Source organism: Equus asinus, chromosome 7 (assembly GCF_041296235.1).
Source record: "Equus asinus isolate D_3611 breed Donkey chromosome 7, EquAss-T2T_v2, whole genome shotgun sequence".
Lineage (NCBI taxonomy): Eukaryota > Metazoa > Chordata > Mammalia > Perissodactyla > Equidae > Equus > Equus asinus.
The window spans coordinates 12,750,269-12,822,357 of record NC_091796.1 but is presented as its reverse complement, the minus strand read 5'-3'; positions in this window follow the sequence as shown (position 1 = coordinate 12,822,357).

The following is a 72,089-nucleotide window of genomic DNA, read 5'->3' as shown; positions in this document are numbered from 1 at the left end:
CTTCTTTTTCCAGTACTTTTAGGTGCACTTTTAGATTGTCTATTTGGGATTTTTCTTCTTTGTTGAGGTAGGCCTGAATTGCTATAAACTTCCCTCATAGAACCACTTTTGCTGTATCCCACAGATTTTGGCATGTTGTGTTTTCGTTTTCATTTGTCTCCAGGAATTTTTTTATTTCTTCTTTGATTTCTTCATTGACCCAATCATTGTTCAGTAGCATTTTGTTCAATCTCCACATTTTTTGTGGCTTTTCTGGTTTTCTTTCTGTAGTTGATTTCCAGTTTCATACCTTTGTGGTCAGAAAAGATGCATGTTATTATTTCAATCTTCTTAAATTTATTGAGACTTGTTTTGTGGCCTAATATGTGATCAATCCTGGAGAATGTTCCATAGGCATTTGAAAAGAATGTGTATTCTGTGGTTTTTGGATGGAATGTTCTATATATATCTACTAAGTCCATCTGGTCTAATGTGTCCTTTAAGGCAAGTGTTTCCTTATTGATCTTCTATTTGGATGATCTATCCATTGGTGTAAGTGGAGTGTTAAAGTCCCCTACTATTATTGTGTTACTGTCTATTTCTCCTCTTATGTCTGTTAATAATTGCTTTATATATTTGGGTGTGCCTATGTTGGGTGCGTAGATATTTACAAGTGTTATATTTTCTTATTGGATTGTTCCCTTTATCATTATGTAGTGCCCGACTTTGTCTCTTATTACAGTTTTTGATTTAAAGTCTATTTTGTCTGATATAAGTATTGCTACCCCCGGTTTCTTTTCTTTGCCATTTGCATGGAATATCTTTTTCCATCCTTTCACTTTCAGTTTGTGAGTGTCTGTAGGTCTGAAGTGTGTCTCTTGTATGCAGCATATACAGGGATCTTGTTTTTTTATCCAGTTGGCCACCCTATGGCATTTGATTGGAGCATTTAATCCATTGACATTTAAAGTAGCTATTGATAAATACGTATTTATTGCCATTTTGCCACTTTTTCTTTTTTTGGGGTGTTTTAGTAGTTCTTCTCAGTTCCTTTCTTTTTCTCTTGGTCTCTTCACTTGTGGTTTGATGGCTATCTTTAGTAATATGTTTGATTTCTTTTGTCTTACTTTTTTTCCTGCTTGTTATAGGTTTCTGGTTTGTGGTTACCATGAGGATCCTATTTAATATACTATGCATATAACAGTCTGTATTGAGTTGATAGACTCTTTAGCTTGACCTCTTTCTAAAAGCTCTACTTTTTCACTCCCCTCCTCCCACATTATATGTTTTTCACATCATATATAGTCTTTTGTTTAGTGTGTGTCTATCCATTACCCTCTTATCATTGAAATAGGTAATTTTAGTACATTTGTCTTTTACCCTTCATATTACCTTCACAGGTAGTTGATCTGCTGCCTTTACTATACTTTTACCTTACAAGTGATTTTATTGCCTGTTTTTTCTTGTTGTTGTTTTGGCTTTTTTTGATAATTTTTTTTCTTTTATCTCTATTTGTGGTCATTACTTTCCCACTTAAATAAGTCCCTTCAGCATTTCTTGTAGAACTGGTTTCTTAGTGATAAACTCCTTTAATTTTTGCTTGTCTGGGAAGTTCTTTATCTCTCCTTCTGTTCTGAATGACAACCTTGACAGATAGAGTATTCTTGGTTGTAGTTTTTTTCCTTTTAGAACTTCAAATATGTTGTGCCATTCTCTTCTTGCCTGGAGGGTCTCAGCTGAGAAGTCTGCTGACAGCCCGATGGGCCTCCCTTTATATCTCACTTGTGGCCTTTCTCTTGCTGCTTTTAGGATTCTCTCTTTGTCTTTAATTTTAGACATTTTGATTATAATATGTTTTGGTGTGGGCCTCTTTGGGCTTCTCTTGATTGGAGCTCTCTGTGCTTCCTGAACTTGGATGTCTGTTTCTTTCCTCAGGTGAGGACAATTTTCCTCTATTATTTCAACAAATAAATTTTCTGCCCCTTTGTCTCTCTCTTCTCCTTCTGGGACCCCTATAATCCGAATGTTAGCATGCTTGATATTGTCCCAGAGTTCCCTTACACTGTTCTCATTCTGTCTAACTCTTTTTTCTCTTTTCTGTTCTGCTTGGGTGATTTCCTCTAGTCTTTCGTCTAGCTCGCTGATCCGTTCTTCTGCTTCCTCTACTCTGCTATTGAGTCCCTCTAGTCAATTTCTCATTTCAAATATTGTATTCTTCATTTCTGATTGGTTCTTTTTTATGTCTTCCAATTCTTTGCTGATGTGCTCACTGTGTTCATCCATTCTTCTCTGCATATCTGTGAGCATCCTCATTATATTTTGTTTGAATTCCTTGTCAAGGAGGTCACTAGTTTCTGTTTCATTTAGTTCTTTTTCTGGTGTTTTGTAGTGTTCCCTTGCTTGGAAATTATTCCTTTGCCTCCTCGTTATGCCTCTTTCTCTGTGCTATTTTCTTTGTGCCAGGTGAGTCGGCTATGTCTTCTGATCTTGGAGAAGTGGCCTTATGTATGAGATGCCTTATGAGGCCCAACAGTGTGCTTCCCTCTCATCACCAGACCATAAGAACAAGGAGTGACCTCTTTGTGGGCTACTTGTGTTCTTCTGCTGTGGCAGGGTTGTTCCCACTGCAGGTACCCAGGGAGTCTGATCTTTCCTTCCCTGGCCAGCTGTTTGTAAATCCGGTTTGGAGGGGCCTCAGCACTGTTGGCTACAAAGTCTATTAGCACACTCTTATTGCAAGTGTCCTTTTAATTGGGTTGGTACCCAGTGTAGCTGGTTGCTAGGCTCAGGGGCGTACAGTTGTGATAGACCTGAGGCCAACAAGGCTGATGTCAGTTCTCTTAGGAGTACAGCTGAGTGGGGCTAGCCCTTGGCATGGAGACACTCAGTTGTTTCAGGCTTTGGAAGGTGGGGCTGATCCTTTTTATGGCTATTTGTGAAGCACAAGTCTTCTGCAGCTGATAAGCCTCACTCCCGTCTGGACCACATACACTGTCAACACAGTCCTGGTCCGTGCACACTTCTCAACCCCCTGAAGCATACCCCACCACCACACTGCAGAGGTCCCCACCTCTGCCCCAATGCCCCCCAGAGTTCACTTGGTCTTCACACAAGCCCTACCGCACAGAGGCAGACACCCTTGCCTGCCTGTAGAGGATCAAGGCACTCAGTCAATGCAGGCTGAAAAGTAGCCTGAAGGTTTGCTGTTAGGTGGGGCCAGTCCCTAGAGTGGGTTGCCTGCCCTGGGTGAACTGGATTAAATCTGTGCTCTAGTGGGTGTGGCAGACCCCTGTACTAACAGGCCAAGGGACGCACCTCAATGGCCCCCACCGGTGTCCATATCAGCACACCTGGACCAGCTCAGAACAACGGCCCCCACCAATGTCTCCGTCTCCAGAGAGGATCCTCCTCTCACCAAGATGCCCCCAGAGCCCACCAGGTGAGTCTTGTTTCACCAAAGGACAGTTAGCCTTCTCTCTGGTGATTTTAGGTTGCTGCAATGAGTGAGTTCATGCATGGGCCCTTTAAGACCCGGATCTGTTCTGCTTTTGGCCGGTAGCTTTTCTGGGGTGTCCTTGCTGCAGTTAATAGCCAGCAAAGCCAGATAGTAAGACCCCCATCTCAGTTGGGCTGAGTCCGAAGGATGGTTATAGCAGTATTGCCCCCGCTCCGGACCTCACTCCTCCAGGGAGGGCTGCATACCTTAGGTTGGCTCCCGCCTGGCCAGCTGAGAAGCTCCGCTGCTCCCAAAGGTGCTTTCCTCTTCCGCCGGAGTTACTGCCTCTTCTGCTTTCGTCAGGACTGTCCCTTGTCGTGGGTGTTCTTTTTATCCATTTTTCAGTTTTCAATCCAGGGTGATTCTTCCCAAAATTGTTGTAACCTGGTTGTGTTCATGGAAGGAGGCGAATTCAACGTCTTCTCACAGTGCCATCTTGAGGAGAACCTGTGACTACAAATTCTTAATGTGCCTCTTAGAAACGTATATAAATCTTCTCCCAACATCTTGACAATTTTCCCACCCAAGAATGTCTTTCTCAAGGACTTGGAGCCATCCCTTTGAAATGAAATCATCAAGGAAGATGGGGCCCTTTTCTCCCAGTTTCTGTGGGAAAGTAGTCACCAGTTAGCAAACAAAGAGGGGCTAATCACGGAGATGAACACTTACAGACTCACAGATAATCCAATGTGCTCCACACATCCTATTGATGAATCTCTGCCGCTAACCGTCCTCCTGTACTTTGACGATAGCTCACCTCAGAGCTTAAAAACCTTCCTGCCTTTTGTTTCGGAGGCATTGACTTCAATCTCCGTCCCCTATTGCAATAATTTTGAATAAATTCACCCTCGTCTTTTTGACTTTGTTCAGTGCAATTTTTCTTAGACACAATTAAAAAGGAAATTTGGGAATTCTGCTTCTGAACAGTTTCTGCTAATCAAGTTTATCTTCATGACCACGCTAAAGCTAAATTGAATTAGGTTTTTGCAGAAGCAAGCCTGGTCCTGTTCTCTATGGAATAAATGGACAGAAATAGACACAATTTTAGTAATTAATAATTCTTTAAAATTAATCATCTAAGTTAATTCAAAGTAAAAGGCAATGTGCTATTTAGCAATTACGTAAACTTTCAAGTGTGTTGAACATTTAGTAAGTGTACAATACTTAGCCCTACTTTCTTGGTAAAGAGATAACTTCAGTTTCAATCTAAATCCTGTTGGAAGATAAGATCCGTGGCAGCAGCCACTTGACATCTTTCTCAGCTTACTATGAACGGAAGTTGCTTGGTAAAAAGGAGGAGTAAAACTACATCAGAGGAAGCATTCAAAACACTGAACATAAGTGATGCTGAACTAAAACTAAAACGGGTCATCAAACTTTGCTGCCTGTGATCTTCCCTCATTCGATCATGAGAGATGTCTCAGAATTTAATATTTTCATTTCTGAATTTGTCATTCTATCTCTTGGAAAAATTTAAGATAAGTTTATAAAATCCTTATGACTAAATTTAAAAATAAATATTTTTGTGTGAGATTTTTTAAGCAAAATAATCAAATTATTAATAATGTTTCAAATCAGTATTACAGAGGAAAACTTGCTGGCAAAAGAGATCGATTTAAAATATATGAAAAAAAGACATGAGAGCTAGAATTGAACAGTGTAAACGAAAGTGCATTTGAAAGAAAAGTGGAAACAGAATAGTTTGAAATTGAGATTTTTGGCAAATGTAGATTTTGCAAGTAGGTGTTGATTTGTTTGTTTTTTTTCTAAATATAATTGAAAAATTGATAAAGTTAGCGAACAGTAGACACTATTTTCAAAAAGTTCTATTTGTTTTTGAGGTACAGCAGAGTTTCTCAATCGCGATCCTCTTGGTACTTGGTTCCAGGTAGTTCTTTTGGTGTGGGGAGTATAGTCCTGTGCATCATGGGATGTTTAGCACTATCCCTTTCCTCTACCCATTACATGCCAACAGCATCTCCCCACTTTTAGCAACCAAGAATGTCTCAATCCATTTCCAAAAGTCTTCTGGGAGGGAAAATTACCCCTGTTGAGAACCACCAAACTAGAGTATAGGCATGAAATAAATATTATGTAAATGACCTTTTAAAAATGTATTTGTGTTTTGAAATAGTAGAAGATACCTAATATTTACTCCATACCACTGTATGGCAGATACTACACTGAGCAATTGTTTTTTATGTCATTCAATAATACCTCTATGTGCTAGATGTTATCACCTTAAATATGCAAAGAAGGTATTCAGGAATGCACCCAAGATCACATACCTAGTATACCCAGGAGCTAAAATTCAAACAATTGGTTATGACTCATTCCACAGTCCTCTCACTTCACCAACCTGTCTCTATTTGTTGATTGAATAGGATTAATCATGACCTCATTTCCAAAGAACATGAAACTTCTACTGTAGAAAAAAGTGTAATTTTATATTATGGCTTGGGGTGCTAAAAGTTATAAAATATTCATATTCTCTTTAAGTGGAATTAGCCTTTGAATTTCTATTTTTACAAATATATGTTTTATTTTTATCTTAGAATATTTTATTTTATGTGTCTTAATAATATACACACATAATTTACTCCATTAGATTGCAAGCTGTGTGAAGTTAGAGTGTTTTCCTTTCCATTATCCCATGTTTCGTTTGTTTAATGCTGAGCTGTTCATATGATAGTCACAAGCCATACACTGTGACTGAGTACTTCTATCATGGCCAGTCTGAATTAAGAGTTGCTCTGAGTACAAAATAAAAATCCTAATTTCAAAGTCTTAGTATGAAAATATGTAAGATATTTTATTATTATTTATTATATTGATTATAGGCTGAAATGATAATATTTTGGATATATAGTGTTAAATAAAACTTATTATTAAAATTATTTTTAATTATCTCATTTTACTGTTTCCTGTGTATACTAAAACATTTTAATTTATGTATGTAGCCTGCACTATATTTCCGCTGGACAGTGCTGGTCTGGTATTAAGTAACTGTTAAATAACTATTAGGTTGAATGTCAACCATACTGAAAGTATTTATTAAGACTTTTCATTTTATTTATAGATTGTTTTTATCATAACCTTTTAAAAGTTTAATAACCACGTGTCTGCATGTGAATATAAATTAGTATGTGTCTGTATTTTAAATGAATATACCCACAATGAATTCTAGCAATAGAGTAATTTATGGTCATATTATGACCCTGGAATAACTTCTTTTTGTAATGACCTTCTGCTACTTTTAATAGTTTATTTACCAAGTAAATAACAATGCTCTTATTTTGTGCTTATATGGTAGATAAACACAATTTCATAACAGTATATTGCTAGAATCACCTTTAAATATATATGAAGTTTGTCTAAAAATGAGGTGATTTCAGAATCAGCAGAATTGCAGCTCTGCCTCTCCCCACCATCCCTTCATTGTGCAGGTTGGTACTATTTCTGTAATGTGTTGCTCCTCTAGGACTTTAATTCCCATTAAAATTCAACATCCTCACGTAACATTTCATCAGCAATTAAAAAGTGCACAGATTTCAGATCAGAGAGCAAAGGGTGCTTGTTGACAAATGGAGACTAGTAAGGTGGTGAAGGGAGTTTTAATGGACGAGTTTAAAAACAGCTGGAAAACTGGTGACACTACAATCAAAGACAGCTTACCGAAAAAATGCTAGTGAATGTTGACCTCTTTGTAATCTCAGACACGAACCTTATCCACCATATTGAACATCACAGATATAGAACATTTCTATCATCTCCAAAAATTTTACTGGACTGTGTTGTCCAGACCCTTCTATATGATAGCAAGCTTGTTAACCATGATTAATCAGAATAATGGCCTCCCAAAGATGGCCACATCCTAATCACTAGAACCTGTAAATATGTTACACTACATGGCAAGGAAGAATTAAGGTTGCAGATGGAAGTAAACTTAAAATAGGGAGATTATACTGGATTATCTGAGTTGTCCAAATGGAATCACAAGGGTCTTTATAAGAGGAAGAGAGGGAGGAAGAATAGAAGGGCAGTCACAGCGTGATCTAAAGACCACAAAGCAATGTGGAAAATGTGATGATAAGAAATAAATAAAATACCCTCATAAGATTCCATTATCTTTTGAATTTATTAATTTTTTAAATAAAATTTAAAATTTAGTTTAATCAATCAATACTGGCTAATCAATTTTTTCAAATACACTTATAAACACAAAATTCCATTCAAATATAATCCATTTTACTACTTTTTTTCTTTTTTTTTTTTGCATTTAAAATGAAGGAAAATAAGGACTTGACCTGACTGGTTGGCTTTGAAGATGGAGGAAGGAAGATATGAGCCAAGGAATGCAGATGACCTCTGGAAACTGGAAAAGGCAAGAAAATAAATTTGCCCCTAGAGTCTTTGGAAAAGAATGGGGCCCTACTGACACCTTGGTTTTCACCCAGTGAGACCTTTGGTTTTTCTGACCAACAGAATTGTAAAATGGTATATTTATTTTAAGCCATTAGTTTGTGGTAATTTGTTATGCCAGCCATAGAAAACTAATGCAGATAGTTATCCAAAGTAATTCCACTCCTTGTTCACCCAAATACATAGAATCTATTTCATCTATTTCAAATTGGGGATGAAAGGTCAGAAGTGGGGATGGTGCAGTTTTTTCTGGGTAATGGTTTCTGTTCACGCTTAGGATAAAACGTGGAAATTATCTCATCCTTTTATCTCTAATGCATTTTACACATTCAAATTCTGAAGCATGGTAAAACTTTGATTAATGCAACATAATTAATGGGATATCCAGTTGACTGAAAATTTATGTTTTTTCCTTTATTCAACTTAAAGGGGAAAATGATAAATGTAAGGAACCTTGTATGAAGAATTCATGCCAAAAAGCAAATAACAAATGTTCTGGGGACAGAATCTACACAACTCAATTTGTTTAGATTTTTAGAAAAGAGATCATTAGTAAAACATTTAAATTATTTTTAGAGTTCTGTGTAACACTCAGTATTGGGTGGAGGAATGTAAATGATCATTAATGCAAGGAGTTTCAAAGGAGAAAACATTTCACATAGAAGAATTCATAATAAACAGTCCATTTTTAAAAACTGTAAATGCTGGCTTCTCAAATCCCTTCAAAAGCAAAAGGAGGTTTACAGTCAAGACAGTTCTTAAAAAGAAATAAATAAAATTTTGTTTTTTTAAATTGTGATTTCATCTACTAGTCTGCCAGATATTACAAACCAAATGTCTATTAACTCCATTTCTTTTATTTGACAGCTAAAAGCATCATTTTCTTAAGCTCTTTGGAGATGCATGAGTTTCTATGATCCCATGTGTTATTTAAACTTCCCATGCTTTGAAGTTTCCTTTGAAATATCCAGAGGTATCATCATAACTTTTCTACATTCAGGCTTATGTTTTAAATGAGGTAAACTCTAGTACTTCTGAATTGGCTATTTTTTTATGATAAAGATATGTATTTATCAAAATTCTTTGCTTTATTTATCTTTTGTATTTATTTTACTTTTCTTCACCTTAAACGCAAAAAAAAGTAGCAAAAATGGATTTTATTTGAACTGAATTTTGGGATTTAAAGATAAAACATTTTTGAAAAAACACACACCAATATGTTGCATTGTAATTGTTCCAACTAACCTTTTAGAAAAAAGCAATATTTTTTAAAAACCTAATTGGCCAGTATTGATTGAATTAAAATTTAGTATAAAAAATTGATTAACCCAAAAAATAATGAAATCTTATAACGGTATTTTATTTATTATCATTACATGTCCACATCACTTTGTGATATATGGACCTGACTGATGAGCATTTCAAACTATCTCCTGTAATTATCTGGAAATTCTTCCATGACTTTTTTTCAATTTATTATTCTTGGTAGTAACTTTTCAATTCACAATACCTGTGTATTACTCAGAGCCCATTTAGGTCATAGGAAACTTTACTAGACTTTTAAAGTGGAGGGAAATTAATACAGGTGATTAATTACAGAAGAATTGGCTGTCGACAGAACAGAAAAGGATCACTGTGGTAGCCGAGAGATAATGAGTGCAGGAACCTGCTACAACCTCTGCACTAGGGAAGAAAAGGGAAGACATGGGATATCATGAACCTAAGAACTGAATGGAGACCCGGACAGAACATTTGAGGAGGAAATGCACCAGCTGCACCTATATCTCTGAGATTGACTCAGGGGATGCAGAAGGAGGTTGAAACCGATTGGCTACGTCTGATACCAAGATAAGTTGGAGTGCCTCTGACAAATACATATTTCCAAATTCCCTTGTGAAAACTCTTATCTTAAAGCCCATTCCCAAACTTAATAAGTCTAGAATCATTTTCATTAAGAAAAATCTTCACTTTAGGAAATGCTTTTGTATAATTATTTAAGCTTCCAAAGTGAAGGAGAGTATATTTATATATGAATGATTGAATTCTTGTTTTACGATATTTATAATTTTCTTGAATCTGTACATAAAAGGCGAAAGTTTAATTTCAAGTATATATTAGTAATATTGCATAACTATTTCAATTATTAAAAGAATTTGATGAATTTCTTATTCTATTTTCAGAGAAAATTCTTGATTTACACAGCAGATATTTTTGTTTGGGATTCACCTGCCACTTGCACTACACTGTCCTTCTGTAGTAGTGTTTCTTTTTGCCGTCATCACAGCCTGGTCCAGGTGGTTCTTGTGAAGTGACTTCATCCTCCGCTCTTGGGAGTAGCACCAAATCCAGGGAAAGCGTATTCATGCCTCACATTTCTTTGGGAAAGTAATTGGTTCCAGGATTGGCATACGATCTAATCAAAGCCAATAATATGCAATTAGATTTTGAATTTCTGTTCACAGAAAAAAACATTTCCCTTTTTAGCACTACTCAGGAGACTTGAGATGGTTTAGAGACTGCAGCCTTTATGCATCATACTTCATATTGCAGGATGCTGGAGGCTGAAGCCAACAAGCGAGGACAGAGCTCAAATATGAAGTCTGGGCTTGGTTGATGCTGGTTCTATGGCTTGAATTTTCACTCAACAAATACCCTTTTCACTTAGCTAACTTGGGCTGAGTTTTCAGTTATTTGTGACTGAAAAAGCCCTGACTAATTCAACAGAATATAAGCTCCATGAAAGATGGTGGTTTCATATATTTATTCACTGATATATCCCATATGCCAAGAACAGTTTCTGATACATAATAGATACTTAATAGCTATTTTTGGAATGAAGGATTTTTTAGGAAATGGATTTTATGCAAGAGAAGTTTCAGTTTGTAGACTTTAAAATCACAATTAGTTAAAGAACGTAATCTAGGTTTATTAATTTTCAGTCATTTCGAAATGGTCTTTTTAAAGGAAAAGAAAATGTCTTTGCATGGTTTAATGCATTTTTATCTTTCTCTTTCTAGCCTTTACTGAGCCAGAGTTTCACTGTGAAGAGCAAGATTGAAATAACAATTTGAATGAAAATATTTTACTTTGACAACTGGTTAAAATTGTTTATACCATGACATTGTACAGTACATTGTGGACTAATTAATTGCATTTTCACTTTGTTACGGTAAAGAATTTTTAATTTCTTTTAAATATCTGTGGAGTACCATTAGATTTCACGTCTTTTAATTATTACTAGACGTACTTAGGATACTTAGCACCATAGTCTTTCATCCATTGACAGTTCAACAATGGCTTTTCCACCTTATTCCATTATACCATTGTTATCAGTGACACAGAAATGGCTTCATCAAGTATTCAGGAAGCATAATATACATTTTCATCCTATTCTCTTCCTCTTTACTTTCAAGCATTAGGATCTCTTGAAACAAAAGGAAAATTATCAGTCTCTCTTATTTTTTAATTGCATTTTAATTAGTATAAATCCTGCATGTCTTCAATTACTTTCTGTATTTCTTGTGATTCCGTTTACTGCTTAACCATAATAATTCCTTCTATCAGTATTTTAGTTACAGTATAATGTAGTGAAAACATGGAGAACTTCAAAAATTACAAATTCTTATGCTTCAAAATATAAAGAACTTTCATATTCATGATCTTATTTTGTTTTTATATTTACATCACCTCTGTGAACTACATAAGGTAGATTTTTACATCAAGGATTTGATTTCAATGATCTTTAAGGTCAATTGTTTTAAGGCATAATTTCCCTTCTCTCACTCTCTCTCTCTCTTACATTTTATTTTGACATAATTTTAGACTTACCAAAGAGTTGCAAAAATAGTACAAGGAGTGTCCACATACCTTTCAGTCAGTTTGTTCTTATGTTGACATCTAACAAAACCATGGACAAATTATCAAAAGTAAGAAGTTAACCTTGGAATAATACTATTTTAACTAAACTATAAAATGTATTCAGATTTCAGCAGTTTTTCTACTCAGGTCCTTTTTTTTCCTCCTGTTGTAGGATCCCACCATGCATTCAGTTGTCATGTCTTCTTAACCTCCTCCAATCTCTGAGAATTCCTTAGTCTTTCTTTATCTTTCATGACCTTGACGCTTTTGAAAAGCATTAGCCTTTCATTTTGTAGAATACCCATACATTTAGGTTTGTTGATGTGCTTTCATGACTATATTGGGGTGAAGAACGGCAGAATATACCACCTCAAACTATGCCACTTTGGCAAAAGGATTATTTTGAGATAAAGGTACTTAAAAAAAAAGAACAGCAGATGGGGGCCAGCCCAGTGGTGTAGTGGTTAAGTTTGCATGTTCTGCTTGGTGGCCCAGGGTTCTCTAGTTCAGATCTCAGGTGAGGACCTAGCACTGCTCATCAAGCCACACTTTGGTGGCATCCCACATAAAATAGAGGAAGTCTGGCACAGATGTTAGCTTAGTGACAATCTTCCTCAAGCAAAAAGAGGAAAATTGGCAACAGATGTTAGCTTGGGGCCAATCTTCTTCACACACAAAAAAAACAAAACAAAACAGAAAACAAGTAGCAGATGCAAGAAGGGCATTCTAATCTTCCCTTTCCCTGCTGAAAACAGGAGATAAAATCTCTCATGTAAAAGATGTTCTCCTTGCACCAGAAGGAAAGTAACATTTTTGTCATCAAGAACAAGAACTTGAGAGACCAAGAGAATTCTATGAACAGAGCTTGTTAACATAATTCTTTTTTTTTTTTTTTTTTTTGCTTTTTCTCCCAACATCCCCCCAGTACGTAGTTGTATATTTTAGTTGTGGGTCCTTCTGGTTTGGCTAAAATAATTCTTAATTCTTAATTCTTATCTTCTTTTATCTTCCCCATGTATTTAGCTGCTTTTCCACGATTGTCTCTCTTTGTCCAAACTAAAATGAAAACCTATAGGTTTTGCCATTTCCTTAGGTCTTCATTCCTCATGAGGTCTCCATGTCTCATAACAAAATAAATTTGTGTGTTTTCTCCTGTTTATGTGTCTTACGTCAGTTTGATCCCCAGGCTCAGTCGAAAACCCTAAGAGGCTAGAGTTAAAATCTTGTCTCCCTCCAGGGCTTATCCATTCCTGGAAGGGATACCACAGGGTGATGTGCCATTCCCAGTACATCCTATCAAGGGGGGACGTGATGTCAGTGTGTTGTACTGTAAATTGTAGAGTGACTGCTTGATTAAGGGGGATCTGCAGATTTTCCATTGTAAGGTTACTATTTTCCCTTTGTGAATAATAATAGCTATGGGGAGATACTTTGAACTTATGTAAATATTGTTTTTGCCTAAAATATGTCCCATCTACAATGTAAGATCTTTTGTAACATACATAACTTCTTCGGATTAGAGGAAGATGTGAGCTATATGCCTTGTGTGTCCTTTCCCCTCTATGCTCCCTCTCAGTTGGTAAGTTCTAAGAAGAGGACAGAAAGTCTATCTGTGAGCTTGGTGAGGTCCTCTCTCACTCTGGCCTTTTAGCACTTGGACAAGTGTAAATATCTACTAGCATCATCTGTCAGGATCCTAGCTAAATCAGATGTAGAGTTACATAGGACCAACCTATTTCTAATCTAGAGCACGTCTGAGTAGTCAGTCTGGTGGACTTGTAGGATTCTTAATACTCTGTTCGTGCAAGGAGAGCAACACCCATATAACCTTTCTAAACACCTAACATTCATCATTCCTCATTTCAGCCATGAAAAGCATGTCTTACTTCTTTATGCTAATTGAAGCCTTCTGGATAAGATTTAGATAGAATTCTTTGAAGTCACTTGTGCTACCTCTGGAGGGTGTTTCAAATGCTAAATAACCACACTAGGAGTGCGGGTTACCCATTAAGGTATTTGGAATTTTAGCAAACCTCTTCTGGAGTATGGAATAAATACGTATAAACATCCTATTGCACTGATCCAAGAGTTTGGAAGTCCGTGATAGGCAATAGACCATCTCGAATTGGAACCATTTTCCTCTGGTCCTAACCACATCTGCAGTTTCTATCTTTTTTCAGTTCTATTTAAAGTCTAAGTTATGTCACTTTAAAATAGTCACTAACATCAGCACCATGTTGTGTATCCAATTTGGTTTGAATGAAATTATAAAATGGCTGAATTTCTGAAGCAAATGACAGTTTTTGTCCCTATCAGTTAATGCCTGTGTACTCATATATGCAAGTAAAAGCACTACTTTCATTGGAAATTGTTCATTCTTCATTTTTTATTAGTCTGTTATTCCTGACAACTCCTACGCTTCCACGCTGATCCTCATCCTACTTCTTATCCATAAAAAAAACTGTCAATTCTTCCCCAGTGACACCATTTAAATCTGTTTCTTTCTCTCCATCCCTGTGGCTGTTCTGTTTTCAAGCTCTGCCCACCTATCCCATCCTAACTGGCCTGCAGCCATCTCTTACGTCCTCCTGGTCCACTTCTGCTGATGTTGCCCACTACAATTGTCCACGGTGTCTCCGCTCCTCTTAAATACCTCCTACTCCACAGAGAAGAAGAGCATTCTCTGAAAACGGGCTGTCCGGCCTCTTCTCTAGCACTTTGCATTATCAAATGTGCACTTTCTTTTCCCTCCCTCACTCTCTTTCCGCTGACTAGCTCCCTTACTTGCACAAGAGTTCATTTACTCCATACTTAATGGATATCCATCCATAACTTTTTGCATGCTACCATCTCTGTTCTTTTATAAATAATTCCTTTTTACCACATATTTCTCCATCAGGCCATTCTTTTCTGCCCTTTGCCGTCACTTTCCCTGACACCATCTCTCCTGAATTATTTGCTTTTTCTCAAATATTTCTTATGCATGTATTCCTTTGCATATGACATTCACCTTTCCAGAAAATTACCTCACCTCTGCCCCCCAGATTCACTTCTCCCAACCGAGAAGCCTCAGCACAAGCATACTTATCTCTGCTAGGCTTTCCCTGACTCCACTCCTCGGCCAAGAGGGAGGTACCACTATAGCACCTGTGAAAACTCATTAGAGCACTTAGCTCCTATAATTGAAATTGTCGGTCTCTATTGTTCATCTTCCTCCCTAATCCCTTTCTCTTTTCCTCTTTGCAACACCCCTATCACATAGTGTGCAAGACCCTCAGTAGGAACTCAATAAATGTTTGAAAATAAATAAATGACTGAATACACTCAGGAGAATGAATGAATATACTCCTCAAATCCCCACGTTTGGGGAAGGTCATATGCCATCCCTGGTACTGTCACTCTACCATCACTTGTGAAATCTTGGCCATGACTTCAGCTTAGATAGCATTAGTTAAAGGGTGAAAAATAATCCAAGTTAATTAATAAACAATTGCAATGAAGCTACTAGAGATCCAAAGCTATAATTAGATACAGATTGATTTTTAAAACAAGGCAAAGCTCTTTGCAAGAAGCTAAAATTTCTTTTCTTTTATGTCTCTAAACGCCACAATTAATACACATTAAATGGAAAACAATTGTTTAGTAATTGCCTAACAATTGTTTAGGCACTTTTCATTTATCAGGCAAAGTGTTAAATAAAGTGTGGTACATTCAGACCATATTATATTTTTAAGCAAAAATGTTCCTTGAATGGTACTGATTATCTCAAATAGCTCATTCTAAATGCCAGTGTATTTCATATTGTTGGATAAGACATATGCTACCCACATATCTATGTGGTTACTCCAGAGGGAGTCCTTCAATTCCAGGCTATAAGAATATTAGAATTTGTTGCAAATTATTTAGCACACATTCTGGAGTGAGGGTTAAAATGTGTAAGTATGTAACCGATTTAGGCATAAATATATGCTATAAATATAGCCATCCTGATGCCTTTAAGATAGGATCCTCCAGTTCTCCGTCACTGACCTTCTGATGCCAACTTCTAATGATAACTTTCAGCGTAACTGGAAGAAGGATCTCATCTGACCGCCAAGTTCCTTGTCCTGGCATTCCAGTTCTGACTCTTTCCTAAGAGGATGTGTCTCCATCTTACTGTACTCCCAATATGCCCAAATTAACTAATAGCCTCGATGTCCCCTAGTCCATTAAAGCGTAGGATAACATTTATTAATTGTTAATTATTTTCAGGTATCCATTGGTCTTTGCACCTGAAAATGCTCCAATTTCTCATCAGGAACACTCTTTCCAAGGCTTTGCAAAATGCTGGCTTTTGAGTGGACTTCCTAATCCGGAGTCTTTATTTATCACCCTGCAGAATCTTCTAACTTGAGAGTTCTTTACCTGCCCACTGGCGCTCTCTGACATTTTCTTGGTGAGAAAATTTCACAGTGCTGGCTGCAGTATATCCCCACTCACTACATTTTTCGATGTCTCTAATCTCTCTCTGCTGCATTCCCGGACACAAATCATTCTCTAGAGTAGATGTATTAAAGAAGTCCTTTGTAAACTGGAATATTGCAAACTACACATGTAGAATATCTGGCTCTGGCAATGTTCATTTATGCACACGATTTACATACGGCTTACAACAATTTTCAACGGGTCCACATTATTCTATTCAAAAGCTTTTATATTACATACTTAGCATTTTTTTCTCTGGTAGAATTTGGTCATAATTAAGTCTCTACTGTTTAGAGCAGTTCAGTTCAATCAAAGTTCCTGCTGTCTGTACCATGATGCGAGCTGAGTGACACCGCACTGGGCATCAGAAGCACCTGGGGATCATGCTGGTCATGCACCTCAGGCACATAAATGAGTGGTATGTACTGGGTGGGTGTTTAATGCACACACATACACACACACACACACATATCTTGCATGTAATAGATGAGAAAACTGAGATAAGAAAAATTAATTTGACTAGCTACTAATTGACAGAATCAAGATTAGAACCTGTGTGTGCCAGACCCCAGAGCACTTTGGGTTGTTTTTTTTTTTTTTTTTTTTTTCAGCTAGATCTTAGTGCCTCAAGTACCAGCATAGGAAAGGCTTAAGATAAGTACACAATTAAATTGGTAAGAGGAAAATCTAGCCTTCAAGGAAAGTGCGAGTAGTCAGAGAACACCAGATATGTTTTTGTGAAATGGCTGGAATTGACTGGGCCTTCAGCCATAGTTAAGAGTTTTATGAGCTAGAAATGTGGGGTGATGGGCATACATAATTTCAACCAGAGAGAAAAGCATAATCTAAGGCACAAAATGAGGAATATGAAGTACCTTAGATGTGTTAAGCTTCAAATATATACATAACCCATTTGGGGTGTTGCACAAGGCCTAACGTACTGCTTGGAAATTAGTCTGTGCTCAACAATGCTTAGTGGGCTACAATTGAGGAGTCAATCCCATGTCTGTCGGATTTTAGAAATGTATTTTTCTAAATGATTTATTGAGCTTCTATTAGTTTCAAACATGAGGCCAGGTGTATTATGTACATTATTATTAGTTTTCAAAACAGTTTTCAAGATAAACAATTTATACAGGAGAAAACAGAGACATAGTAATTATATGATATTGTATTAATTTTTGTTATATGGTTACATTATATTGTTGTTTCAGCTTTCTGATTTAGGCAGATGATTCTAAATTATTATACTAGTCCAGGGATACTTAACCTGAGCACCACTCATACCAGGGGTAAGGCTTTAGTCATTGTGCACAGCATATGTGGACTTAAGTTCTTCATCTTCATAAAGTGGAACTAATAGTACCTCACAGGATTTGGGGAGAAGTCATCATATACATATATGAGAGGCTCAACTTCTGCCACGTGCCCAACCATTGCTAGTTCCTTTCCCTCTTGGTGTACACAATGTAATGGTATAAACAAAATGTGTAGGCATTCAGAGAACAAAAATTCAGCATAGGCTGCAATATTGGATAAGGTTTTATGGGATTACGATTAAGTTTGATGACTTTTTTTTAGACTTCGAAAGACCTACAAGATTCTCATAGACAAAGATAAAGAACAAATGTGTTTGTGTGAGTGCATGTATAAGAGTGTGTGTGTGTGTGTGCCCCTGCTGCATGCTGTTGATATATCAGCACAATATGGCGGAAAAACGAGAGCATTACTTACCCAAGAGAGGGTCCTGGTGGGCCCTGTGCACTATATACTGTACTACATGACAAAGTTGAAAAGTGTGATTGAAGGTTGCTTCTGGGTTTATATAATGACTCCCTGCCACTGCTCACTTCAAGGGCAGTCCTCTCACAGGAGTTGCCCACTCTGAAGGCTTAAATGGCTTTGTTTCTGTCTCATCGGGGGAGGTTTCCCCCTCCAATTGCCCCCCTGAGGCAGGGGGATTTGTTTCACCCATTCCAGTGGCGACTCCTTTTTCTGGTTCTTTTGGCTGTGCACTTCCACACTCCATTAAATACGATGGATGTCAAGGAACGCAACACTGAACCCACAATTCATGAGCATCCATGACACGTATTGTTCTATTTACTCCCACATCACAGCATCATTTCGCTACCTCAATAACAAAATAGCTAAATGTGACAGGTTGCTTCCAAAAAGAGAGTTATATTTGAGGATTTTCAGCCAGATGTGCTAACTCTGTGTTAGATAAATTTTACTTCTTTAGTCTTTCTCTGAACATTAGAAATGTCACCACCTTTGAAAAGGTCATATTGACCTTAAATTAGTCAAGAATGAAAAAAATATCATTACTCTAGGGTGTCTTTTTAAAACTGCATTTGCCTCCTAAAATTTTAAAGCAGTTGTAAACAGTAATCTAATTTGATATGATGAGTGTTTTTCTTTATTTTGATGCTCACATAATGAAAAAGAAAATCGATTACAAGTGCTTGAAATTTCCAGTATATTTGACCTGTATGTATCTTTAACTTCTTAAAATGGTCACATATTAGTATTATTATAGACTACTTAATTCTCAAAGCCAATATTATCACAGAAATGCAATTGTAAATCTTTTCTCACACACATTTAAGTTAGCAGAACTATTGCTTACATATAACTAAAAAATATGCCTCTTCTTAATTCATTTGCTAATAGATTTTTCTGAGTTCCTGGCTTTAGCCCAAGCCTGTTGTTCCATTTATCTATACAACATTCACTGTAGAGTTTTTTGTGCTTGTTTCTCTAATGCTTTTGCTTCTGTTCATGAAAAACATACTGTGGCCCAGGAAATAAAAGCTGTTATTTTTTATGAATCATTGCTTTATATACATCATATTTACTTTCTTTTCCTTCATAAATTAAGGTTATTTCATGCAAAATTCAAGGGTTGGAACTCTCTCTGAATGCATTTTTCTTCATATACCTTCATTTTCACATTAGGAAACTAGCAATTTTATCCAAAAATTGTAATTGCTTTTCTTCCCTATGTTTTAAAGTAGAACATTTTTTAAGAGAAGTCACATCTGATTAAAGTATAAACTAAGCTTGCTTACCATGAACTGTGCCTCTGAAGGCACTCATTATTTTATGTAAACATTCATATTCTCATCCGATTGTCTCTGGCTTAAATAAAGAACTCCATTATCTTTTCTTATCATATTAGAACCTTTGAAATATGGATTTGACACAATTTCACTGATAGGGCTCTTCCTAATTCTGACCGATGGGAAGTATTAAAAACAATTTAGCTTATTGTTAAATGCATACATTCTTGGCTACCTCAGGAAAAAGAGCTGGTCATACAATAGAGAGAGGAAAAAGAAGTTGCTTTCATTTCCCCAAGTCCTGTTTTCCGTTAGGGCTTCAATACACGGTGTCTCAGTTCTCTGTACCAGTTCTGTGTAATTTAAGATGGCTGCTTGTCTGCTTCATTTGACTTTGGACAGTAGAGTCTCAAACTAAATAAAGGGAGTGTCTTCTTAGTCCAGTTATCTATAAATAATTCTACCTATAAGTGTTCCATGAACTTGCCCACATGATTAAATCCAATGAACATTGTAAAAAATTTATAATATCTAATTATATATGCTAAAACATCAATGGTACATAGTGGGTCATGATAAATCTTGTGTTCCTTATTTCTGAGGAACACCCTTAACCACTGTGGCTAAGCAAATGATTCCAGAGAGAGTCACATTAAAGTCTTGTTCAAATCATCTGAGATACAGCAGCACGTGAATGGCTTCTTTGAGGACATATATTACTATGTGCTGGTCTAGTTCATGCTCTTGCTCAAAAGTAGAGTCTTCACTTTCACTTTTTAACCCATGCGTGGAAGTGGCATACCAGTACTGGTGTTCCTTAAGCTGAACGTGTTGGACCTATGTTCTGTTTGACAGCATCAGCTTTTTATGATTTAGTTGAGTGCAGTGCTTTCTTTCTCTCATGGCTGCACTTTATTTGTGTGGGAAGGATCTAAATGAGAACTGAAAATGGATCCCTCATTTGAGTAGGGCCATGACACTTCCTGGGAAACACCAGTAAACATCTCTTAAGAAAGTATGAGCAAGGAGAAGCTCAAGGCTGTCTTTTCATTACAAAAGATGAACTAATGTATGCCCTGTATATAATAAATTAATATTTATCTCTTGTTAGTTACATAGTAAAAAATAGAACAATGGAAAATAAGAAAGTTCAAAATGAAAATTTTAAAAGTATAATAATTCCAACACAAATAGGTAGTTTATTTACATTTTTATGTCACCTGGCAGACTTTTTTTTTTTAAATATATAAATATTTTTTTCTGCTTTTTCTCCCCAAATCCCCCCAGTACATAGTTGTATATTTTAGTTGTGCGTCCTTCTAGTTGTGACATGTGGGACACCACCTCAGCATGGCCCGATGAGCGGTGCCATGTCTGCACCCAGGATCCAAAGCAGCGAAACCCTGGGCTGCCAAAGCCGAGCACGCAAACTTAACCACTGGGCCATGGGGCCAGCCCCACCTGGCAGACTTTTATAGTAGAATTTTAACAAGTGCATAGTATTCCATGGAAATTGCATTCTATTACAATAGCCAAGTTGTTCCTAATATTTCTAAAACTGTAATGAGTCATTTTCTAGCTATATCTCTGTGAACAAATTTGAATATTTCTCTAGAAACTTTTTCAAAATATCAAATTAATTGCTCCTAATTTGTACAGTTTTTAAAAATCTTGGATACATGAGCCAAAAAGATTGACGTCGTCTTGATAGTGATTTTTTAAATGTTTTATTTAAAAAGTATTATAGATTCACAAGAAGTTGAAAAAATAGTACTGAGTAGTGTCCTTCACCCAGCTCCCAGCAATGCTCACATTACATGTAATTACAGCACAATATCAAAATTAGGGGATTGATATTGGTATAGTATGTAAATATAGTTCAATACCATTTTATCACGTGTAAATTTTGTAACTGCTGCTGCAATCCAGATACAAAACTATTGCATCACCACCAAGATTCCCCTTGTGCTAAGCCTTTATGGTTATATCCAGTTCATTCTTTCCCCTCCATTCTTAACCCCTGGAGACCTCTAATCTGTTTTCATCTATAACTTTTTCATGTCAAAAATGTTATATAAGCGGAATTCTATATTATGTGACCTTTCGCAATTGGGTTTTTACTCTGAAAATTTCCCTTGAGATTGATCCAAGTCATTGCATGTCTCAATAATTTGTTCCTTTGTAGAGTAGAACTCCTTTTTGATCTATCTATAGTGTTTTTGTGTGTATCTCAGTCCTAAACCAAGGTGTTGACAGGGCCACGCTCCCTCCAAAGGCTCTAAGGGATTCTTTCCTTGCTGCCTCCAGCTTCTGGTGGCTGTCAAGATTCCTTGACTTGTGACTGCATAATGCCAATCTCTGCCTCCATGGTCACATGGCCTTCTCTGTGTGTCTCTCCTCTATGAGACTATTATAAGGACACTTGCCATTAGATTTAGGGTCCATTAGGGTAATCCAGGATGATCTCATCTCAAAATTCTTAACTTAATTACATTTGTAAAGATCTTTTTTCCACATAACATCTCACTGACAGGATCTGGAGGACATATCTTTATGGGAACCATCATTCAACATACAACAGGAATTTAAGCATTTATACTCCTAGAGGGGAGTAAGCAGACTTTCCTAAATGGTTTAATAGTTTCCATCCTTGCTAACTTACAACAAATTTTCCCGTGTAAATTCAGAGTACTCCTTCTAAAATTCAAGCCATGTCATGCTACTTCTCTGCTCAAAACCATCAATGGCTTTCCATTTCACCCAGAGTAAAAGTCAAAGCCTTTTTCATGAGCTGTATGATCTGAAACATTTACCCCTTCACTTTCTTGCACTACAAGTCTGCTTCCTTTTCTTAGCACTTTCTGTTCACTGACATGTAATTATTTGTCTATTTTCTGTCTTCTCAAACTGCAATATTAGTTCCTTAAGGTCATGGCATCTCTTTCTTTCCTGTTGTAGTTCAGCACATAGAATAGAACCTGGCACAGAGTCAGTGCTTAATCAATATCTGTTGAATGAATGAAAGAATATTTCCAAATTCCCATTCTAGAAAGACTCTATGAAATTATATACCTTCTATTTGTGACGTATTTTGCTTTCTCTTAAACTTTTTTCAGAGCTTTGGTTCTCCTTTTCATTTTAATCCTTACTAATTTGATGGATGAAAATGTTATCAATAATTCTAATAAGCATTTACTTGACTAGCAGTGAGGATGACCATTTTCATGTTTGATTAATGGAGATTTGTCTATTGTTCTTCGCTGAATTATTGCTTCGCAGTCATTGGTTATTTCCCTTATTGAATATCAGCTGTTTGTTTTTTAAAATGATTTATATATTAAAGATATTTATGCATTTTTGAAAATTTATTTGTCTGTCATGTACATTTCAATTTCTATGAGTATTTTGCTATATAGAAATGTTTTTGTTTCATTTAGCCTGAACTTTTTTCCCTTTGCAATTCTCCCATCTGTTCATTTCATCTCTGAAAATATTTATTTGATTAATTCTTAGGAGTATAGATTTTTTTTCTACATCTCTAATATTTTATACCTAAGTTTTCACATAAAGAAAAGAAGAACTTTTGGTTTAGAAATTTGTTTTTTAATTTCTTTTCCCTTCTCAGTTTTTGAATAAGAATAGTGACACTTCTATTTAGAAAGAACCTAGATTTTCATAGAGAGGAGAGTGTGAGAGAAAGCCAAGAAGATGTAGAATTCAAAAAGTATTTACAAATTGTGGGAAATAATGATCTTTCAGGCACTTATAATACCAAGCTCACTTCTGTTTTTCTTTTAGAAACTAAAGAGATATACTTACTGATAAAATTATTAACAGAAGATTGAAATTTAACAATATCTTCTTGGGATTGTCATCCATTCTAAAAAGGCCATGAAGAGCAAATTAGCCTAAATTCCTGGCTTTATCTAATTTTCGGATTTGTATGTTTATGTCTACTTAAATTTAAAAGCCTTTTCACATTTATATGTGTAATTCTCGTAACCATACATAAGGAAGTGGCGGGCTTGGAGGTCAAGGGTGGTGGTTTGTGGAAAGAGTAGAGGCTTTGGAGGGTGGATGCTTGAATTCCAGATTCATCACCTTTATCTGTATGCCAAAAGCAAGTTGCTCACTCTGAGTCTCAGTTCTTTCAGTGTTAAAATGAAGATGTCAATAATGACCACTTTGCAGGCTTTTCCTTATTGTTGTTGAGGAAGTTAATTACATCTGTATGTGTTTTCTGCACGTGCACCCGCAGGTTTATTCTTGTATTTGAGAACACAGGGGTAGGGCTGTATGAGGGAAACTACCGTAAAGATAATGACCTTATGAGAAAAAAAGTCTTGATGATGTTTGGCACGTGAGACGGTCGTTTGCTAGGATCAGGTGTTTGAAACCAGAAATGCAAATATCCTCTCATACCAGGGTCGGAGTCTTAATAGGAAAATCAGTTGTTCTTCCTCACATGATGAAGCAGAAAAATGCCATGAAAATGTAGAAACTTTCTAATTTGTGAGATATTTAGAGAGTCGCCAATATACGTTAATGTTTCCAATTGTTTCTTTTCTTTCATTTGATCCAAAGGTTGGAAAGAATAAAAAGGTTAGAGAAAGAATAAAGAATTCTGTCTCCCCTAAGTATAGAGATTGCATGTTTCAGTTGCCCATAGGGAGGAGTTCATCAACACTGATTCCATTCAGACGTGGATCACGCTCGAAAGGATGTCAACTGGCATCTGCTTTCTCTCTCACCTTTTACTCTTACATGTGACAGTATTTGTACAAGTGAAAATAAAACCATGTTTTAAGTCAACAAGCTGGAAGGTTGGCAGATTTTTTTTTTTATAACTACACAGTCTCAGATCTTTCCTTGCAGTATGTTTGGGAATAAATCAGTTTTCCCTGAGTACCTGAATCTTTCTCCGGGACAAGCTCACCCTTTGTATCAGAAGGAATCTAGAGTCAACACCTCCATGTTCCAGTCCCAACTTGATTGTGAGAAATCACCATTACCTCCTGAATGTTGAAGACTGAAGCTGCAAGGAGGCAGAGTAAGAAGGTGATGACAAGGAACAATTTAAGGTACCTTTATTGGTGTACCCTTCTATGTTTTGGGGTACGTGGGTTAAACAACCAACAAAAGGATTATATTTTCAAAACTCCACTGTTAAAAATTCACATCTGGCTTCAAGAGGGGCAGTATATGAAGAGACAGTCTTCTTTCCCGTAACACACTGATAAAACTGATTTGTCTCTATTCTTTTTGGCAGCTAATACATTTTCCTCCTGTGGAATCAACACTGTTCTGTGAGGTTTGATGATGAGAGAGGGTATGGATTTCTCAGTGGGAAGAACTTTGATTGGGACCTAGGTGAAATACTGCTGTTTAATCATAAGTTCATTTTATATCAGTTATATGCATTCTCCTTTTAAAGAATAATTTTCTATGTAATATAATTAATTGTAGTTATTGATATTTTCACTGCGGTGCCATTAATATAGTAACAGAATCGTTTAAAATATTAATTTTTTGTCCCTTGGGAAAGCTCAGAGGGCTGTCCTCAACTGACAAGACACTGTAAAGAAAGGAGCTTTAATAGAAAAGGAGTTGAGGTGCTGCTAGACAGTCTGCCAGGGGCAAGAAGACATTTCCTACTGGCATAAGTGTAGGAAGATAAGTGAGAACACAAAACCACTAGTCATTTGGCAGTGTTGACCAGGTGTAGTTAAACCGTGACACCATAGTATTTTCACGCACTATAAGGGCTTACTTGTTGATAAAGCACAATATCCGTGCTTACACCTGCTTGTCCTGTTGGTGAATATATGTCAGCTACTCTGGAACTTTTAAAACTCTCTCCTGTTCCCATTTGACCTGGTTTAGAGCAAAAAGTCAACTACGATCATTTATTCACTTTTCAACAACTTTTAGGTTGGCACTGTGCTTAATTCAGGGAGATTATGGTGATGAAGCCCAGATCTCTGTCCCCATAGGACTTTAAGAGTATAATAAATGTACATGTTTCTGCCTGAATTTTAACAGAATTCTAATTAAAGGCTTTGGTACTTAATGTTCAAGAATATCAGCATAACAGTGTGATTAAGTGCAGCCTTAGGAAGGATGTCTTTCTGACTCTGTTCCTTTGTTATCATAGGTTTTAGAGATCATTTATGCCAATTATGTCTGCTGTTTTATTTGCTGGATTCAAGGTCAGTATTCTGTGATCACAATCATCTTCAAAGGACCAATCCATTAGATGTGGTATTACTAAAAGGTAATCTGTTACTTTGGACACACTGTTTCAACCAAATCTTCAGACACACATGGATACACATGCACAGAACAAAATAAATAAACCGATAAATAGAAGAAATATCTTCAACCACAAAAGTATGTTTTTATTATTTCTCCTTGAATACAAAAGGAAAATTCAAGAATGGAATTCGGGGATGGATTGATTGATTGCTGGCCCATATTATCAGTTTAATTTTTGTCTTTATCTTAAAAATTACTTAACACTGTAGATAGATTCATCATCTGCTGGGCTATATTGTGCAGAGAGCAAACGCGTTTAACATAGAGCTTCAAAAAGCTTTTCTAGGTAAGTTAGATGAGTACACAGTTGATACTATAGGTGAAAAATTTGTTTGGCTTAAACAATGCAATTTTTCTCCATCTAAAGGTCACAGTTCTCCATGCAGGATGACTTCGTCATCATTCCTTCACACTGTTTCTAACCTGATCAAGGCACTAAAAAATCCATCTTTTCTTAATCAGTTAAAACACTGTTGATGAAAAACAAACACCCCTGTTTTTTAAAGTTGGACGTATTTACTCAGTACAAGAAAAACTCAGTAATTATTTCTCCAATAATGATTAATTTATTTCCAAGGCACTTATTCCTCTCATTTTCCCATTTTAAGATGGAAAGAAATGGAAATGGGTGGACCACATTTTCTGAGTAAAGTGAATTTATGAGCTTTTGTATCCAGATTGTAATTTGCAGGTGGTATTTTATTTAAATTTTCATTATCTATTTTTTATAGATAACTAGGGCTTTGGACTTGAGAAATATTTTCTCTGATTATCTTAGGTTGTATATCACATACCCATGAATTATATGTTGAAAAGAATAAGGAATTAAGTAAACCTCATTTCATGCCTCTGCGGTCTCATGCCCAAACATATTGGATAAGGTGATCCTGCCTCAAGTGTGGAAAGATAAGTGAAAACAGGAGTAGTCAACATGGCCTAAAAATCCAGGGTTAACATAAGTGGTAGTCTGTATAGATTTTTAAACGGAACTTAAATGACAACTGGTGGAGGAATGTGTGTTAGAGAAGGGAAGTGACATCATTTATGCTGCACAAGAAAGCCATGTCCTCCCACCCTTATTAGCATCACTATCTGGCAGCTAGTCAGGATTCAACTGATACAATCAGGAGGCTGACCTCATGCAGAGTTTAGGTCTGGGGTCACCATTCCCATTTGTTTGTTACAACATCTATCAATGATCACCTGTAGCATACAGGCAGTTATTTTGGACTAAAATTTTAATTATTACTTTAGTGAAGAAAAGTTGTATTAGAAAGCACTGTGATGGTTAATCTTATGTGTCAACTTGAATGGGTCATTGGGTATCCAAATTAAACACTGTATCTAGGTGCGCCATATGTGAGTGTCTGTGAGGGTGTTTCTGGAAGGCAATAGCATTTGAATCTATGGATTTAGTTAAGTAAACTGTCCTCCTCAATGTGGGTGGGCATCATCCAATGCCTTGAGGGCGTGAATAGAACAAAATGCAGAGGAAGGAGGAATTCACCCCTTTTTTCCTGCCTCACTGATTGGATGGGAATATCTCCTCTCATCTTCTGCCCATGGACTTGGATTTCCACCATCGCCTCCCCTGGGTTCTCAAGCCTTTGGACTCAAACTGGCTTTCCTGGGTCTTCAGCTGATAGATTACAGATCATGGAACTTCTCAGCCTCCATAATTGCATAAGCCAATTCCTCATAATAATTCTCACTCTCTCTCTCCATACACACGTACACACACATGTATTTGAATCGCTCTATACACAGTCATGCACCACACAATGATGTTGCAGTCAATGACAGCTGCACATATGACAGTGGTCCCATAAGATGAGTACCATGTAGACTAGGTATGTAGTAGGCTATACCATCAAGTTTTGTGCAAGTGTACTCTACGATGTTTAAATAATGACAAAATCATCTAATGACGTATTTCTCAGAACATATCCCTGTTGTTAAGCAACTCATGACTGTATATACATATATACATATGTATATATATATATGCTTATATAGGAGATATAGGATATAGATATAGATAGGATATATAGAGTCTGTTGGTTCTGTTTCTCTGGAGCACCCTGACTAATACATACATGCACGCACATGCACACACTCCCGACACATAATTTAGTAGAAGGAGTATAGTGCTAAGTTACCAAGAATAAAAAATATTTAAAAAGAAAATATAGCAGATTGATAAAATTTTAGATCAAAAAATAAGTTACAGCAAGGATGAGGTCCTGGAATAATATTGTCTTTAATAACTATAATTATTAATGGAGTCCAGTAATAATAATAATAATAATAATAGCAACACAGATTTGTAAAACACGTACCTGTATGTAAAGAGATTCCATATCCATCACCTCATTTGAATCTAGACAAGTCCTTTAAATTTGAATTTTATGCTATTTCCAGTCTATGAAACAGAAAATGGATGTTCCAACACTTAAGAGATGTGACAAAGGCCACATAGGAGGCAAGGGCCTGAATGAAGACTCTGACACCTCCCTACCTTCTTGCTTTAGCTCCCACTCCACTTGATATTTGTAGTAATTGAAGGTCTAGATTAAAGAAAGTGGTGTAAGTCCACAGGAAATTTGTTTGCTTCTACAAACCTTTTTAAGACCAAGTTCATATGACTTTTAGCAATTCTTTTGTTTCCTCTTAACATCAAAATGTCACATATTTTATACTTATTATCAGCTTTCATATGCTCTTCTTCTTCATGTTGTGTTGCCTTCGTAAATAAGTTTTCAGCTCATTGTAGGCTCAGATGGAATCTGTTCCCATGTTATTAACATTCAAGAAACTACTATAGTGCTAACAACATAGCAGATTTTAAAGCTCATAAAAGAGACTCAAATGCACATGCTCACTGATGAATTTAATGCTTCTCCTCCTGAACTTTTTCTGGAAAATATGATGACAAACTAATACTATACTTTGGGTAACTAAAGTGTTTGCTCAGTTGATTAATGTTGCTAAGCGTGTTATTGGTAATAAGATAAACTTGTAGAGAAGATATTTTCTAAATTACAGCAATCCTATTTTGTTAAAATAAGAATGAAATAAAAATTCTACTGGATGTGAATAGAGGTATAATTTTATGTAAGGAACTATAGCTTAAAGATGGATGAAAACTCTCCGAATGGTCTTCCTACTGCATTTCAGTAGAGTGATGGTTCCACCAGCCAATACTTTAGTACTGAAAATGTGTTGAAAATCAATGTATCCATATGAGGAACATATTTTTCATGTAATATTCCTCTGGGAACTACTTCTGTAGCCAATTTGTGATGATTAAGTGGTTACACATAATTTCTAAGATGTTCGTTAGTTTCTATTTATCTTCCCCAATCTAATGTATGACTGTGGGGATTATTTCCGGTGGAGTTTTACTGTTAGCTACTAATTCCTATATGTTATTTAGCAATGCTGTTTTCTTTTTAGTTTTTCTTTTATTGAAAAAACACTTTTCTTTTTGTTAATTATAAAAATTGAAGCAAAAGATAGCCTTTTAAAGTGCTCTAGGTTGGATCAATAAGCAGTGAAAACGCTTAAAACTAACGAAAGCTCGTAATTGATCCTCTCCATGTAAGGGAATAAACTCTCTATTTGCACATGTGGCTGTGATATTTCTCACATTATTGAACTATCATCACAAAAAAAATTGAAGACAGTAGTGAAGGTTTCGAGACAAGTGAAGCCAAAGGGCTCGGGGAGAATATCTGGGAAAAGGAAGAGAAGAAAGGGTGGAGGATGTTTTGCCTCCCAGTTTCTCCAGGTCTCACATGTCTGTGAATCTGAATGGGATGCTTTTCTTGAAATAAGCCACACGTCCTAGGCTCTGGGCCCTGCGTCTCCCTGCGTAGCTCGGCCCCCTGAAGAAAACGTTCCCCGTGAGTCCCTAGAAGTCTCCCTGGGGAGATTTCCAATGTCTTGGACACAAAATCTCAAGGGCACCAAGTAGGTCTGCAAGGCATCAGAGCCTCCTCTGGTGGCTACTGCCACCTCCTCCAGACCCTGGGTACTCCTGCTCCCTCTGCCGGAGACCAACATTTCTACTAAAGTGCCGGGACTTCTGCTAGGAGGGCATCTAAGGTCTCCTCCCCTGGAGCCCCTGAGGGCACGGCTGTGTAGTGATCTGAGATAAAGGGAAGGGGCTCTCAACATTCTGAACTTAAATAGTGTAAAGAAATGGTAAAACCGTCATATTTATGCCCCAATGACATCTTAGGTGTTTATCGCTTTCTATACTCCTCACCCAAAACACATCTGACACTAGGACCTGGGATATAGCCAAGGGACAGACACCATGATGGGAAAGACTTCGTCCTGGGTACACTTATCTTGTCTGGCATCTCTTTATGGTGCCTTCTCTTTCATGAGGCTTCTTTATCCTTCCTACAGAAAGGCTTCTTTTTGTTAGGTGTTGATCTCAAGTGCATCAGTCACAGCTGTCAATGTCTAAGCCTTGAAGTGACACAATGCTTAGGCTCCTGTGCTACACAGAGCTACATTTCTGTTAAGGCAGAAAGAGTTGGTTAAAATCCTCCCTTTTAAAAAATTGACATAATGGAGACATATAGATCTCTTCTCCCAACAATTAGAAAACACCTTTTTCAGGCTCATATTATATATATAAACACACTTGTGAATTAATGGTAGTAAAAACACCACATACTACATCTTTTGAGATGCATAACAAGCCTCCTCCAAGGAAAATTTATAGCCTTAAGTATAAGAGTAACAGAGAAGAAATCCTCAAAATTTTTGAGCTAAATGACTGTGGAAAAAGTTAGAAAAAGAACAAGAAAATAAACACAAAGAATAGAGATGATGAGATAAAAGTGAAAATTAATGAAACAGGAAAAGTGTTTCAACACAGAAGAGCAGTTAAAAATGAAGTTGTTCTAACGAAAGGCAATCTCTGAGGCAGAGAAAAAGTGAGAAGGTAATGAAAATATTAAAAACTAAGTAGAATATAATACATGAGATTGAAAAGAGAACACTATTCACAGCAACTATATGCTAATGGTGTTGGAATACTTGATTAAATGTATGCTAAATAGGGAATAAAAAGCTTTCATAATCAATAGCTATTGGATAAAATAGAAATAATTGTTAAGAATTTTCCTACCAAAAATTCAGCAGGCCCAGAACATGAGTCCCACCAAATTTTCTTGAATAGTTCATCCTTATATTATGAAAATTCATCTTGGTTTTAGAATAGTGGAACAACTCTCTCTACAAGGCAAGTGTAACTATGACAAACAAATCAGATAAAGAAGAATATAGATGCAAAAAAATACTCACTAGACAAAAATATTAGCAGATCAAATTCAAAATTATTTAAAAAGATAAAATATCACAACTAAGTTGGATATTCAAGAATTAAGTATTAGAAAATTTTTTAAATGTTAATTCACCATATTAACAGATCAAATGAGAAAATAAATATATAGTCCTTCCAATAAATGCAAAAGTATCATTTGATAAAATCTAAAATCCACGTATGGTTTTAAAAGAAACTTAGTAAATTAGAAATAGAAGAAAACAACCATAATTTGATAAAGAATTTCTATAAAAGTTCTAGAGCAAATAGCCTAAATTAGGGCAAATTAGAAGCATTATTTTTAAAATCAAGTACAAGAAAACAGTGACCTTTATCACCTTAGAAGCAATGTACGTGCCAGTACAATTCAATGAGAAAAGGAAAAAGGAGAAATAGAGTTCCTAGGATTGGGAAGGAGGCACATTCTGTCATTTTTATGGCAAACGTAACGTATATTGTAATAAATCTACAAAAAGTACAAAAGAACAAAAGGTCATAGATGGCCAGGCACATCTGAAAAAGATGAGTGCAAAGAGCATAATTTCCTTACCAGACATCAGGACATATTAAGGAGTAATCGTAACAAAAATCGTATTATTTAGGGAGGGTTGAACAACATGAAAAATGGAATAGGATCAATAGTCAAAAAACTGTTCCAATATATAGAATTTTGGTATATATCAAAAGTGGTATGTCGTTAATTTAGAAGAGGAGAATCTATTCAGTAACTAGAGATGGAAAAAATAGTTATTCATAGTGGATAATATAACCAAATTCCTACTTCACACTATGTACAAAAATAAACTCCAGACATATTCAAAAATGAAAAGTTTTAGTAGACAACAGAGAAATATATTTTAGTCTTAGATAAATAGTCTTTTAGTCCTTTGGGTAGAGAAAGACTTTTAAACAAGACGCAAAAAGTGTTGACCATGTATAAAACTATACATGTGTATAACTATATAAAATTGAGAAACTTTGCTTATTGAAAGACATTTTAAAGAAAGTCAAAAAGCAAATTATAAATAGAAGGATGTCTGTGATATAGAAACAACAAATTCACGCAAAAAGAATTCCTACAAGTGAATTTTTTAAAAGCTCAGAATTCAATAGAAAAATAAGAAATTTATGAATAAATATCTCACAAAAAGGAAACAAACTTCACTTCTAAACATGTGAAAAGATGCTGAAGATTATTAATGATCAGGGAAATGCAAATCTGAACAATACTGATGTACCTTTTGTATCCCTTTGACGGACAAATGATTGAAGTCTGAACATCAAGTGGCGGAGGGCGTGTGCAGACACTTGGTTTCCCTTCCGCTGACTGTGGAAGCACACATAGGTGCAACCACTTTGGAAAATCATTTGGCTTTGTTTCTTAGAGTTGGACATTCAAATATCTTATTACGAGGAATTCCCTATCAAGTTGTTTAATCAAATACAATGTGGACAACTTGGTACATAGAAAATAATAGTAATAGCAACACTACTCACAATAACAAAAAGCTAGAAACACCCGTAATGCTCACCAAAAGGAGAAGTGATGAAAAAACTGTTGTATATTCATACATTGGACTATTATACAAAATCATTGACCACAAAGTAATATGCGACAACGTGGATGAATCTTAGCAGCCTAATGGTAAAGTAGAAAAAATAAATTTTAACAAGTAATAGCATGATACATTTTATTAAATATAAAAACAAAATAAAATGTATAACATTGTGGGGGTATTTTTTATATTTAGAGATACACGTTGAAATAATAATTATATATTTTAAAAGCAAATGAATGATTGACATGGAATTCAGGAGGATGCTCGCTTCTGAAAGTGGGTAGATAGCGTGAGGGGCATTTGCACGGACACATCGAGATTATTTTCAAGCTTCTGTCTCTTGTTTGCAATGGTGAGCATGTGACTGCTTATTACATTGTTAATGAGTAACTAAATATTGAGTAAACTGAAAAAAAAAAGGCCTCGCTTGGATCAATGTTGAAAGTGTGCTATGATTCAATGATTATGATTACTCAAATTTTGTACACATGAAACATTTTTTCAAATAAAATAAAAACTAAGATAACAATAAGAAAACCATCGTGAAGTTTAAATGTGATTACATGTGGAAAGCACTGGCATGGGGCGAGCCCTCAATATTTTTTATGTATTTTGTTAACATTTTTGTGATCTCTTTCTTAATTGTGTGACTTCACAAGAACAATTTGCTTTGGCCTTAGTGTTCTTTACATGCTTTCATTCTGTATAGTCTTGAAAGAAATGTGTAATGCATTAGTCAGCATACAGTTATATATATAAGTGGATGAAATTATTGTATTAATATAATTTAAACTGTACAGCAAGAAACTTCTCCTACAGTTACTGCATTCTGATTTAACAAAGTCACTGGATATGATTTATAACAACTTAGTGTTTATCCTCCTTGGGAACAAGTGGGAGAGGGCATGGTTGGAGGAAGGGCTCTTAATTCTTGTTCATGTATACTAATGATAATGTTGGACAATTACAAGTTATTGTTAATGAAGAATCCAATTTATAAGTCTACAGTTGTAAACAGCATATATATATATTTAATTTAGATCGTCTTGAGGAACTTGTGAGTTTGGCATAAACTATATAAGGAAAAGAGATACAGAGAATTGAGTTGTTGCTAAATGACACATAACTAATTCAGGGAAATGCGGTTAGAATTCAGATCTTCTTCCTAGTTTCCTATACTTTCTGCACTATGAATGAAAAAGTAAGATGCCTGTAGCAATACACAGGAATGTTCTGGGATATATGGTCTGAGGCAATTATATTTCACATTCTTTTGATACACCCCGTTGTTTGGAATAAAAGACAGGTCTGCTTTATAGCATTATTTTTAAATATTTGTATATGTAAAATGCATATCAAGATAGCAATTCAGCTTTGTATCTACCCTGTGTTAGCACAAAAGTCAGGATATAAAAATAAATTACATGAATAAATCTGTTCCATTTAGACAGAATCACCTCCAAAACGTACCACTTCGAAAATCACACAAGAGAAATATGGGATACTCAAGACATGAGTACTCAAAATATTAACTTTTAACAAAGACAAAATATGAGTGATAATGGTGTCCACATTCGGTATATTCTAGTATTGCTTAGAGGTGAAGCTAAATTAATCATGATAATTAGCTTTAAATTCTCAAAAGTTCCCATTGCCATTTCTTTAGCTCTTAACATTAATATTTTATATGCATTTCATATTGGGAAATTCTGTCAGAGAAACTGTTACTATGAAAAATATTTTTTTTACTCTGAAAATTAACTTATATAGTGAGTAATGTGAAGACCACTATTTTAATTTTTCTTCATAATTACTTCTTAAATTTTAAATTACCTTTAAATTGCTATTGAACAGCTAAGGGATGAGAATAACTGCTCATAATGGGCCATGGATCTCTCAGAAGGGAAATTTTGAGGCTTGGAAGATAATACTAGAGGAAGTTAGTAGTTATAAAACAATTCGTGAAAAACATTTCATACTGTATTAAGACTGTGTACATACTTTTGCGTTCTAGGGGTAGATGACAAAAACGTATTTAGGCAACAAACCTTTTGTGCATTTGTGCCACATATTTTTTTAAAAAAACAGCTTTGAGTACAAACTTCAAGAACTTTTATAGGAAACTTCCTTACCTCAAATGTATTTTCCAGAAACAAACTTAAATAAACCACTAAAAAAGAACAAACATATGAAAAAAATCTCATATCTCTACAGTGCACATATGGTCTTATCATTAACCATAAGAAAAACGTGGATTCCCCAAAGGGAAATAAAATAATGGTAGTAGTGAGGAAGGAACATTACTGCCTGAGTAACGACAGAATCTCTGGAAAAGTTCTCAGGTGTCCACAGCTACCCAATTACCTTCACGGTAGAAGAATCAGAGTTTTTCTTTAAATTAAGGGAGTTTTCCTTAAAATGCAAATATCCTTCATACCTTGTTTATCCTTTTTCCTTATCAATGATTTACAATGTATGGTGAAAGCATTCTAGATATGTCATTAAGAATGAATTTTTGTGAGCAAACTTACGAAGATAATGGATCCTAGAAAGTGGAGATTATTTGGGCAACTTTTACTTATTCACCAGTGTTGATAAAAAGTTGTGCCCATGGACAAAGTTTTTTTGGCAGAGCCAGCAAGCTGTCTAATACAAAATAATGTCCCCTCATTCATAGTGGGTGGCTGTTTCCAGAAGGCTGTCCAGTTGTCCAGTCAGGGATCAGATTTCATAATCATCTCACATGACTCAGGCTGCGCTCAGACTGGAGAGTGTAAGACACAGCTGTGTCTTCTCCACTCTCCGTGCCAAATCTGCCAGCTACATGTAAAGACAGTTTCCAAGGGAAGGTGGAACCCCATGTGGAAAGAACCTGTGTGGCTCAAATACTATATGGGGGAAAGCTGCCTGTCTACAGAGAACATCTGCTTTGGGTCTTTCTATGAAGAAAACAACAAATTTTATGGCATTACAATGCTGAAATTTGATGGAGAGGTGTTTTTTAAAGCTGCTAGTTTTAGACAAATTAATATAGACTCTATTTTACATTCAATGCAGATTGTGAATGTGGGAGGTTATAGCCATTGAATATCTTCAATTGGCTTTTGGACAGGCAATAATTGTGTGCTCCTGTAAAGGCTAACTATATTCCTCAGATTTTTCCATAGCTGGGTCTCTCTAACACAGGCCGTCTTCACTCTCCAACCACCCTGCAGGCTTCACGGACTTCTGGGGAGTTGACTTGGGTCTTTAACCTACTTTAATGTTCCATTCTTTTCTTTTAGATATATTCATCAACTTACATTTTTACTTATATTTGTATAATTTCAGGCTTTAATATATTTATATGTTTAACAACCTAATCAAAATTTCAAAACTAAATAAGAAATCATATGCTAACAAGTTAACCAGTAAAATCAACAACTGAAATAAGAATTCACTCCAGAAAAAGTTCATTCTCTGGATTAGCCTGACAAAGCATTCAAATGGTTAAATTTAGGAGGCCCAAAGAGATATATGAAGGAACAGAATACCTTAAAAATGAATAAAGATCCTGTGAAGGAATGAGGCAATGAAACAAAACCAAGTAAAAGTGAAGAGAGAAAGTCCAAGATAAAAGAAAGAATTGTACAAGAAACAATATGGTAAGTTGGTAAGTGAAATTAACTCTTTAATTTAAAATAATTTTTCATTGTATTTTTTATGGTTAGGGAAAGTAAAACAAAATTCTGGACCACAAGAACAAGATGCCTAGCTAATCGAAGTAAAAAGAGAATGTTAAGTCGGGGTAGATTGTTTTGTAGGAGAAAAAAACTGAATAGAAAAAAATCACTAGACATTTATATTACAAAAACAATCTAGAGATTTCAAAACAGCCGGAGATATTAATAGCAATATAGAAAAATCATTGGAAAATATCGTTAGGCATTCACCTGACAAATACAATATAGAAATGCTAAAGAGGAGCAGTGGGTAAATAACGGGCAATATACAAACAAGTGGAAGAAGAAAAGAAAAAATCAAGCAAAAAAGTTAAAATATACCTGTGAATGATAAATTTAAGATATATTTTCAAACTAGATTAAAAAAATTCCCAGTATATGTATTCTGGTTATTAACAGCACTCTCTATCCATTAGAGTGTACTATATTATAGTAACCAAAATAGAGGAATGAGAAATATATGTAATTAAATGTCATGAAAATACTTTCTAAAAGAACCACAAGGACATTACTACTATCAGAAAATATTGTATTTTTCATATAAATTATGAATATTACTATTTTTGGTTGAATAACTCTTTATTATGAGTGATTCCTTCTTTATCCAATTTGATGCTTTTTATTTGAAACAATAACAGAAGCAAATATGCAAAGCAAAATCTTACATATACAAAATAAATTGACAATTTTATAACTTTTGCAGATATTTTAAATATAGTTTCATAAGAAACAGATCTTCCAGAAAAAAATAAGGTTTGCTGTTACAATAAAAATATTCAGATTTAAATAATAAATATTATTGAGCCCAATGAATAGAGAACATATTTTTTAAAAATCAACAAAATTAATATGCATTTTAGTTTTTAAAGACATATCTTTATTAATTGGCAATATAAGTTCTCAGAAAGATTTCAACAGAATTCAAAAAGTTAATATGATACAGAACACACCCTTTTATAACAATTAATTTTGAAATTAAAAAATCTTAAAAAATGTAAATGTTCTTCTAGACTCTTGAGTTAAATAAAAACAATCACAGAATCTTTTAAACAATGAAAATAGTAAATGGCAAAAATTTGAAGAATGCAATTGAAGTCTTATATTGAACTATATTTACAGCTGAGAACATATTTATTTAAAATGAGTAAGATTGAAAATAAATGTTAGAAGTTCAAGTTAAGATAACTGAAAATGTATATTAAGTACAAAGAAAGTATGAAAAAGGAATAATGTCTTCAAGAAAAACAGAACATAAAAAGGACCTGACTGACAAAACCAAATACTGCTTTTGGGAAAAAAGTACCAATAAAATAGACTCCGCCGAGACAAGGATCATTAGAAAAGAAAGGACAAAGGACTAATTAGCAATACTAAAATGAAAGGGGAGACATAACCCCAAGTAGAAATTTTATAAATCATGAAAGAAGAGTGTGTGCGATGCTGTCACAATGTATTCAAATGCTCATATGAACTTTCCGAACTTACTCCAAATTTTCACCGTGCTTCTTTCAGGATAATGTATGCATTGATTTTATTTTTAACATATCTACGTCTAATAAATCACTTTTACTATTAGGAAAATTTAAATGTTCAGTCGAGGAAATCTCAAAACAACAATTCCTTTAAAAATATAATAAAAAATAAAATATCTCAAGAAAAGATTCTATGGTCCAATGAATGTGGTTATTTTTATCTTTTGTCATTCTTTACTATAATAATGTAGAAGTCCAGTTACTGAAGTTATAAACCCTTATAAATCATTTATATTCTCTTTTATTCAACTGCAATCATGTGCAAAGAAAACAAGGGAGAATCTTTTTATTCCATTCCACAGTGTGATTAAATTACACTTATTAAAATTTTAAAAGTGACAAATAATATAGCTCCTTTCTCAAGAGCTTATGCCATAGTCCCATCACAGAGTAGAATAGATATAAATCATGGAGCTGTTAGAAAAAATTATATATATTCAATTTTAGTGAGAACACTCATGCTCAATATTCAGGATAAGACTGCTGTAACATTTCCAGCGTTTATTTTGTTTTAGTAGGCATTAATATTAAAAAGGTAACTAATACTTTTTTTAAAATTCAATATTCTTGCATCCACTCTAGGATTTTGAAATTGAGTTAGTTGTCTTGGTATAAAGAAAAATGCTTTTCTTTATCTATAAAGGAGTTTGCTTTATTGCCTGAATGATGAGAAAAGGAGAAAGGACGGCTTGAAGTCCTATATTGATGTGAAATAGAAGAGATCAGTGTCTACCTGTTCCAGAGGTAATATCCTGCATATTTTTGTGACCAGATCAAATGTAGTCCTGATTAAGAAGTTCCTAATTTCTGTAACTCCAATTGTAAGTCAATATCGCTGAGTCCAGGAAATGGATCAGAACATACCCCTACTGAGTAAAGCTCCCTTGCACAGGTGCTTCTTCAATTATTGTCTGAGTTTCTCAGGAGGAAGGAAGAAGTTGCTGTTAGTTTTAAATCCAAAATTAGTTATGGTTGTTGTTCTATACCTTAATAAAAACCTGATCTTCCTGTGCCTAACTCACCTTATTACTTTTGTTTTCCCAAACGTTGGACCAACAAACTAGACCTGATCCTTCCATGACACACGCTCATTAATCTGCACTTCTTCTTCATAATATTTACCAAAGTTGTATTGATATGGTCCATTCTGCAATTTGTTTAAAATTGGTCTTCATACCTAGTCTCCAAGGTTCATAAGGGCGGAAACTGTCAGTTTTGCCTGCATTGCACCTTCAGTACCTAGTAGAGTGTTTCGTGTTGATGACAAATGACTACTATTTTTTTAAATTTAATTTTAGCATACCTTTTAGGTGCCCCGCACCCCATATTTCTTCTCACGTAATATATACAACAACAGCAATATTGGAAGAGTTATTACTGTCTCCATTGTTTTAATAAAGAAAGAAATTGAAGCTCAGAGAGATTAATTAACAAGGTCTCACTGCAAGTGACAAAGCCAATATTTCAGCCATTTTGGCTGCTTCTCAAGCTTGGACTCATCCCACTAAAATTTTAATCTATACCTAGGCCTCTAAGGCCTGGCAAGTGCTACTGCATAGTAGCTGCTCAGGAAATAAGGACAGGATGGCGGTGGGGTCAATAACCTAGTTTCGAGCAAACGAAACTAGGAGTTAAGTCCCAATCCTACTGCCTTCCTGCTGTAAGACTTCAAGTAAGGTCATCACTTCCTGAGCTTTGACATCTGCATCTGGGAATGAGATGCATTAATGAGGACAATAATTACCTTGTAGGGCTTTGGGGAAAAATAAATGAGTTTCTTTATAAGATAACATTTAATTCTACTTATTAAATGTCAGTCCTATTGTATATTTTTTATATGTAGAGTCTGATTTAATCATTGCGTGAATCCTATAAACTATGAGGAATGGACTATTTATTCTCCCAGATTTAATGATAAGGAAACAGACATGGAGAGATTAAATGCCCTGCCCAAAATCATGGGTCTTGTAATTAGCGGGTAAGTTTCTTAACAATGATTGCATGTTCAATAAAATTTAGCTATTATTTGTTAAAGGAAAAGATGACAAAATAAGTGAATAGATTTAATATCATGGCCTCATGCCCTCCAAGAACTAACAATCTTACTGGAAACTCTCTAGGAAAATAAATGGTACAATGAGAAAGCAATCGGAAGCTCATTTCACACTATAATGAGCTTACATATTTCTCCTGAGTGCTCCAACTTCCCCACTTACCATCAAATGCAACAGGTCTTTTTCTAACTATTTTTTTCTCTAACAGCATAAGTGCTAATTTGTAACAAAGTTTTAGGAAAAGGAATACATAATAAAAATTTCTGATGATTATAATGAAGGCAGTGACCCTCAATTACTCTCTAAGAAGAGGATACTTTTCACAGCTCTACAGCTCACCCTTGAAGATACGTAGTGTTTTGCTTCTCTATTGTGGTGAGTACTAGACGAAGAGTATGGCAAATTACTGGGATGTTATATGGTATTTTTCATCAGCACAAAATCTATTTTTCGAAAGACAGAGATCCTTTAATCAGTATTATTTTACTCACATAGGCAACAGCACAAGAACATTTTGGCTAAACTTTTTATAAAAGCAAAAGTGAAAATGGAAGACTGGAAATTCCTATAAAGCACTGTTTAAATTGTGCAGCAATTTCCAGTTCCATTGTAGTAAAAAGTACATAAGGAACAGAGATGTCAGAGAACGGAATCTGAGTTTCCAAATAGCAGTTTTAAATTTCAACAGTTGGAAAGTAAAAGACTCCAGAAATGATTCCGAATAGTCCTAATGGGAGTCTTGATCCAGGAGATACAATACCTACGGGCACAATTGTCATAGATCACAGAAACAGAGGGAGCAGAGGACATGGGAAGATATCACGCTGTGTCTTACAGGCAAGAGCAGAGGCAATCCATGGAAAGGGATAGACCTCTAGACTTTATCTGAGGGCTGGCTGACTCCTCTCATGCCTGCAGATTTCCTTTATTTCCCCACTTGGAACATATTGTCTAAGAATTTAGTTTCCTGTAGAGGACAACCTGAGACCAAACCCCTGCCCCAAGCTCTCCCATAGACAATTTAGAGCTTTGCAACCGGCAATTTGAATAAGCAAAGTAAAAGAGATGTAACTCCTTCATGACCGTATCTTTGATCTCATCACGGAGCAAAGAGTCTGTGATAAAAAATAATGTAAAGATCGTCTTGTTATTCTGAGAAAAGTGAGGTAAAAACTTCAATGCCGATAATATGATAATCACCATCTTAAGCTCCAGAGGAAGCAGATGAGGTTATCTGAGAGGTATAGCCATCTTACACAGTTTCTGGAAAAGAAAAAACTGGACAAACACATAACACATAGTCATCCACAGGAAGGAGGACAGTGGGAAGGAACGGAAGCTTTTCAAATGTACATTTCATGTGGTTATTAACAGACATTACATTAAAACCTAAACAAAGCCTGAGAGCTTCTGGGTAGAGCAAAAGACGTTCAACTGGAATACCAGTAATTCTGAGTAATATCTTTTAAACTGTTTATTTTATTCCTTAAGGAGCCTACTTTCAGTGACTCTGTCAATCAATTTTTCAACTGAGCACAATTGTGATAAGTTAAGAGCTTTCATAATTCTAGACAAGGGATCATGTGACTATATCTTCTCTCTCTCTCTCAATCTCTCTCTCTCTTTTCTTCATTTCTTTTTAATATTCTTGAAGGCAAGATACTATTTCTCCTACTTTATCTTTTCATATCCCCAATTGCTTAGCAACTAAATAAATGGTGGCTGACTAGAAGGAAATGACGTATTCTTGAATAAGTAAAAATATCTTTGAATCCATCTGTTATAACTACAAGTTAGTAGTGTGTGTATGATTTGACTTTACAATCATTTGTATTTAAAACTGTAATTTCAAGGACCCTTATTTGATGGCAGACTCTCAATTATCCATGCTCAGCTCACTGAAGAGTAACTAGGCACCAACAAATGAAAAAGATAAATACTCCCAATTTCTATAAGCTCCTAGTTTCAATAGTTCTCCATTCTAACTTTCAGGAAGAGTTGCAATAATAAATAACTTTCAAATGTGTTTGTTATACATCTGCTTTGTTTCCAGGTCCATATTTTTATGGAAATGTTAACAAACAGTGAAATGACCAGAAAGTGGGTAATCGCATGCATGAAGAGAAAAGAAAGAAGAGAAAGGTGTCATGAAATCTCTAATATTGTCCTCTCAGATGGCTGTGACTATACTAGGCAAGGTAATATGCTTCATTTCTGCTGACAATCTTTCTACCTGGAATGAGTAGAACTTAAGTTTAGAAATTTTTCCTTGGTGATTGGAAACGAGATCAGCTCCTATGCAATCTATTTCTTACAGCTCTCTGGCTTTTCATGCAGGGAAAGTGGAAGGCAAATCTTACTGAGAGGCCCTCCTGCCACCAGAATCTATAATTGTATTAGAAGAAAAATAGAAACTACAAAAGGAATGCACAAAAAACCCCGTGAATCACAAACTCTTTGACCTGGAGACAGTGACAGATCAATGTTGTCCAGTGGTTATCAAATTCTTATGTTTTTAAAAGCAGAAGTCTTTTTTTTTTTTGGACTTGGATCAATGCCAGTCAGTGAAATAGACTTTTGTGAAACTTCCCTGGTTGAAGCCATGCTTAGAGTCTCTTCGTCAACGGCCCCCTCCTCCATGGTGGCCTCTGATTCTCCTCTACGAGACCCTGAGACTTCACAGAAGAAAGTTCAATGACACGGATGCTTTAATTGTATAGAAGAAGCCAAAGTACGGAGAACTTAAATACCTTTCTCAAGACGCAAAAATAAGATCATAATCCAAAAAGACCTAGAATCTGGGTCTTCTCATTCGTTGGTTTATCCTCTTTCCACTGATCTACCAGGCCCCATGGAAAGACCTGGTTGTTTGAGCTTTCCCACGTCCATCACCAGGAAGAATGGAAAATCCTTCCTTTGTTCTTCCATTCTATCTATATCCTATCATAGCCCCCATAATCTATTATTTATTCACTTACCCATGTTTCTTCTAAAAGGACAAAGCTTTTTGAGAAGGATTCAGGCTTTTTCACCTTTGTATCCACACCAGGGGGCACAGTGCCTGCCCCCATATGCTCAATGTTACAACTTTCTTCCCTGCTATCTGCCCTATCTTGACCTAAATGAGAGATAATGCACATAGCTCAAACTTTGTAACATTTAACTTGAGACCTTTTCATGGGAGAATACTTGTTTAGCCATTCTAAGCTGGATATAAATTATGTGTTATGAACTTAAGGCTATTATAATTTTCTCAGAGCTATTATAATTTCTATTTGAGCCAAAGATTAAAAATAGCTTGTATTGTAAGCTATTAAGTGTTTTAAACAAATTTTAATAATGTCACAAAGTAGGTCTGTGAGAAAGAAAGAAAAAAGAGAATAAAGTTTGATAGTTCAAAGATCTTACCTAATAGTTACATCTTTTCTGGTCTTACAGGAAACACAATCTCATTATTAAACAAAAAGGAGTTTGCTAGTTCTTACAAAGTAAAGCAAACGCTAACTGGCATTACTGTGTTGTAGGATACCCTAGGACCCCAATATAAACTGCTGAGCTATAGGAGATAATGTCACCCCTTGTTGAAAACACATTTCCCGCAGTGTAAATTCTAAACTCCATAAGGTGGTTTAGATGTTCTTACATTGTCTGACCCATGGCTATTTCTTTAACACCGTCTCTCTCCACTGGCCCTGTCTTCTACTCACTGACCTGATTCTACACTGCTCTCCAGCCACACTCTGCTTAATTTAGGTCCTAAATCGTGCTGTGCTCTCTCTGGCTGCCTACCTGTGGTACACACTGACTAGAGCTCTCCCCATCCCATCACTCCTACTCATTTTCCACTCTCCCCCGTGTTTGCCTAGGCGGCACTCTCTTCTTGAACCTCGGTCTACTTTCATGCTTCTCCCTATGTAAATCTATTGTAACACTTGCTTCCAGATTTTTGTAATAATCACACTGCTTCTAATGAGATATTTGACCGCTCCCACTAGACCATAGAGCACGGTGATAGGGATTTTATTTATTTTGTGTGATGACTCTGCTGGTTTTCTCTTGCTGTTCTAACATATTATCACAAACTTAGTTGCATATAAATTTATTATTTTACACTTCTGTAGGTTAGAAATCTGACAAGAAACTCACTGGGCTGAAATCAAGGTGTCCGCAGCATGCATTCCTTTCTGGAGGTTCCAGGTGAGAATCTGTTTCCTTGCCTTTCTCGGTATCCAGTGGCCAACCACATTCCCTGGTACATGATCCCTTCCTCCATATTCAAAGCCAGAAATGTTGGGCCAAGTCCTTCTTCCTTCTCTGCATCTCTCCCTGATCTCTGCTGGGAATGATTGTCCACTTTTAAAGATTCATGTGATTAGATTAGACTCATTTGGATAATCCAGCATAATGTTTCTGTCTGAAGGTTTATACTTTTAATCACATCTACAAAGTCCCTTTTGCCGTGCGAGGTAATATATTTACAGGTTCTGGGAATTAGGATGAGGATGGCTTTGGAGAGTCATTGTTCTGCCTACAACAGTGATGTAGTCTACAGTCAGTGAACTTGGTTCATGTTTTGTGTTTTCGCTTTCGCAGTAGTTTATAAAGAAAGTTTATAGGGGCTGGCCCGGTGGCGCAGCGGTTAAGTTCACACGGTCCACTTCTTGGCAGCCCAGGGTTTCACCGGTTCCGATCCCAGGTGCAGACATGGCACCACTTGGCACGCCATGCTGTGATAGGCATCCCACATATAAAGTAGAGGAAGATGGGCACGATGTTAGCTCAGGGCCAGGCTTCCTTAGCAAAAAGAGGAGGACTGGCAGTAGTTAACTCAGGGCTAATCCTCCAAAAAAAAAAAAGAAAGTTTATAAATTGATAATTGGGAATACGCCACAAAAATTTAATGCCAGTATTTTCATTTGTGTTTAATGTTTTTGTCCTAGGTTCGTTTCAAGATGTTACAGTAACAATGTACAAAGTTTTCTCCATAGTTCATATAGAAGAAGTAAGGGGAGAAGTGAGCTATGACAGGACCCATAACAGAAGATATATGACTGCGCGTGACCATCGCCATGACTGCAGACATGTAGTTCAGAGACCCTAAATGCAGATATTGTACCAGGTTATAAGTAAAATGTAAAATCCAGAAAGAATAATTCGTCTTTACACTTTTTAAAGTATTTTAATGTAATTTCAAGGATGGCTTATTAAATCAGTCTATCAAAATAATAAAAGAATCTTTAAAAACAAGATAAACTTTTTAAAAAACAAAAATGCAATAATAATTATAGAAATGATAACTCAAATGATGGTTCATCATGTTCAATTCCAAAAGGATCAAGTAGATATAAAGCAAACTATTATAATTATTTCTATTAAAGCCACTATCACCTATTTAGTTTATAAAATATTATTATCATCACATAATATGAATGATGCTCATTAGAATTTTAGATTTGGTCTTTATGCTGGTAAAAGATCTATAAACATAAGGATTTATTACCAGTTTTAGTTTTAAACTTATTTATGCCTTTAAAAGTTCTTGAGAATAATTAGTTCTCTGTGACGTTCTGTAAATCTCTTGTTTGGATGTACTCTTACGTGTTCTCTTATCTACATGATTGAGTCTCAACTATTATCATTGAAATGCTAAAAGTTATTTTTATATGCATTGTACATGGGTAATGTTGCATTCATTTTTTTAAAAATGTTCATGACTATTTCACCTGGCTATTCTCTTTATCTAATTGAAACTCATCATAGTTAAATAAGCAAAGAAACATTATAGCCCATAGTGCCTAATGAAATGCAAACTTTATTTATCCATTCTAAGAAACAAAGATAAATGAAAATTTTGGTTAAATTTTTCCTGGGCAAGAATTCTCTCTCTTAGTATATTTGAGTCTTAAAAGAACATGCAAATTAATATTTTTTTGCAAAAATCTTAACTACTCTACCACCACACAATTCAATCCTGAAAACAGTAGTTACCGTTATTGATCATACAGTGTACTGACATAATGGTTACCTTTTATAAACAAATTAACTGGCAAGAGAGGTGGTTGATGCTGTTATTAGAGTGAAGGTTTAAAGTGTTATCAGCTGTGTCAAAGTTGTTCCCTTTTTAGGTTAGTAGCTAGAATCTGACTAATTTTTAACATACGCCATATTGCAGGTGGTTTAGAATCTCTTCAAAACACTGTGTGACAGATTTCTTGATTGTGATATTTCACATTTTCCCTGATGCGTGGTACACAAGCAAATTCAAACCCCATCTATTTATTAACAGCACAGAGCTGTCAGAGACCATTTCAAGCCTTACTTAACTCTATTATTAACTTGTTCAGCCCTCTCATTCGCTCTAGGCAGCATAAACGTAAGCATTTGCACGTTTGCGTCCTACCTTCCTCGTACAGCAGGGATATCAAATGTTCCAATAGCTGGGTTTTGCCAACTCAAAGAGCATCTCATGCAAAATTATTTTGAAAAATTAGATCAGGTCTCTGTAGAGTCGTTTTCTGAATGTTGAGTTTCTTACATTTAATACTAGTGATCCATCATAAAACATTTTTATTACACTGCAAAATTTTCTTTTTTAAATCTCGTTTGGTATTTCCTGTTGTAGTACTTTGAAAGGAATTTACCACCTAGGCATGTTTCCCAGAACTTGGGCTGAAGCTAAGATTATCAGTTTCAAGTTGTGACCTATCTTGCAAGTCCAGAAATTACAATGTGCTATATCATTTTACTCTGGGATTTGGATCATTAACCTTACGAACATTAATATCTCTTGGAGTCCTTGTAGATTTAGCTTCCCTGTGGTGTTTCAGTTGTTGTGTGTTGAGACCAAGAGGGAGAAAATGTTGGTTTATATAACCCTTTAACTTTCTTATCTTTCAGATTCATCTCTGCATAAGCAAGGGATTGAAAAGCATGTTGTCTAAAGCTCCTTTCATTTGTAAAATACAAAGTTTCCATAATCCAGTAGACTGCAACATTGTTAGCTCTGTCCATGATCCATAGCAACTTTATGTTTCTCAATTATGCAAGCAATTATTTAGTATTTTCCTTAATGTGTGTCAGCCATTTGTTTACCAGATGCTCAATTCAACAAAAGTTCTTTTCTCGTCTTCATAAACCCAAGCAATGAAAACATATATTAGACATTTCAAATATCTAACATTGATATTTAACCAATGGATGTTGAATGAATTAATGTGAAAAGTTGGCATCTGTTTACTGGAGGTAGGCAAAGGGGTTGGGAAGAGCAATCCACTCCTGCCCATACTGTCCTCTTACTTCTGCAGCCCAGGAATCAAGGGCTAATCCTATTTGGTTATATCGAGGAAGTCAGGAAGATGGACTCTTCAAACTGACTCCAGGAATAAATCAAGAAGCAAACTTTGACCTCACCTCCTACTCACAGAGAAAAGTGTGGTTAAACATAAACTTACTCCCATCCCCACACGACCCTCTACTCTGGGTTGTATCCCTACCTGTCTTTTCTTCATTTCTCTAGTAACAGACAGGATTAAGTGATTTCCCTGTCCCGACCACCTTACTCTGCAAGGCTAATTTGTCTACTTTCTCTCTGATCTGATACCTTCTTCATTTATGCTTCTGATCCCCGTATCTTTGACTTCTCCCTTTATGCTGTTGTTTCCCCTACCTATAAGATATATTAAATTTTTTCCAATTAAAAGAAAAAAAAAGTAAAACAAAAATGAAGAAAAGTCTACAGCTGGTTAACAACGTAGTCACTTTCCTTGTGTAGTCAGTCATTAACTATAGTCACTTTTCCACGTGCTAAGCAAACTCTCTCCACTCTAATTCCAACATAATATCCGTCCTCTACTGCTCTAGAAAACATTTTCCCTTATAGTAATCAGTGACCTCTTACCTTCCAGATTAAGTGGTTTTTAGCCTATTTAATTAACCTGAGTGTCTGGTTTTTGAATACCAAATTTCTTAAATTTTTCACCTTATTTTCTCTTTACTTTCATGCTATCCAGAATTTTCTGCTGTTTTCTAAATAGGCAATAGCTTTGTCCTGATGTTATATGAGATGGTACATGTAAAAATATTGCCATCGTATTTGAAAAATAATACTTTTTCAATAAATGTACAGATTATTATGATTATTATTATTATTCTCCCTTCCTCTTAAATGTTGATATTAGAAGATTCTTTTATCAGTTGTTCTCTTCTCACCACAGAAATTTGCCTCAGGTGATTTCAAAGATAACGATATTCTTAATTTACAGGTACTATATCTCCATGCATTTTTTCTTCTTCTTCTAAATAACTCTCAACCCTTTCCCCTCCATTCCATCATTTCTATGTGTCAAACTCAGAAACATATCATGAATGCCCTGCCCTAGTATCATCGTTTCTGAAGTAGTTTTCTTCTCTTGAGTTTCTCCCACCTCCAATTCAAATAATCCTCTACACTGAGTGAGGGCAATCTTTTAAAAATCCTCCAGTAATTCTTTTATCATGTTTTGTTGGGTTAACATTTATTCAGTAACCATTCTCTGGCAAGCACTGTGGTTCGTACTCTTCATACATGCCTGCATCTCAAATGTAATCACACCATTTGTTTCTAGAGAGATCACTGCTTTTAATTTAGATGATGGAATTGAATGGTGACTTAGGGTCAATTGAGAGATTATTATAATCTCCTGAACAGATATGATGAAGGCTTGATCTCGGGTGGTGTTAATGGGAATAAAAATAATAGATTCTATTGTTATTTCACATTTAGAATTAGCAGGACGTGGTGACTTCTAGAATGGCATCTAATTAATGGTTCAGTAATTGGGTGGGTGGTGTTACTATTAATCAGGACAAAAACACAGGGGGAGAAATAATAATGGAAGATAAACATGACAGTGAATACTGTTTTAGCCTCTGAAGTTTGAGATGCCTGTTGGCCATCTCCGTGGAGAGGTCTAAAGGGAAATAGGATATGGGATTTTCAACTTTAACAGAGGTAGCTGAACTGGTGATTCTGATTTGGGTATTAATGATAGATCGTGGAACACAAATATCAGCTGCAAATTTTTTGTGCTGAAGATAATCAAAAAACAACAAAAGCACGATTTTTAAAGAAAGTAATTCCAAATTCTGAGTGATGAGAATGTATTTATAGCTCTATAAATAATATTGCTTTGTTTCCAACAAAGGCGAAATATCATTAACCATCAATTACACTCCCCTTCAGAGTTATCATAGCCAATGTTGACTCTTAGAATCCTTCGATTTCAATTCAAGTCATTTCCCAAAAACAAACTATATTATTCAAATCTTATTTTAATGAAAACAAAATAAATTATTGAACATAGACCCAGAAAAACAAATATAAGAACAATTTCAGGAATTCAGAGCATCAGGGGAGTGGGAAACAGAATATGATGAAAAGTCTTGGTGAATTTTAATTCTTTCTTCTCCTTCCACAGATAGAGCCAAGGACTGGAACTGTCAGGAATCATGGTATTTACTGGTTTTGTTCCATAGTAGGGAGGGAGATGTTGCCTGAGAATATCCAGAGTTACATATGATGAGCTTCCATTTGGAAAACAAGCAGCTATTATAAACCACACTCATACTGGTATTTGAAGCTAACAGTACAATATGTTTCTCTCAGGAGAGTGCCATGATGTCAGGCAAAATGGTAAGCATGTTGCTGTTACTGCATCAGATTTACAGTGTTTACACTTGCTGCTCCTTCTGAAATTCAGTCCTCAGTATGTGGCTTATCAGCTTGAAGCAGGAAGCTGGTGAATATAGAGAATCGTTATTATTTTTTTGGTTGAAGATTCAACTTGGGCAGGAAGAGTTGTGATTAGAAGGTAAATTTTTTACTAGCGGAGCTCTTCTTAAAGATAAAACCACAGGGAGCTTCCAGCTTAGGAACCGTGCTACAGTTGTTTGTGTAAAGGGAGATCCAAAGATTCATCTACATTTCAGAGAAAAACTCAGAGAGCAATCTTGACTGTTTTACAGCTGGACCAACAGTCACGAGGAAATCTATGCTAAAAAGCTAAACAGGTATAAGACTGGGAGGATATGGTGTTAGACGTTATTGGAGTCTGAGTAGAAATGGTAGAACACACATTTTTAGAATATGTTTAGTAAAAAGAGAAAAAGGTGCTTTTCCTTTCCTTGCATGATATCTCCACTTTCCTGTATCCTCAGACCTCCTCCAACAATGGTCTTGAGTGTTAGAATGAAAACAAGTCAGGGAACAAGGGACAACAGAGAAAGGATGTGCCCACTGCAGCATCTGAGAAGGCTCACGATTCCGAGGCAGCCAAGAGACACAAGTAGAGCCAGCAGTTGGAAGGTACAGGTTTCAATGTGAGCAGCTTTGCATTCCATTAAACTGCTAATAATATGAGCTAACTGCATGCTTAATATGTTTCAGATGTTGTAATAAGGGCTTTATGAACATCACCTCATTTAGTTTTTACTCCCAGTGAAGTAGGCAGTAGTATGTCTAACAAATGAGAAAACTCGGCTTATGAGGCTTTATGGACAACTTGCACGAGACCACACCCCAGGGAAAGGAATAGGATGAGAACCAGTGTTTTCCATTTTACTTTCAAGCCTCTGCTCCAGCATTCTGTTATACTGCTTACTAAAAGGCCCATGCCTCATCAGTCACTTCAAACAAAATTATGACACAGAAAACAAACCAACCCACCCAAACCACTTCGATGGACAACAACTGAGTAAGAAAGAAATGCCGTGAGACTCATAAGGGAATATCAAAAATAAGGAAAAGAAATATCAGGAATCTCAGGAAAGGGATGTAAAAGGACATAAATACTTTCTCCAAGATTGGACGTGGTCTTATGAAGAAGCAAAGGACTTGATCTTTCAGTCTATCAAGTTTCCCAGTAGTTGGAATGTGAGTCCTAATTTATTTCATTTTGACTCTTTGACAATATTGTTATCACAAAAAGCAAGGGGGCATAGAGTATGCCTAGAAGTTCTTTTCTAATAAAGCCTATGGTGGGTAAGGAATGCTTTTCTCTGGAAAGCCAATGACTTTTGTTCCATGTTTTCTAAGCATTGGTGCTCATCCACCTCCATGTTCACATTAGTGATTACCTGCTATACATGGTCTTGCCACCAAATAGTTGAAGCTGTCCGAATCTGCTGCTGCTCCTTTTGATCCCACATGGAATTATAAAGAGAATAGCCTTGTCCTAGGGGACAATTGAATGCTACATTAACCCAGTACCTTCTCCCAAAGAACTATTGACCAAGACTGTGAGGTACATTTCTTAAAGTTCCCACTTTACACAATCATTGGTATGTTCAACTGAGCAGATGAAAAAAGTGAAAATTATGACACAATACAAATGAGATTTCAAGATTTCTGGAAAAGACCATGAGTACTGAGTGTTTCGGCCAAAGAGGAATGGGATTTATTCAAGCACCATTCCTCGAGGGTACACTTCACCTTTTCAGCAACTCTGGAAACTAGAAGATCAACTGATTAGAAACATCACCTTAAGAACAAGTCTAAGGCAATACTTGAAGAGGCTTTTCAATTCAGGATTTCATAAAGTTAACAGAAAGAAGTATCTGAAGAAAAAATGATGCTTTACTACAAAATAATCTATACGTTAATAATTGAACCGTTATATTAAACCTGTCTGTACTCAACCATTTACAATCAGTATGTGGATAATGTATCTTAGAGAACAACAACTTCCTACTGTCCCTCTCCATTGTTTTTCCTTTGCTTCAAAGTTAATTTTCAGGCCCTCTATCTACAACCTTTCCAAATAAAGCGTACATATAAGTAGTGGTCTATTGGTTAAGATCAGGCACTCTCACCACCAGCTCATTTCCTGATCATAGAAACAGACCACCTGACTATCTGTTGTCAGACTGTGGTGGCTGCTTGTTGCTGTGATGCTGAAAGCTATGCCACTGGCATTTCAAATACTAGCAGGGTCACCCATGGTGAACAGGTTTCAGTGGAGCTTCCAGCCTAGACGGACTAGGCAGAAGGACCTGACCACCCACTTCTGAAAAAGTTGACCATGACAACCCTATGAATAGCAACAGAGCATTGTCTGATATAGTGCTGGAAGGTGAGAGGATGGTGCAAAAAGATGGGGCAGGGTTCCCCTCTGTTGTACACAGCGTGCTAGAAGTCGGAATCCACTCAACGAACTAATGACAAATATATATACGTGTGTGTGTGTGTATGTGTATGCATCTGTGTGTGTGTATATAATGATACCACTTTCATTTGCTTCTTCATAGAGCCATGTAAATAATAAAAATGTGACTTTCAATGGGATAGGCTGAAAAATGCTTGCCGTAACTATTCTGCTTTATGGTAGTACTAGTGGTCTTTTATAAATTTAGCTGAATTTTGTTGAGACAAGCATCATTTCTATGTTCAATGTTTTCCTGAAATATTCCTTTACTCCAAGTCAAACTTTTGCTTAATAGTTAACTCTTAATCTATAATATCAAATGTTAGCCTTAGCCAATGCAGTTACAGTAAAGACTTACTTTCTTGCCAAAGTTTTACTGCTTAATCTGGCAAGAAGTGCTTGTAAGGAGCTAGAAAATGTATGCTTTGAGAATCACCACTTCAAATAACATGCTCATGGGAAGTACTTATATTTTTTTAACTCCCCTAGGAAAGGTAAGCTGTACTTGAGAGTTATTACTGACATGATATCTTGCCTTGTTCTCCTTGAAAATTATAGTCCATATTAGAAATGTAAAACTGAAAAGGACCGACCTCTCTTCAGGCAAGAAGACTCCTTTTCTTTATATATTATCTTGATTGAGAATAGTTTATGCAGACAAATAAAGAATCCCTAGTTGTCTCCTTGAAGATTATACGTCTTGCTGGAAGGGGTTTCCTGGGTACAGTCTTACAAGCTGCAGTTACAGGCTCAGCCAGGAGTGCCTTCAGCAGTTACACGATCTTTTATATCTGGGTCATTACCTCCAAACAACAGGCGGAGTTTATCCTGATTTTGTCATACTAAAAAATTATTAAAGAAAGAGAGACAAATAAAGGATGTCATATGAATTGTCCCATAAAATAATTTTATTTCTCAAAATAAGGATGACCACTCTCCCTACCAACCTACCCCAGTTAGCTCGGGTAGACCTGGCTAATGCCCATGGTCCTGGAATAATTAATAGTAGCACCCACTCTCACTCTCAAAACATATTTTGGGGGGGTGCTGGATAATATATCATAGGTTCACCTGCCCAACAGGAAAACAAAAGAGGATTCAGTTAATGAGAAAGAGGTAAAGAGCTCATTTTCTTTAGTTATCACTTAATAAGTGGACTAAATCACCTTCTGCAAAATGTTATTTTTTCCTAAGTTCATTCTAATAAAAATACATTCTAAGATGAAAAGAGATTACTTCTTTGTCCATTTTGCTTTCAGACCATGTTCCAGAAACTGAAAGAACATTTTTTTTTTAAAAAAATGGAGAGTGTGCAAGAGAGATCCTGTTTTGTGCTTAGACTCCAGTCTCATTGCAATTGCTCTCAGAACAGATGTTGTCTTTATTCGAGATGCAGCAACGTTTCAGTCTTCTTCCAAGGAAAGCATTTCAGTTGTAAATGGTTTAAGAATAGAAATGGAAAATGATTCAGAGTAGACTAGAAAAGAAGCAGAATATAAGAACCTCACTCATTCCCCTGGTGATTTTATTTCTAGAAGGAAGATTCTGGAAAACTCCAGATATTGGGGCTCTGAAGTATCTCTCAGATGAAACCTCCAGGGACTTGGAGGGTTTGCAGCCTGCAAGAGCATAGCCTTTGAACGTATTTTACCCTAAATACCTATAGAACAGCCTCGATATTTCTTGTGACTTTAGGGACTGGGGGAGAAAGAAAGTAATTCTACAATCTGAGGCCAGACAGGGAGGAGAATTCCCTGAAAGTGGAAGTTTTGTCTTTTTCGATAATTATCTGTTTCTCCATTGTTAGAAATTACAGGGAGGCTTTCTGCCGTATAAGGACGGGCATAAAAGTCTTTTTAAACAATGATAGCCATAAAGATTTTATGAGGAAAAAAAATGGCGAAAAGACTAGAATAGCAGCCAAGTTGTATGTGATTTGCTATGGCATAGAGTGTCCTTCCTCCGTCAGTTGAGTCTCCAGTCACTTTAAATTAGAGCTAAAGCAGACTGCTACACTCAAAATCCAGAGCTGAGATATCTCTTGGTGACACTAGACTTTATAAATTGAATTCATAATTAAGCTTAATCTTTTCATAGATGGTAAAATTCTCTCTCGCTAAATGTGCCTCATAATTCCTTTTTCTTGCCAATAGGTGATATTAGCCTGAGAGAAAATCCAAAACCTTCATCATTTCTGACAAGGGGAAACCACAGATTTTTTTTTTTTAGATGAACTTTCCAGGTCAGCAAAAGCTGTCTTTAAACACTCTAGCTACAGCTTCTGAATCAGATAGAAACTTGTTTCTACTCTCCCATCATGCCGACACACAAACTAAAAATGATCAGAATTTTTTTTTTTATTTTATGGAAAGAATTGTAAATATAGAGTTTAAAGATATTTGTTTAAAATCTCTTTAATTTTCAAGTAGCAATTCCCGAAACGGTGATGAATGATTGTAGTGACTAGTGGTACTGATGGAAGCTAGAACCAAATTTTCCCATTAATGAATATCTTTTACTCATTAATACTGATAGCATTTGATTATCTCAAAGACTAGGACTAAGTCTCAAGGTCTGTGTAAGAGAGCGCACAATGTATTGCGAGATGGAAAGACGGATTATCATTTTGTCTTTAACTTTCACATTCCTCATTCATAGTAAGTACAGGTGCCATTAATGGTGGAAGACGTGTTACATAATCTAGAAGTCTTGTCAGGAACAAAGGCTATGAATGAGGCAATGAGTTGCAATAATTGTTCTTAATCTTATTAGTTATGGAATTTTGTCAATTAAATGATTCTTCTTATTTTTCAAGCTCTCGAAATAGATGAAGAGCTCCCTCTGTGTCAGTTTCTAGAAGCAAACAATTCCAATGAAAATGTTATTAATCAGATATATGAAAACAATCAAAACAACCACAATAATAGTAACACCGGCTACCATTTACTGAAGGCCTGATATGCACCAGGCAGGATTCCATTTCTCTGTATACATTATTACCACTAAGTAACCCCTATAACATCTGTGTTAGCCAGTTACTATTTTCCCATTTTACAGATACGGATTAAGATCAGCCAGATTAGCAAAAATAAAATTTTATTTTACTGTGAAGATGATTTATTTTTGTTATAAGGATGTGCCCTTCTAGGGGATTCTACTTCTTGACCCTCATATCAATCTTAGGGTTGAGAAGAGAGTGCTAGTTCTCCTTATTAAGCAAATTTTCATGTAACTTTTGTTATTATCCTACTGCTTTATTGATATTTAGCAATTTTAACTTTCTAAAGAGTTTTTCTGATGCTATGTCCATTTAGGGCTAAACATCTATCCTACTCTTCCTTCAGACATATTCTAGACTGATGTCCGCGTTCACAACAGTCGGGGTCATGTCCTCCTCTAGTGTCACAGGTCAGTGTCACTCGATCAGTCTGCGCCCTGGTCATAAATAATGGTTCAATATACCCACAGACTTTAATGTGGACACAGACGGTAAATGTGCATGTACACACCCACACAGAATCAATGAAATGGCGTAAGACGACTAGAGGAATAGTGTGATTAAGGGACAAGAAAAACTAAAGATTACAGGACAAAACACCTCAATAAAACTGAGCAAGTCACAGAATCTTAGTCGCTGCTTTATTTATCCTGCTAAGGGCTGTTAACTTATATTATCACCGGATCCTCCCTAACAATAATCTTAACAGATGTTATCTAACTTTCCTATCGATTCTTTCCCAGAAAGGTTTCTTTTTTTTTCCCCTCTCCTTTTCCTACTGGAAACATCAGAAAAGGAGAAGTATGAGTAAAATTCTCCATGTGGCCCCTTTCTGAATACTCCTGGCAACCTAAGAGGTTGATATAAGTACTCGTTACCAAGACTTTTCTCTGATCACCAGGCTCCCAAATACCCCTAGATGTATATGTGACCATGAAAAACACAGACATAAAACAACTGGATTATCAGCCATCTGTCCTTACAAGAAAGATTCCTTGCTGTTCTTTTTCTGGATTCCAAACAAGAGGTGTTAACTTTAAAATCTTGCCTAAAATGAATTCTTATTGAGAAAGCCTTTTCCAGCTGCTTTTGCATAAAGACAGCCCTTTTTTTTAATGTTCAGTTATCATCCTGGCTTACTGCTCTGTGATTGCTTGGACGTTTCTGTGCATTTTTTCCTACTTGAGTCAGTGGGAAAACCATCTTGAATTGCTCTAGTGAGCAAAGTTGAGTCACAACTGCCCACAAGACATAGTCATGTGTTCTGTCAGGCTGGTTGAAAACGACTGAATAAAGCCTGCAAGCCAATCCTTTGGGAAGTTGACAAGCTGACTCCCAAACCAATGTGCCTTCGAGTTCCAATTTAAATTAAAGGACTACGAAGGAGCCGTCTCTACATGAGTGCAAAATTTGGACCTACTACAGATGCCATTTATTGAAAAGTGCATTTAGTGTCCTCCTCAAGCCATACTTAACAACGAGTGACAAGACAATATGGTCTTGGTGCCTCGCCAATCCCCAGCACTAACACAATGGTTTGTCATAACATTACTTTTCTGGGCAGGAAGCATGAGGAGAACAGCTGACAGGAAGGAGTGATGCAGCTGTCACATCTGCTCCTGAAGATGTTGAACACTACCAGGGAGGGCTGAAGAAGTGCCTCCAAAATAGACCCAAACATAACCACAAATGCTGGAGCTTAACTGTGAATGGCCAAACTGAAGAAACAACATGGAAACACTGGACAAATGCATAGTAGCAAGAAATAAAGTAAGGATTTGAGGAAAATGTTTAGGACAGTGGAATCTAAATCTTCAACCATCACTAGCCTTCACAGCTGATGCCTGCACTCTCCTTGTTGCCTTTGGGTGTATTTGTCACAAGTGAGCCCCTCCAATGGTGTCCCACTCTTCAGGTTCTGTTCTTTAGGGCATCTCTGTGTGAGTTTCTCAATCCTGGAAAAAGCGAATGCTGTTTCAGGCCCCACAGTCTGGAATTAATGAAAAGAACTATATAAAAGTATTAACATGTTGTGAGTACAAATCAGTAGGCTAAGCAAATGGGCAGGTGTGTTCAAATGCTCCAATTTTCATTTTTTCTTTTTTGACAAAATAAAGTTCCTTGCCAATTCACTTGGAGCAGAGAAGTAGAAAGGAGACGTCGGGTTGGCGAGATAAACTGGTTGAAATATCCCTAGCGGCAAAGAGTGACTTCATAGCCAGATTATCCCCATAGCTGACAGGCATATCTGGAGGTTTTAAGATGTAGTTCTAGACAGTCCTGTAAATTCTTTGGTCAGTAATGCCTAGGGCAACGTCTGACTGATCTCCCCTGGAAAATTGCGATTTAACAAACAATATGAAGCACACGCTATGTTTCAAGGTCTCGGGTAGGCACTTGGGATACCACTTAGTGACATTAATGAAAGCAGTCAGAAAATGTTAGCTGTACGCCCGGCACCTCATGTAGTGTTCTACATGTTTGGGTTAATCAGTTCTCACTACAGCATCAAAGTGTTATTATTGTAAGCAATTTTATGAACTTTAAATTGGTAATTAATCTCATAAATTATTTTATATTTGTTATTCTTGTGAGGAATTTGAGACAGAAGAACAACACAAAGATTTCCCAAAGTCGCATTGCTTTGCATGTGTTTGAACTTTCACTCTCTGGCTTGGGGGCCGGGGGTGGGCAGCAATGGCCCCACTCAGCTTTCCTGAGATCCTTTCCGTCCATTGGGGTTTATGCTGTATCTTCTACTCTGTCAGATAATTAATTGTTGCTGCTCCATTTACCTTACCTAGTAATCTTTGAGGTACTTTCTAGGAGCAGCTGCTTCTTTCTTTCAATCTGATCTTATAATTACTAAATTTTCTGCTTAATTACTAAAAACTAAACTTTTGCAGTAAATAATGTCATGTTTTATATCCTCTATAAACGTGTACATGTATACGTGCAATTATATATTTATATGTATAATGCCTCTACTGTCTCCGGAGATGCGTACGTGAAATGAGCTCCCAAAGAAAAAGCCTGTAGAAAAATACAAAAAAGGATCAGTTCCACGGCTGTGGAGAGAGGGTTTAAAATACCTCTTTAGTTTTTGATGATTGCTTAGCTGTGTTGTATCTTAAAGAAACTTCTTCATTACCCAGAATCTCCTTATTCTGAGATACTTTTCAACATCCTATTACAAAACCCAGTACCCCTTTCCAGATCTCCTCTACTTGACTCCTGCTCTAATTGCATTATCTATGGCCAAAATGCGTTTGCACCATTACCAAAGCCTGGTTGATTAACCATCTCATGCACACTTACAGATCAATCAAACTCGCAAATTTAAAAGCGCCCTAAATAGCTGTGTGGCGATAACTCCTAGTCCTTCCACAGAGGCAGGCATCAGTAAAAAGCCTCCCTCTGTTTATGTAACTTATCTAATGGGAGTTTTTGCAAACCTCACCTCTCAAAGAGCAATCGCAGTCTTGTCAGACTTGAACTCCTCTCTTTTCCTATAGAGTGTCCCCGTTACACTCCCCTAGACCTGACGCTAGTGCGCCACACAGGGACTCAACAGAGAGGGATCTCTTGTTAGAGTTTTGATGTCCTTCGCAGTAGTCCTGAGCCAGCCCTCTCTTTTCCCTTACGCCTTCCTGCCTCTGGCGTTGCACTCCAGGAACCGCCCTCTCTCTCCACCTGTCTAGGAGCAATAAGCATATAGAAAGCTATTTATCCTTGCTTTGGTTCCATCTACACACTTTTTAAATAAATTTTAAGTTCCGGGAGGGTTGGATGGTATATATCTCACTCTTGATTTACCTCAGCATCTAACACACTGCCTGATGTGCAATAGATGATGGAAATTTGATAAATGGATTAAGGAATTACCATTAGGAATATATGTGGATATTACTGGTCTTGACAAGTCAGAGGGTACTTAAACCTTTCTTTTTCTAATTGTATTGGGAGCATTCTTTCGTAGATCGTTTTCAGAGCCCTAGAGCCCTTCCTTTAAGACTTGCTTTTCTGAGCTGAGGACAATCTCAGAATTTGTAAAGCATTCTTCCAAGGAACATTGTCCTTGTCAACTAGGCTTTTTCTCTGAATGAAAATGGCTCCGTACCCATACCCAGCGTTTCCTCCTGACTTCTGATCTGGTAGCTCCTGCTGCTTCTTGGTCCAGTGGCTCTGGCTTCTCTGACTATAATATGTCTGAAACTCAGTTTCCCTCTTGATCCTTACACATTGGACTTTAGATATCTCGGGGCCTTATCTAACACAACATTTGCTAGTAGAGAATGTTTTCTTCAGCCTTGCTTTCTTTGTTCTCTGTAATACAAGCATGAGAGTTAGCTTTTTGAAGAGAGATCGGCAGATACGTAGGTAAATAGTATGCAGTAGGAATTTGCATAAAGCTACTATCCAGGGATGTTAATATGACATATTGCTTAATTAGGATAGTAAGCCTTTAGCAGTAAAAGCTCATCCCTACAATTACTTCTTTGAATCAAATCTCTTACATACAGTTCAAGGATTTTTATGTAGCATGCCATTCTTGAAACATTAAAATGTATTCATTTCATCTTTTATTATTAGTGTTTTATATTAGTGTCCCTCTGCATACATGCTTGCCTCCTAAGGAGAGGAATTTTTAATATAACTTAAACATAAACCACACACATGTGGCCCTTGTGTTATTGCCCCCTTATATTGTGAGAAAGAAGTAAAAGATCTTTTCTCTATATCATTCCCTATTTCCCATACTTGCCTTTCTACGTTCCTGTTTTCACTCCTGTTTTCTCCCTAATTTGAGACGGAAATTCCTGTTGATAGACCAGAATTTTCTGCAGAAAATGTGTTTTGTATTTAGTACTGTGTTTCGTATTTGGCATTGGCAGGACTGATGAAAAGTTAAATTAAATTCTGCTCTAGAGTGTGAATTGGGTGGGGTAGTAGGAAGCTTTCTATCTGTAAGAGCATAATTTCCTTCTCATTTCTCTTCTTCCCAAAGTTATAGGAATTCAGGAACTGCCAGGCTGTTTTCCTCCAATAATCCACAATTCCAAGTGGAAACGCTGAGGTATAGTGATAAAATCTGGCTTCAACTTTTTGCCTAAAATCAGCACAATTTGTTCTCAAAACTCAAAGATAATGACAGACATACATAACACAGAGGTTTTTTTTTTTTTTGGATTAAGCATGAAATTTTAACATCAAAGGATGTAAGTGCCATAAACATAATGAGAGACATGGCCAAAGACATGAACAATACAATCATTGAACATGATGGATATGGGAAGATAGTTCTCTTCTTGAGAAGGAAATGGGAGAGGAGTAGTTAGTTTCTCACTCTTTCAGAAAACAGGGAAGTAAGTTTGAAAAGTTAATGAAGCAGCTTCCATTTCTGGAAATATGACTAATGGAATATCCTGAAAAAAAGTCCTAGTTTTATATACATATTTATATAAAAGCCCAGCTGAGTTAGCAACAAATAAGAGAAATATTGTCAAAGGTCAAAAAACCGTTAGGCTAATCCCAGGGAAGTACGCAGGTGCTGAAGTTGATGACTGTCTGGGTTTATAGACTTCTAGTGTCATAGAGATTTCACTTTAATAGGTTGGAGGATGGGGCAGGTGACAAGGTCTATGACCCATTCAACGTGGGAAGCTGTATCAGAGGCACCATGTAAAGAGGGATCCTCCCTAAAAGCAAAATCTACAGTGTACACACTGGAAAAAACACACACACCAAAGGGGGATAGTATGAAAGATTGCTTGTTTCCACCTGAACTCTAGGTGGAGGGGAAAATATCTGCCACGTGATAGCTTAATCACAAGAAGCCAACCTCATGCGCATGTGCAACCCATAATCATCTTACCTGTGGAACACAAATAACACTAGAGCAAGAACTAAATGGGAAGCGGTCATAGCATGGTAGTGACACTGGCAGTTGGATATTCTCTGGGAGAATGTTCTTAAATATTCTTAAAGCAAAGACTTGAAGAATTCCCGCAACTGAAATTTCGAGGGATGTGAACAGAGAACAAGAACAGATCACAAAACACATGAGCAAACAAACCACTTTCCATGTCAGTAGAATCAATAAAAAGCAGAATCAAATGCAAGAAACACAGTTTGCAATAATGGATAAATAATAAAAATGAGTGTGTTTAAATATTTAAGGAATTAATTTTTGAGAGAGTTACAAGAGAATAGTAAATATCTTTGAGAATACTGCTGCTATGAACTGATTTTCTTGTCTCCTCAAAACTCGCACATTGAAGCTCTAACCTCCAATGTGATGGTATTTGGAGATGGGGTCCTTGGGAGGTCATTGGGGTTAGATGAGATCATGGCGGCTGGGCTTTGATCTTATGGGATTAGTGCCCTTATAAGAAGAGACAGCAGAGAGGCTGTTTTCTCTCTCCCTCCACCACGTGAGGACACAGTGAGAAGGCAGCTGTCAGCAAGCCAGAAAAAGGGCCCTCACCAGAACCCCACCATGCTGGCACTTTGATCTTGGATTTCCAGCCTCCAGAACTGTGAACAAAATATGCCTACTGTTTGACCCATGCAGCCTGTTATATTTTGTTATAGCAGCCTGAGCAGACTAGTACAACTTCAAAGACTATTTCCTTCCAAACAAGATTTGTGTTTCCTTTCACCAGACTCCTTGGCAGCTATTTTTACTTTCTTTCTTATTTCCTGGTCCATGTTTGCTTTATATGAAAATCCCCCTATTTTGAGAATCATAGACTTTGTTTTCTGACCTCTGCACGGCTCTTAAGGTAATAAACCCTCAGTGTGAACAACATCACCCCTTCTTGCTCCCACTGTGTATCCAGATCTTCAGCACATGGCCTCCACCTCTGGTTTCTAACAACCTCTGTACTTCAGCACCTAAAGGTTTCCTTTACTTTCCTAAGAGCTCAATAATATATTTTAAATGATCATTTATTCATCCATTCATCATATAATCATTTAACAAATATTTCAACATCTAAAGTCCACACTATGTACCAGACACTTAGAGTGTATCAGTCAACTGCCACCCCCAGAACATACAAAGATGCCCCTCTTCCTCCCCTTGTGGTTATACCAGAGTTTTACATTATAGGTCAGGGAGACATGCAACACAGAATAACCTTAGTAATGAATGAATTTTCAGATATGCCAGAAGATGCTAAGTGTTACAAAAAATTAGACTGGGCACATTGTAATTTTAGTAATTTGAGCTGATCATAATAAGTCTCATTAGCAAGGTGACATTTGAACAGAGTCCTAAAAGAGCCAAGGGAGTCACCACGCCCATATCTGGCAGAAGAGTGTACCCAGCAAAGCCAACAGACAGGAGCACGCCTGGGATGTTCAAAGAATACCAAGGAGGCTGGTGGCTGAGCAGCATGAGAAAAAAGGACAGCAGGAAGGGATGAGATCAGAGAAAACTAACAGGAACAGGCAGAGGAAAGTTACCAGGGCTGGGCAGAAGAACAGCGTAGGATTTTTTTGTCCATTGCTAGGGTTTTTGTCATATTTCACTTGCATTTCTAGTTGTTTCTAGTTGGAGGTCTCACTGACTCTATAGGCAATATTATTGTACTAAAATATTGTACTAAAACATTCTTCCCTGTTTTAGTATAAGAGAATGCCATCAGGCCAGGTTAAGGAACTTGCTCACCCCATCTTGTTAGGACTGGAGTGAATACAGTGATCTTTTCATACCAACATAATAAATCTTTCCAATTACACTTTCAGTCTCCTGTGGGAAATGGATAGGACCTCATGTCAGCAGAGATAAGTGACTGATGGAGAGAACATGAATATGGGGAAACTAAGACTTTCTGGCATTGCTATATTTCTGGAGCAATAGAGAATAAATCTTGTCTCTGAAACATAGAAGAAAACTTTCATTATTCACTCTAATCATTTTCCATGTTCCTTAAGGTTGCATACTTTATCTAATATTCTCATTCTTCTCTATGCTTTCACAGTTAATGGATATTTTCTGTGATATAACACTAACTGCTTTGTGCAACAGTTTACGTGATTTCTGTATTCAGTGATAAGCACCGTGAAAGCATTAATGGAACCTTATTGCTATGGACTAAATGTTTGTGTTCTCCCCAAATTCCTATGCTGAAGCCCTAATCCCCAGTGTGATAGTATTTAAAGGTGAGACCCCTGGGAGATAATTAGATTTCAATGCTGTCGTGGGGGTGGAGCCCCTGTGATGGGATTAATGTCCTTATAAGAAGAGGAAGAGATCACAGCTCTCTCTCCTGGCGAGCACACAGCAAGAAGCCAGCCATTTGCAAGCCAAGAATAGGGCTCTTACCAGAAACCGACCATGCTGGCACCCTGATCATGGACTTCTCAGCCTCCAGAACTGTGAGAAATAAATGCCTGTTGTTTAAGCTGCTCAGCCTATGGCATTTTGTTATAGCAGCAATTAGTTATCATTGTTTTCCTTACATCATGCAGTGTGTGGCTCAAAGTCTCCACTCAACACTATTTGTTTAATGCATGATGCTGTATGGAAACCATAGCATAATTATAATACTTGACAGATCTGATTTGGAAGGAGTTCACTGAAATGAAAGGAGGCAGTTGCGTTAAAGACACATTTTCTTTTAGTAATTTGGCTTGGTCATTCCAATTACCAAAATTTAAAAATAATTTAATTCAAACTAATAAGCAGGAAAATCTGCAAAACAAATATAACTATTTTGAATGATTGTTTTTTTTCTAAGATGTAATTTGAAGTTACATTTGAAGTTTTTGTATGTGGTTTAATTTTTTACAAAATTAACAGAATTTATGCCAACTGTATGAAATTGTGCATATATTTAAAAATAACCTAACAAGCAATAATCTTGAAATGAAAATATTAAGAGAAAGCGTCATCTACTTATGTATTTAAATAGCAAAATATTTGTAAAATAGAAATTTCCTCAAGGAAAAAAATTTAGTAGAAATCATGTAAATGGACATTTGAAAAGTAAAATCTCCTCATTATCTTATTCTAGATACTGTGTTAGTTATTTTGAAAAGGATAGTTATCTTTATTCCCCCCCAGTTTTACATAATTTATTGGAATTTTGTCACATGAAAATGACAGGCTATGCTCACTTATTTTAATCACTGCACATTAGTATCGGGTTGTTCCTAAGCCTTCTTTAGTACTATACAGCTGGATAATACTTTTTAATTCTTTTTTAAATGACATATGATTATGGTTATCACATCACCACAGTTTTGAGGACAGTTATAATTTTAAATATTTTGTCCTGTCCTAAGTATAAATAAGTATCTTCTCTTCAAACCAAAAGTTCAACAAAGGGTTAGACAATACGATGAAATGTTTAGTCTAAAGAAGCTGAATAATCCTAAATCCAATGATATCCATTTTAGAATATCACCAGAGAGCTCAAATTTATCCTCAGTCTTTCTCTCTCTCTCTCTGATATTAATATAGTTATTTTCAAAACGAAGAATTTCCCTGAGGAATTAAAACACTGGATTAAAATTACCTCGTCTGGACATGTTTTCCAGAATCTTTTGAGATCAAGAAAGAGTAAAATCGTCACATCTTGTGCCAGAACCTGAGGTTTCCTTGAAAATCAGGCATGCCAGATATTCATGATTTAAATTTCATTTTCAAAAATTGTTCTGTACATTTTAAATATTTTAAAACAGAAATAAAACAAATAACCAGTAGATTGCCTTTACTTTACTTTTCAGATATCAGAATAAAGGTTCTCTTCTATCATTGAGTGCAATACAATATAGACATCTTTTACATGCTTTATTAATTATGAAAATTTTAACATTCTACTAGGTTAGTTTTTCTTTCTCATTTTGTTTCTTGATTCTGACCTGATATATGATAGTGTTCTATAGTACAAATTCTGAGTCAGGATTTTTCTTAATAATGTGTAGCTATGGTCCAGATTCCCCAATTTCAAATTGTTGTGTCCATCTGTGGAGAGTTTAGCCAGGCTCCTGTAGGGTATTGCTGCCTCTGTGTCCATTGTGTCTGGCCAAGCAGCCTGCAGGGGCCCTAAACTGACACTAGCCTCCTGTACAAGAGCATGCCCTGAATGTAGCTGCAAAGTCACAAGAAATGTAAGTTTCTGCTATGACTTCCCAACAGCCCTTGGGGTCAATAGTCACCCCTGACTCCCACCACCTGTGTGCCTTATGTGCCCTGTGGATAAGACACCCTGGGGCTTAGCAAAACCCTGCTCTTTTGGTTTGAATTGAACAATCTGGCCCTAGCCCAGGGACCCCAAAGCACTTCACTTCACTCACGGATCCTAATAAAAGCATTGGCTGCTGGTTCTATCGCTTTCTCTGTTCTCTGCCTGCCCATATGGCCCCTCGAGGCCTGCCAGGGATTTCCTCCAGAAGCTATGAGTAATAAACTTCTCTATTTCAATTTCTCTGGTGGTTGTTTGTTGAACTGAGACTCACCATCCTGTACCCTGTGCTCCACTTAACAAATGTTAATTTAACAAAGTCATAACACCATCAAAATAATTTCAGTATATCCCTTGATTAACATTACAATCAATAGATGTTAAAATTGAATATATTCGTACATACAGTTAAAGTATGTCTACTGTCTGGTTGTTATCTTGAGTCCCACAGAAGACTGTGTGGAAGAAAACGATTCTGCTTTGAGACAGTTTGGACATCTTCAACTACGTATTTACCCTCTTCTCTCCCCCACTGTGTGCAGAGTGCAGTTCCCCACCCTTTGATGTTAGCTGGACCATGTAAACTTGCTTTGGTCAATAGAATTGTAGTGGATATGATACAAGCAGAGGCTTGAATGCACCCGGGATATTCGGCTCACCTATGAAGCTCTGGAATTGATCAGAAGAACTTCCCTGGGGTAGCTGCTACCCTTTCACCCTGAGCCCAGAAACAAAATATGTGAAGCAAAACTGTGCCCAACCCAGAGCCTAGAGCCATCTTTGAGGAACTACAGACTCCCACCTGGAGGGGATCACCTGCTGACCCTACACTCACGTGCAGGAAACAGAAAGCTTGTGGTTGTATGCTGCTGTGTTTTGGTTTATTACTCAGCAAGTCTGTGTCCAAAGCTGAGTAAAACTACTTGTAAGGAAAGTTTAAAAACTAACACAATTGATCAAATAAGTTTAAAACACTAGTTTTTAAAACCATGGGAAGGAAGGAAGAAAGGAAGGAAGGAAAGCAGGGAAGGAAGAAGGAAAAAAGGATGAAAGGAAGGGAGGAAGGAAGGAAGCGAGTGAGGGAGGGAGGAACAGTAGAATAAATAAACAAGAAGGGACACTGTTTCTACACTTACATTAAATACAAAAAATAAGCAAACAGCTAATAGAAATTTCCAAATGCAATTATAGGGAAAATGCTAAAACCCTGCTGCTTTGGGAATTAAAACTTTAAAGAAAAATCTTGGAAATTTAATAAAAGTTTCAAGATTTCAGTGGTAAATTTATAAGGAAAGATTTAAGTGATCTTTTGTCATTTTTCAGGTTTTTGTTACCTCAACCACCCAAATGTGCTGATAGGATAGAAAAGTCTGGTATCTCAGAGAAGATTTTCTTTTAGTACTTATAAAATTAACCTAAGGAAACCTTTCTGTGTTTATGCCCTTATGTTACTACCTTGTTATGTGTATAAGTCTTGACTTTTATAACCTTAGTCTGCTAATGATTCCTTCACTTGAGATCCATAAAAAATACATGAATTTTCTTTCCCGTTAACTATTCGGCCTCCCAGATTTTTCTGGTTTTCTGAATTATTAATAACTCCAGCCTCTCCTAACAGTTGTTGCCATCCCTATCATACATTCATGAAGTGCATATCTGCTTCCATCCCTGTTAGATGCTGTACAAAGGGAGTTAAAGAGTTCTTGACCCCTGCAAGCTAGAAAAACTCAATCTTGTAGATGGAACTGTGAGTGACACAACTGAAATGAAAAGAAAAAAAAAAACAAAAAACTTGTGAAGCATAAAAAAATCATTATATGTGAAAGGGAGAAAATTGATTCTTATGTGGCAGTAGACGGTGGGACCTTGAAAGAGACTTCATTAACCTAAGGAAAATGTTCAAAGATGTTTGTAGGAAAATATTTTGGAACTAGAAGACACTAATAAAAATAAAGGAGGGTGTGGACGGAGAAGCTGGTAGAGCAAAGCAGAGGAGAGAAATTTGAATTAATATAAATCAACTATTATTTATTTGGTGCCTAATAGAATGATAGGCTTTGTATATTTGATTCTCAAATTATTATCCTGGAAAGATGAAGTAGAAATTTTTGCCCTTTCTGACCTTGCCGAAATGCCAAAAACAAACACACACATATGAACAAAAGACAACAAAACAAAACAAAGTCTGTTTTTCTCATTACTCTACGTTTTGAATATTTTACCCAAAAAGAATTCTTTTTAAAGGAAAATATTCAATGCCTAGTACACCTAGTATAATGGGAAAAAACGACAGCAAACAACTTTCATCCCATTTCATATTCTCTTTGACATCATCAAACGGGAATGATTACATTAGTTTTGACAGAAAATAAGTGTTGACGAAACTTATGGTTTACTAATAGATTTAAGATTATATCGGAGAAGATTGTAGGATTTGCCTTCCCATGAAATCTGGGAAAATGAAATTCATGAAATATGTCTGTTAGTGTAAACTTGCTTTCGCCATATTCTGTCATATCGGGAAAATATGCACAGATTGAAAGCGTGTGGTTTCTAGGGTTTGTGTGTTAAATGCAGTTCTCTTTACTGTTTGGAACAAGCATTGTACCACAAGATTTTGTTTAACTCGAGGTTAATTTCATCCTTGATATTTCTAACCTTTTAAAATTTGCCATAAAATCTCTGCTTCCCAGAGAGGAATAAAACAGAATATGTCATGCACTAACTTGAGACAGCATTAAAGGAAACTGAAGCCATGAAAGTGTCATGATGCAATTTAGTAAAAATTTATCTTCACAGGGAATTGTTCAATTACAAGAGAAAAGAGATTGGAAATAATCTTTTCTTCTATAAACCTTACACCTGGAAGACAATACATCTGTTTAACATGTTCTATTTGTAAAATCCTGATCTACGCCTCCCAGATCGAATTCAACAGCAGTGGTATATGGTATTATCGGTACCTTCTCCAAAAGCTGAATAATCACAATGAACAAACCTCATTCATTTGTTCTAATTAGCTCTTTCATTATTCAAAATATACTTATTAATGCTAGTATACTTTATGGCTGAAAACCTTTAAACATTTGAGATTTTTAAGTATTTTTTGTTTCAATTTGACCAACAAAAACGTGTATCTTTCCCTGTAACCCAAAAATACGTACATATATATGTTATAAATATCCTTAGTTTTGTGAACATGAGTATTAAAAATATTTTTATGAACTAAATTTCTCTAAACATGAATCCTGTTTTCTCAGTGATTGTCACTACAAGGCTGCCACTTTATTTATAAAACAAAACAAAACAGAAAACTCTAAAAGTAACGTGAAAAACTTTAGTAAGGAAAACTATGTAATGTCAATAGTGTTGTCTCTGTGCTTAACACCTCCCATAAGACTTGGGAACCAAACCAGGGAAATTCTATTTTTTTACTCTTTCTTCTACCATTTCCCAGCGTTGTCTTTACATAACCAGAAGTAGGACTGTGCTCTTTCCTACACCCCACGGTTTCCCACACTCCAGTTTTTTCTCGAGCCTTCCTTTGTTTACTTTGCATTTACCCCGTGGCTCACTGCATTTCCGCTTCTTAAAGTTATGTGAGTTCTTTAGGTTATCACGAATCGGTACAGGAAGGAAGTTTTATAATCCCATGCCCTTCAAGTGAATATAATTTAGCCCTTAGGGAAAGGCTCACACTTTCTATGTATCTCTTAGGCTTTTTTTACTATTTTCCTATAATGGTGACATATGTATTTGTAGAATAGATTAGTTTATAAACTTTTAAATTTGGAATTTTGATTCATTATTCCTATACTCACAAACCCTTTTCTGTACTAATCTCAAAGAAAAGTATAATTTGCTTTGGTTACCACATAAGGAAGTAGGAATGACTGATATGGACATTGATATTGGTAATAAGGACACATTGCATAGCTCTGTGGAATTACTATATTATGTTGTTTCTAGTGACAGGCTGAATGCTTGCTGCTTCCTTGCTCCAACCCCTTAACAATACCACAGCATTATCATAACTACTTTATGTATCCCAAGTTTCCTGTATTTATATTTATTTGGAAGAACGCATATTTTTCCTAAGAGGTGAAATTTTAATTATAGAGCACATACCAGTAGAGAAATTACTGGGATCACTAAACATTCTTAATGAGGCAATTTGCTTACCTGTGCCTGATTCCAGAAGCCTAAACGTTCTTACATCATTCAGTTTTACATTGGTACAATTTTAAACCCTAGGAGCTGTTGAACAATGGAAAGTTCTCTTTGGGAGGCCTCCATGTTAGCAATTTTCTTCCATTCACTACTCAAGAAGCACAGATAATTTAGCAGGTGGACAGCTAGCTTTTGTGAGACAGAGAATTAATGACAGCACCTAAATGTTCCTTTCATTTACAATTGTGATTTCAATGGACTGGGGAATAGTTAGAAGTATATTAATGGAAACAGAGGTCAAAAACGTTTTTACAGTTGTTACCTTTCACAAAAATAAAAGGGGATTATTTGGCAATACGTTGTCTTAGTCAATGCAAGTAGACAAAGGAATTACTTATAAAATGTAAAATTTGTGTTTAACACGAATGTATTTATTTGTCTATTTGTCTGGGTAATCAGCTTTAATTTTTGGCTTATTTGTAAAGATAAAAAATAATTTTTGCATGAATATTTCAAAGCCAATATCAAGCATGTAAAAATCCCAACTATGAATTAGTACTTTGCTTCTTCACAAACTCTGACATCTTCACGGTCAGTCTCCTTAGGTGTCAGCCACAGGTGTTGTCAACATCAGGTGCTTCTGAGTATTTTAGACTGAATTAGACATCAGTTTTTCCCTCTAGGAGCTAAATAGCACACTGTCAGCACCCACTGTTCAATTAGAAATTGTGAAAAATTAGACTGAAAAGGCTGAGGAAAGTCATGAATTATATGGGTCTCACAGGGAACACATATATAACATATAATTCAGAGAGCCAGTCTGAACAAAAGACAACTGGAAACTCTGGAAAAATACTAGGCACAATGCACATATATACTTATCAAGTGTTTTAGTGACAGGGGCCAGGCACCAAGGGGAAAACTACTGAATGTGGATGTCAACTTGGCCTCATTTCAGTCTTTACTGCCCAGCAGATTAGTTGTTTAGAGGCTGCGCTGAGGGAATGGGCTGCAAAAGAGATACTGATGGCCAGGCTAAATGTCAACATTCTTGATAAATATTCATGATTAGCCTCCTGAACAAGCTCACATTTCATTCTTACCTATGCAAGTCACAGGGAAAAACACCTATAACAAAAGCACTTATTTCCAGATTGTCAAGAAAGACTGGAAGACTAGAAAATAGGAAGGCTGAATCTAGATCAAAACAAGTTAGGAGGGAAGAGGAATTCGAAGGAAATACCAGCTACAGGGAAAAAACAGCAGATTGATCTCCAGAAACCACATCTGGTAGGGAAGGAAAACACTGAGCAATAGACAATTTGGAGAGGCTGGCTGGCTGATGAGGATTCCAGCAATGGTCCTCGCTCTCAAAACCTCCCCTTGCCAGAAAGTCTTTTAGTCGGCACCATTCATTCCTATACTTTCACTTATGATGTGATACCCATGAGCTTTATCTGACCCCATCTCATGGACCACAGTGCTTGGTTTAAGGAGGCAAATGGGAGATAAGCTGGAACAATCAAAATCACCCCCTCAGAATTTTCAAATTGGAACTGAGAAAAGGCAACTCCTTTTTATGAGAAGCTGGAAATATAGGAGCCCAATGCTTGCCAAAGCTGCTCCAACTACCATATGGAAGAAGCCACGTATAATAGGAGACCATAAAGCCTTCACACTTGAAGGTGCAAAACATTCAAGAGCCTGTTTAGTTTCTCTCAGCTCTTCCTATCTGTGTTTTTGTAGGTGACCTAATAATTTCTCTTTCTGTTTCTTACATGAGTTTATTCTTTTTGTTTTTCTCATGTAATCAAAATTGTCATTCCTTATATATGTGGGGATCTGAGCAGTTCTGAAGCTAATCAGTCAAAGCCCATATATTTAACAATTTCTATGAATGAGAAATACCTACACTGCTTACATTTTGAGGCAATTCTGAGATTCAGATGAGCTTCCTTTGTTAACTGGAAAGTAAGTATATAAGCTTAAGATAAATTTATTCTCTGAATAATTTATGCTCTAAATAAGTAGTTGGAAAAAAAATAAGTGGAAACAATTAATAGTATTTCCAAAAGTTCCTTGCAGAAGAAACAAACTTGTAAATTCATGAATATCAATTACAATTCAGATGAACCTGATGAAAGCAAGATTTTAGTATTCAAAATTGAGCTCTTTTCTTTGCCTATCACTTTCATGGTACTAAAACCCTTTTAAAGAGATTTCGGTTGTTTGTCCCATCCTTGAGAAGTCCTAGATGAGTAAATTTTCTATTGAAAGTCTTCACTAATTCAGCATATAGTTCCATTTTCATTCTCTTAATATCAGTAAGTGTTTCTAACTGGACTATCTTCCCAGTAATTTCCTTCCCTTCACATTCTCTCTTGCCCCAAAACTCTAACCTATCTCTTCCCTCACTCCAGCAGTCCCCCACCCCTCACTGTAGAAACTTTCTGGGCTAACCAAAGAGCAATGGACAGCTTCATTCAATACAACCTTTCCAAATTGGGAACATCAACATTTTCTTCATTTACCTCATAGGTTCATTCTTTTATACTGCTAAACGTGTATCTCTTTCTATTTTTCAATTTGTTTTTATTATGGGAAATCTGAAGATAAAATAAAACAGAACTTGAGATTATATAATACACAAAATAATTACCTCACATAAATCTCTAGGGAGTATAGAAGAAAGACTTGGAGAATATAAAATAAGGAAAATTTTATTCATTTTCCTTTATT